General features: G+C 47.2%; 2 protein-coding genes across 2 annotated transcripts; one reads left to right on the top strand and one right to left on the bottom strand.

Annotated features, from left to right (window-relative positions):
• Nucleotides 1–290: 290 nt before the first annotated feature.
• CLRN2 (clarin 2) lies at nt 291–9,157 on the bottom strand. The gene is made up of 3 exons (XM_004579196.2): nt 8,845–9,157; nt 2,819–2,998; nt 291–927 (listed from the first exon to the last, which is right to left on the bottom strand). The coding sequence occupies exons 1-3, from the start codon at nt 9,095–9,097 to the stop codon at nt 662–664; spliced, it is 699 nt and encodes a 232-aa protein (XP_004579253.2). The 5' UTR covers nt 9,098–9,157; the 3' UTR covers nt 291–661.
• Nucleotides 9,158–13,013: 3,856 nt separating this feature from the next.
• QDPR (quinoid dihydropteridine reductase) lies at nt 13,014–30,413 on the top strand. The gene is made up of 7 exons (XM_058670281.1): nt 13,014–13,274; nt 15,187–15,279; nt 18,536–18,632; nt 20,632–20,772; nt 27,053–27,161; nt 28,585–28,668; nt 30,191–30,413. Exons 1-7 carry the CDS (start codon nt 13,170–13,172, stop codon nt 30,294–30,296), a joined length of 735 nt encoding a protein of 244 aa, XP_058526264.1. The 5' UTR covers nt 13,014–13,169; the 3' UTR covers nt 30,297–30,413.
• The last annotated feature ends 40,388 nt before the right edge of the window (nt 30,414–70,801 follow it).

Below are 70,801 nucleotides of genomic sequence, written 5' to 3' on the forward strand. Positions count from 1 at the left end.
GTCCATGTGTTCCACATCCTTGGAAATATAAAATGGGAATATTTGAAAAAAAATTATATCCATACTGAACATATCCAAACTCTTTTCCCGTATTGATTCCTAAATAATATAGCACAACAGCTTTTTACATGGCATAATTACATGTAATACTTAATCTAGAGGTGGTTTAAAGGATACAGAAAGGTATGCATCAGTTGTATATAAACATAAGTACTATGCTATCTGATATTAAGGATCTGAGAGGCTGGGATTTTGGTATCCTTGACGGGGCCTGGAATCAATTCCCCTGGGATACCCACGAACAGTTAATTTAGAACTTCTGTTTCTCTTCAGAATACAAAGGCTGGTAATGTCATCACCCATTTAAACCTCATAACAATCCCATCTGACAGATGAGGAAGCTGAGCAGCAGGCATTCGGGGAATGGCCCCATGTCACATTGAGCTAGCAAGTGTCAGCTCTCAACTCCCAAGTCCTCGGGCAAGTATAGTGATGCCAGGGATCCCAGGAAAGCTTTTCCCTTCCGTTCCACTCCCTGTGCCCCTGCCCCAGTTCCTCCACATTTTTCATCTTCCTGCCAAGAACAGGAACATCATGGGCTAGAAGGTCTCCATCCCACCGCAGAGCTGGCTTAAGAAAGGGGGCGGGCAGAAGAAGGCTGTTAATATAAGATGTCCTCGGCCGTGACTGTGGCCTCTTCAATTTTGGTCGTGATCTTAGGGAGGGGAATTTGACTGATGGCCACCACGACCAGGTTTGCAGCGTGGGCTGAGGCACTAGCCACGCAGATCCAAAAGGACTCTTCGTACTGTTCCTCCACCACCACGAACTGAAAGAGCCGCTCCTGAAAGTTAGCGATTCGCTCCGTCAGGTCGTGAAATTTTACCTCGGCCATGAAGCTGACGATGGCCAAGGCCAGGACTCCACCTGAAACCCAGAAAGGGTATGCTCATTTTTGGCTCCTTTTTTGTAGGTGGTAATGATGCAAGGGTACTTGCACAGCGTGTACAACAAACTTGAGATAATTTTAAGAAATTACTCAAGGGACACAAATTTCAATTTGTGTTTAACAGCTGCAGGTTAACCTATGCAGCGTGAGGGGCAAGAGGGAGGGTTGTGTGGAACAATGAAACAAATTTTCAACCAGATCCATTTTTAATCTGGCTCCTTCTCCCTTTGTTCCCTGTCCCTGTTCCATTGTTTCTGAGGGATTCCCCTTTGCAGAAGGACAGTTTGTAAGGGTGTCGGGATTGTCATGTAGAATGTGAGAGCTGTATAGGGAACTAGAGGAAACCACATTATGCAGGCTGGGGTTTCACTCCTGGATGTGGCTGAGGTGTTCCTCTCTCTCTTTTAAGGATGGCAAAGGGTTGTAGAGAAAAGAGGTCTTGGAAGGAGAAAACTTGGAAGGTTGTGGAAACTCACGGATTTCCTGTCTGTTGCTTAACATGTTGATGTGCTGTGTTCTCTCACATTTTACAGAACACATTTGCTGGGCTTTCTTATACTGCACTTTTTTTGGAATAAAAGTTGTATCCCAGTGAAAATCATAAACATGAAAAGTCAAAGATACTTTTGCTCTAACAGCTAGGCATAAACATGGAACATTTTAGTACATTTCTTTCCAGCCAGCCACTAGGAGGATTCATGCTGAAATATACAAGATACCGGAAGTCTGAGGGATGGCAGGCCATGCAAGTAAATAGTTCTGTAAAACAGCTGCTGTTTGCAAACCTAGGCAACTACAGAAAACTGACTTCCTCATTATGTTACCTTGTAATTCATGCTCACATAACACTACTTAATCTTATTCCTTAGTACCATTTTGTATAAGACAAAGAAATTATTATCATGTGGGTACCATTCTAAGTCTTTTCTGAGACAACCTTCATTTTATTGATTTCATTTTTTGCTCATTATTTTGTCATAAATATTATTTGACCAACTATGACATCAATATACTCCCAGTGAGCATACACACACACTCACACAGTCTCTCTCTCTCTCTTTCTCTCTCTCTCTCTCTCTCTCTCTCGCTCTCTCTCACACACACACACACACACACCCCCTTTGTTTCAGGTTTTGGCTTAAAAACGTAGGTGACAATGATAATCAGTGATACTGTGGATTAATGAACTAACAATGGCTTAGACTCAGTATTCTTGGGCTGGAATCCCATCCTTGCCACTTGTGGCGATGTGATCTTGGAACTTCTGCCAGCCTCAGGCTCTTAGTTTGTGAACATGGGTCTAAAATATCTGCTACCAGAAAGTCATGAGGTGTGGGTGAAACACCACCCAGTCTCCAGGCCATGCTTGGCAGGAGCAGGTGCTTAGGAAGCAGCAGGTGGTAGAAGGGTGAGGTCCAGGGGTGGTGTCTGGGCAGGTGAGGATGGGGGGCCATGTCATTGCACTCATCCACGGCTAGATGGCACACTTCCCCAGGCCGAGCACACAGGTGGCTCCCTGCCTCCTGCTGCCTTGTCTTCTGTCACAGTGGAGGTCCTGTCTGGCTGCAGCAGCAGCGCCAGGTCCTCACCCACTCTCGTGATGCCCACCTCTCTGTACCTCCTGTCTCCTCCGATCCTGAGACTTAAAGTTTCCTGAGGCTTAAAGTTCTCAGCCAGTCATGTACTCTATGGTTTTCTGTGGTGACACTTTGCAGTTTTTGGTACCCAGGTCATCAATGCCTAGGTTGGACCTGGGAAGTGAAGGCCCAGGCAGGGCATTTTTGTTTCTTCCCGACTTCTTTCCACCTGCACACAGCCCAGCTTGGTGATGGTATGACTTGATTTTTCTTCCCCAGGGAGCTTCCTTACCTGCCAGGACATTCCACAGGCAGATGCCCCCTGGGCCATTCACTGCCCGGTAGGGGACCTGAATCATGTTCAGAATGGCAAAGCCCATGCTGACCAGAGCCAGGGCCAAGGCCAGGAAGAGAAGCAGCAGAATTGTCACGTGGAGGCCCGTGTTGAGTTCCTTCACCAGGTGAGGGAAGACTGGGGAGAGAAGACACAGGAAGCACTTCAGCCTCAGAGCTTGGCCAACTCTCCCAAAGCTCACACTTGCTCTCTTGGAAGCTCTGGCAGGACGGGCCTGAGGGCTAGGCAGCAGGAAATGGGTTTTTGAAAACCAGAAGATACCTTGAGATGAATACATGGCCCCCAGGGCTGCCACATGTCAGGTGGCCAAAGATATTCTCTTCGTTGGAGTAGACACAGAATTTACATGTAGTGTCCCTGACCTCACAGCTCTAATGTGCAGTGATACATGCAAACCCCCATGCGTGGACACTTAATTCTCCTATCGCATAACACTATTTAAAAATGTTTACTTATCAGGCCCAGTGCGATAGTCTAGTGGCTAAATCCTCACCTTGCACACACTGTGATCCCAGTTGCCCCACTTCCCATCCAGCTCTCTGCTTGTGGCCTGGGAAAGCAGTCAAGGACAGCTCAAAGCCTTAGGACCCTGAACCTGCGTGGGAGACCCCAAAGAAGCTCCTGGCTCATGACTTCTGATTGGCGTAGCTCTGGCTGTTGCAGCCACTTGGGGAGTGAAGCAGCGGACAGATTCTCTTTGTCTTTGAATCTCATTCTCTCTGTATATCTGCCTTTCCATAAATAAATAAATAAATAAATAAATAAATAATAAATAATAAATAAATCTTTTAAGAATGTTTATCTATTTAAGAGGCTGGGGAGAAGACAGAATCCTGCTGGTTTACTCAATAAACACTGCCGTGGCTGGGGCTGGGCTGGGTCTGAACCTGGGAGCTGGAAACTCAATTTAAGAACCCAGCGACCTGAGCCATCACTGTTGCTTCCTAAGGTATGCAGTAGCAGGAAGTTGGAGTCAAAGCTAAAATAGAAGTTTACCAGTAACTCCGATGTGGGAATCAAACTCTTACTGACTAGGTTAAGTGTTCACTCTAAAACTTTAAAATAATGATAAGCCATATGAATGTGGCAGAGTTCTCCAATGTGATGCTAATTTGTGTTTTTCTGTATTTGCCACCAGTTGTGAGCGTGAACATGATAGAATATTTCAGGTATTGCCTAGGCAATCACTTCTTGGAAATGGTGGCCACAGTTGCTGCTATTACTGTTTTTCTCTGTGACCTGTCAAATTCATGTAACCTCTAAGACCCTCAGTTTCTTCATCAGTACAAGAAAAGACAGGAATATCTGTGAATGAATTAAAAGAGATATGCTTTTACTGCCTATCATCTGAATACTGCTCATGTTAAGCACTGTAGATTTTATAAAGTAGATTGTATTAATTCCTTTCACTGTCAAGGCTGGAGACATCAAGACTTCTTATCTTGGATAAGGCAACTTTAAAAGTAATCTTATTGACTTTCTGGTATATAGTTTCAGGTCAGGTCAGTATTTTCAATAGATAAGAATGGAGAATTTTAAATGGTGGAAATTGAAGAACTCCTGAGAATAGCATACGTAATTTTCTTCTTAGGTGAATCCATGCGTTCTGCCAGATGCCTCATGGTTAAGAGGTCTGTCTTTTGAGCACCGTCCTGTCTGCTGCGTCATTTGATACAGATGACTTGCCCTATGTTTGCCTTTTCTCTGGGCCAGGATTCAACACTTTGCAGATTCTCCTCTCACCCTTCTAACTCCTTCCCCTCTGGTCCAGTTGCTGGTTCTCTGTGCCTCTGCCTGCCTTCATTCACCAAGGATCATATATCCAAGCCCAAGAAGGAATTTTGACTTACTTGCTGTTATGGTATCTTCACTCCATACTTACGTTGTCGTTCTTTCCACTGTTGTGTTTCCATTTGTTTTGTCTCCAGAAGGTTATCTCATCAGCCTGGGAAACTTGACCCTGGAAGGCCAGCTCCTTTCCCAGGAGTTCATCTCCCTGTGTGCATTCTTCCCTTGCTTTCATCCCACCCCCTTGACCCTTAGATCCTTCCCCCACTCACTTCCCTTTTCATACACTCAGCCCCTTTTTGTTCCAGACATGGTAATTTATGCCTGATTACCTAATTGTTTCAAACTTTTCCATTTTTAAGTTAAAGATTTATTTATTTGAAAGGCAGAGCTACAGAGAGAGAGGATCAGAGAGATGTTCTATCACCTAAGGGTCCCCAAATGGCTGCGATTGCAAGGGCCAGGCTGGACAAACCTAGGAGCTTCATCCAGGTCTCCCATCTGGATGGCGGGCGCTGCTTTCTCAGGCACATTAATAGGGGGCTGGATTGGAAGTGAAGCAGCTGGGACTCAAACTGGCACCCATGTTGGGTGCCAGCATCACAGGCGGAGGCTTACCTCTACACACCTCAACACAGGCCCCCATCATCTCTTCCTTGATCATGCACTTCTTAGGACAACTACCTTAGTAATCCTCACCAAACTTTTCAAATAAGCACCTGCATATGGGACTGGCAAAGGTCAAAATATTATGAATACACCACATAGATGACAACATAGGGATGAGGCACTTCAAGTCTTGTTCATGCCTCCAACCTTATTGGTAATATCTATAATAGCAACGTTATTTCTAGGTATTTACATGCAGTTTTTCATGTGCTCAAAACTGTGTATATTGGTTACTCCTTATAACACAATAGAGTTGGGGAAAACCTACATAGGTGGTTGACTTAATAAAGGTCCAACCACACAATGTGACTATTACAAAGAACTGATTATACCCACATTATGATATGAACCCATATCCAGATCTGATTTAATAGAAAATCAACAAATCATCATATTAAGATAATTGGAGAAGGGAGGAATTTATGGTACATGGTGAGATGTGGAAAGGGAAAATGATGAATACCCCATTTTCAGCTTCCAAAACAGGACTGGATTAATTGTATTAAAAACAAGCAACAAAACCCTTTATTGTCAAAGGCTGTATCTGAGGCCTGAGGGTCTACCGATGGACTGAAATCTCATTTGTTGCCTGCTTGTGAGCTACTTCATGAAGATTCAACTCTTTCCTTGGGACACTGAATGCATCACTCCTTTCTACTTGTTTTTTGGAAGGTCACTTGACACTAGGTCCTGTCCCATGATGCTGCCCCAGGAAAGCTGCTGCCCATTGTCTTTCATATTTGTACCCAATCCTAGGAGCTTTTGTGTCTCTGATGTAACAATTAGGCTTAAGTTTTAAGCTTGAAATCCACAGCCAGAAGAACATACGGTCTATAGTGATAAACAACACATTCTTTCTTCTCCTTCTGGTGTCCAACCCTTTTCCACTGCTGCTTGGAGAAGGCCGTGGTTTTGCTAAGGTTCCACAACCAGGAGTCCTGTCTTAACTGCTCTACTAATTAGAGAAATCTGAAAAACTAGAGAAGCAGAGGTTTGAAGTTCCAATCACAGAGTAGCGTGAATTCCAGAGATCTTATTTTGAGTTTGGATCTTTTTTAGAGTCAGACATTGATCCATTTGATCCATTGTTCAAGTCCTGGGACAGCCAAGCCTGGGCTGAGACTGAACCTAGCATGTAGGACCTCAATCTAGGTGTCCCACGTAAGTGGCAGAAACCTAATTATTATAAATTATTTGGCCATGTAGGGTTTTCATTAGCAGGAAGCTGGAGTCATAAACAGAGGCAGGTATTAAATCCAGAGACTCAAAATTGGTGTCCCTGTGGGCCATTAACTGCTAGGTCAAATGCCTGCACCAAATGTGAATTTTTTTTGTAGGTATGAGGATTATCTCATTTAAATACCAGGACTGCTTATTATTCAGTCAGCACTAAAGCCAATTAGATAATTTGCTTCTGATCCCAGAGAAGGCTGGAGTTCTCTGTGCCTCAGCAAGGCTCATCAGGAGAGCATGATATTGAAGTAAGTACCTGGTCCCAGGCCCTGGGGGATATCTATGGGATGGAAGTAGGGAGGGAACTAGAGAACTAAAAACTGTAATGACCCAACTGTGCTGCATGCTTTTACAGAAATAATTTCCTATAGTGATTTCTCAAATCCTCAATGTTCTCATCAGTGAAGTGAGCTTCATAAGATCCTAGCGGATCCTAAGCGGCCACATGGGTACATCCTAACTCCAAGCTAGAAATGGAGAGCTGTGCTGGCTCTTCAGCTGCCTCTGGTTAGACTGTGCTGGAGAGAAGGGGCCAGAAGGGCAGTGGGGATGATGTAATACCCTGGGGGTCCCCAACCCTCTGCAGCAGAAAGGAGCTACAGCCAGGAGAGCCTGGGCTGGGGCAGTCTGTGACAGCTTTCAAAGACAATGAAGTCCAGGGTTCTGTGTATAAAGGTTTCTAACGTTTTTTCAAGGGACAGCCCCAGAGCCCCAGGTGACAAAACTTTCACAAATACTGTTCTACTCCACAGCTGTTACTCAAACACCCTGGATGCTTCTCAGGTCATACGGTGCTTCAGAGACCCGACTCTAAATCCAGATGGATGCTGTGTCTATTGAGTTCCTCCAAATGGGACATGGGACAGGGCTGACCGACTCTCAGCTGTCCACACGGGGGAAGGCGGGTAAGTCTCTGAACACAGCATGCCCAGAGTCTTGTCATGAGTAGACCCTGATTTGGGACTTCCCTTTAAACATCACACCCCCGTTCAAGTCTTACCATTGGGTCCACAGGCATCACTGACAACTAAGAGATCCAGTTTGGAAACAAGTATTACCTTCAGGGGTTGGTTACACTTCCTTTAGTTTTATTTCCTTATTTATATGTGTGCATTTTCTGCTCTTATTATTTTTTTGATGGGGCTATTTTTCCAATAGTCAGAGTCCAGGTTAATTGTTGCATAAATATAAAGATGCCCCAAGATTTTTTTTTTCTTGAATAGACACAACAAATACATATTTTCTTCATGTTTATGCATGATGACCATTTGTATTATATTTATCAACAGTTCCAGCTTTATCTCTTTATATGCTTAGTAAAATGTTTACCTTGGCCAGGTTTCTAAAAACTACTGAAATTCTGAGATATTGAACCCAAGAAATGAATGCAACGCCTTGTCCCTTCGTGTTAGTGTAGAGCTGATGCATTATGGCTTCGGAGAACACGGTCCTCACTAGGGATCTAACTGTGGCATTCTAAAGACTTGCAGAATATTACCCTGTCTTTAACCTAAGCCCGCCTTGGATTTCTGCCTCTCTGGCAGGAGCATACACCTCGAGCAGCTCTGAAGGGAGACTGAGCGTGGGCCAAGGTCTGTGCTACTCAAGTTCCCAAAGAGCTGTCAAGTGCCTGGCCTGAGTCTCCCGCCAGCAAACAGCAAAGCTGGGCTTCAAAGAGTTTGATTCTAGAATCCAGGAGCATGGCCCCTTTGCTTCTTCTTAGAAAGCTTGTATGTCACATTTCTGTCCACAAAAGCAATTGCTGTGCTTCTAGAAGGTTCTTCTCTGCACCTGCATATGGCTGTGGCTGAGAAGATGTGAGTCACATGGCCTGGGCCTGGAGTCCAACCCTGTTGTTTCCTGCCTGGGTGACCTCAGGCACATTAAGTGACCTCTCTGAACTTCAGTCTATTTCTCTGCAAAACTGATAATTCCTCCTCCATCATTTTACTGTGCAGCTTAAAAGACAGAAACCATGTGAAGGGCAGTGGCACTGGGGAGTATTTCATAGTTATTATTAGTAGAGGTGAACTACGAAGCTAGGGAATTTCCCATTTCCAATGCTTCTACACACCTCTTTAGGAAAAGAGAGGCTACAGGAAGGGAGGCAGGCAGGTCGGCTAGTTTGGGTGTAGAATAAGAAGCCCAGCTTACTGTGGGCTTGGACAGGCTGCCTCACACCGAGGCAGCAGCCACATTCCACCTTCAGACATAAGTGCCCTGGCACTGTGCAGAAGCATCTGTACCAGGTTTCTCAGCCCCACGATACTCACTGGTGAACTGGGACTGGCGTCCCCCGAGCCCGCACTGCCGCACCTTACACCCTCGGAAGAGCCCGTAGTAAATGTCTCCAATGAATTTGACCAGCTCTGGGTCCGTGGCGTTGACCAGGTCCACTCCAGTCTGACAAAGGATCTTCCCACTCAGCCAGTGGGGCACGGCCAGGGCCACGATGATCAGGAGGAAGGAGGAGCAGCTGAGCACAGATGCCAGCCCATACCACACCTTTTTGAACCATCCAGGCATGCTAGTGGGCACGGGTCATCTCCAAGGTGTCCGAGCAACAGCGGGAGTCATGGGCATCTTCTGGGCTCTCCCAAAGGTACATCAGGATCTCAAGTTCATCCCTCGTTCTTTCTCAGCGTTTGCCTCCTACGTCTACTCCAGCCACATCCAGACGCCTACCCCGAGACTCTGTGTTCACCTGCCGCTGCTCAGCCGAGTGTATTACCAGAGGAAGTAACCCTATAGCTCCCACTCGCCTCATGTTTCTGCGCAGGCATTAATTGTTCCCCATTGCAAATAAATAAAATAAGCCCACTATGGCCCTTATTCCCACAAGGCAAAGCCAGGCAGTCCTGACCATAAAGGTGTGCTAACATGGTCTCAAAACAAAAACAAAAGCAAAAACATTCCAAACAAGTAGAAGGCAAGCAAATGTGGAATGATTATCACCAACAATGTGCAGTGTCAAATGTCGATCTCTGCGATGCGTGCCCTGGCATTTCTCTCTCTAAAATGTCACTGCCGTCAGCATTCTCAGAGCTGTTAGGGATCCCGTGAAATGCCTGCTGGCTCTTACAGCTTTAATTGGATCACGTAAACAACACTGGGTGAATCTGCTGAGGGTAAAATTGCAGTGTGAGTCAGTCTGTCTGCTGGGGCTGTCTGGACCCTAACACGCTTCCTCCTGTCACCACCTTTCAGGTCCTTTGAAACCGAACAGAAATGTACTTTTCTACCACTGTTAGCCATCAGCAGTCAGGCTGCTGGGGTACTTGTCTAAAAGCTAAGATGGGGTAGGTGTTAAGCTGGTTAAGCTGCCACCTGGGACTCCAGAATCCCATGTGAGTGCCAGTTCGAGTCCTGGATGCTCTACTTCTGATCCAGTTCTCTGCTAATGCTCCTTGGAAAGCAGTGGAGTGTGGCCCAGATACTCAGGCCCTTGTGACTATGTAAGAGACCCAGATGAAGCTCCTGGCTCCTGGTTTTGGTCTGGGTCAGCCCTGGCTGTTGTGGCCATTTGTGGAATAGACCAACCGATGGGGAGACCTCTCTGCCTCTCCCTCTTTCTGTCTTCTTGTAAACTCAGCCTTTAAAAAGTAAACAAATACTTCTTTAAAAAACTGTTTTTAAAATAACAGTTTGGTTTACTCTATTGCAGAATGTCTTTGTTGTGTGAGACTGGCAGCAGCCACTCTGGCAGGAGTAGCACAGGGTGCTTTCTTGGCTGGCTGTAGAAGTCTGAGAGGGTTTCAGGTGCTTGCACTGCCTGCAGGTAGGAGTCCCAGGATGTCTACTGGGCAGTGTTAATGGACAGGCCAGTTTCCTTCCTTACAGTCGGAGTTTGCTTTAGGGCCTCCTTTGGAGTGAACGTAAGGAAGAAGCTCTCCAGAACTTGGCACACTTTGGGGCTTTGGCACACAAAGAGCCTGTGCCACTTACAGGCACAGGGTGAGGGTGCAGCTACCTTATGTAGTGGGCAGCGATGGGACGGTTCCACCTGCTTCTGCCATGGGAAAACTGCATATCTGGACTGGGGTTGAAATTCAACTTCATGACCATGACCTTGAAGTAGCCAATGTTTTTCTGATAATAAATGACTTAATACATACAAATGTAAAGGCTTATGAGACACACATTTGTAAGTGAGTGATACTATTAATATTAAGCATATATTTATAAGGCAGTACTCTGTAATGCCTTTGGGACCATATTTCTGCTCTACCTGATGGCCTTATGTTGACTTCTGGTATTTTAAGGTATAAGCAAGTTTTTAAAGAAAAACCCTATGGTAAACACACAGTTTCCAACTTCTTGCCATGCTGAATTGGAGGTGTATTAAACACACCTCCAACTCCAGCTATGGAAGACCTGGCTTCCAATTCCTCTTCTGGGAAAGTGTCTGCGACCCTCACATGCTCTTTTTCTGTTATAAAATTACTGTCAAATGAGCTAGTCCTGCAGCATGGAGCACCAAGGAAATGATGCACTCCTGTCTAGGGAGTCTTCAGCTGTCTGATTTTTCCATAGTGAAGTTTCTGAAAATAAATCTCATTGCTGGTGGTAGCCTGTTCTCTAAACACACATTTCTGCCTGTCTTATCTTGCGCAAATTTGTGGAACAAACATCTGTGTGTCAGCTGGTGACAAGGCACTGCATGGCGAGGGAGGTGGCAATGCGATGCTTAATGTGACACCCTGGAAGGGCAAGACCTAGAGGGTCAAGAAGATGGCCAAAGTGATAGGGTACAGGGTCCCAACCAACAGGGAGTTTACTCCCCAGGGACACTTACCAAGACTTTGAGACACTTTTTTATTGTGGTGACTAAGGCGGCAGTGGCCTACTAGCTGGCTTCTAATGGGAGGAGCAGAAATGCCAGGTTGTGTGGTTGGGTATGAGTAGCATCATTTGGTGGTATGAGTGGCACCATTTGGTGGACCTTATATGTAGGCCATTGGTATTCTTGTCAAAAAAGTTCTCCCACAGCCAAAAGCCCAAGAAGAGGAATCTGCAATCTTAAATTTGTGCCCCTGCCAAACCATGGGTCTGTTGGGCTGACGCAGGTAAGAGAAAGCTAGCTAGGTCAGGTTAGTCTCAGGCGGACAGCTTGGTGCAGCAAGCCACATGGTACAGAGGGCTTGCCCCTGGGTACCCGTCAACACAAGAAGGGAGTTTAAAAGGAAAATCTGAAAACTGGGAATTAGCAAAATAAGGGAGGAGGTCCTGTGATGATTATCAGCTGACGAGCCCAAGCCATGAACAGCAAAGACTGGCTTGGCCACAGCATGCGGGGACTGGAGCTCACCAAACGGGAGTGGAGCTATGAAGGCAGGACGCAGTATTCAGTAATAACAAAATGTTGGCCCTAAAAAGGGCCTTGTGCAAACTTTGCAGAGGTATAAAACCCCCAGATCACTTTCTTTCAACCACTTAAAAACAAGATTTATTCATTTGTTTGAAAGGCAGAGTCTCAGAGCACCAAGATCATCCACCCACTGGCTCACCCCCCAGATGGCTGCAACTACTGGGGCTGGGCCAGGCAAAGCCAGGAGCCAGAGCTTCATGTGGGTCTCCTACGTGGGTGGCAGGGGCCCAGGGACCTGGGCATCTTCCACTGCTTTTCTAGACACATTAGCAGAGAGCTGGATCAGAACGGAATAGCTAGGACTGGAACCAGCACTTGCAAGGGATCCCTGAGCAGTGGCTTAACTAGCTGTGTTACATCGTTGGCCCCAACAGCTTTTTCTTGCTGAGAAAAGCCGCCTCACAGATGCTTCCCAGGAGTCCTCTCCCTGCTCCTTTCGCTAACGCCTTCTTCAGGCCTCTACCTCCCTGCCTTTAAGAGACATCCAGCCAAAGGGGTGGGCACGACCATCTGCACCTGCTTCAGCACCTCATGAGTTAACACTTCCTGGAAACCTGGTATTAATTTCCCAAGACACTTTTTTTGCATTAGGAGTCCTCATTTTAGAAGTGCAAATATTCAAATTGTAGGATACCATAACTTCTGTATCAGTCTTTCCCCCAAATAGCTATGTTAACACCTGCCAAGGTGAAAGAAGCCTGGAACTTACAGTGTCTGAAAGGCTCTGTAACCGAGGTGATGGTTAAAACGGTTTAACAATGTTCGACTGGCACTTTTTTTTTTTTTTTTTACAATCCTATCCATGTTCTATCACTATGACCACTATGATTCCCATTTTACTGGCCAGAAAACTGAGGTAGGAAGTAGTTAAGGAAGTTACTCAGGCCACACAACTGTTGGATATGGGGACCAGGCAGTGGGGCTTCCGAGCCCTCACTTTTATGTAGAGGAAAACATACATATTTTGTCTTAGCTGGCCCCTCTTGTCTGCTCAACGGGCTGTCTCGGAGCGCGGAAACCACGGGCGCATCCCCAGTGCCCCCCAGTCTCCGCCCTGCACCTGTCGGTGGCGGGGTGGCCGTGCGCTAGGCGGCAGTAGCGGGCGCGGCGCGGGGTGCGGCCGCCGCGCGGTCGCTCTTGGCGGGTTGGACCGGCCGGGGCGGGCCGGGGCGGGGCGCGGCGCTAGGGCTCCTCGCGGTCAGAGTCGCTGATCTCGGCGAGCAGACCAGGATGGCGGCGGCCGCGGCTTCGGGAGAGGCGCGCCGGGTGCTGGTGTACGGCGGCAGGGGCGCCCTGGGCTCACGATGCGTGCAGACCTTCCGGGCCCGGGACTGGGTAACGCTGTTAGGGCTGCGGGGGTGTGAGCCGGTGGGGCGGGCACAGGGGTGACTGCGAGGTCCGAGGTCTTCCAGAGCAACCTGGAAGGGCAGGGAGACGCTGGGGCCCCCGTGTGCTGCACGTGAGCGAACAGGACCCTGCGTCCCTTTGGTTTCTGAGAGCGGACAGAAAAAAAGGTTTCCCAGCCTCTCGGATGCTGCTCGCTGCTTTGCTTTGCTAAGTCTGTTTCAGCTGCTTGCACGGCCAGGTTCTCATTCCCAGAACGCCTGAGCGTGAGCAGAGCTGACAGGTGGTCAGGGAGTCTTGGGCCCAGCTGCAGCAGCAGAGTCAGGGCGTGAATCATCTTTACTGTCCCTTGATGGACGTCTGCGCTGAGTTCTGAGCACCTTCCTGGGATGGGAAGTGGGCTAGCGACTCTCTGCTCAAGGCGTGGGCCGGGGTAGACTTCTCCCCCAACATCTGGTCCAGGAACACACTTCTGAATGAGTCCTTGCACTGTGCAGCCTCCCTGGCCTCCACCTGCTGGAACCTGGGGCCGGTAGAGGACCGTGGCTGCCCAGGCCTGCAGAGATGGCACGTTTAAGGAGTGTCTGCCCAGGCAGGCCATGGTGCTGCTGAGACCCGCACACCCTTCGCTGCCATGATCCTCCCAGCCACTTGGCCTGGAGGGAAGGCCTGCTCTGGGGCTGTGACTTGGCTGAACCTCTGACTCCTCTTCTACCCCTGGCTTCCTGGCGCCTTTGTCTCCATATTCCCTGTGGCCCCTGGCATGGCAGTTATGTGTGTCAATGACTGGATGCTGTGCTCACAGCTGAAGGAAGGTATGCTTACCTTTGGGGCGTTCTGACCCAGGGACCAGGTGTCCCCTATGCTAGGAGCTGCAGCATCCTCATGGAAAGCCTTGCACTCATCTTGTGAATCACTAATTTTAAGGGTCCTGTCCTCCATTTTAAGGGCGAGGACCCTGCTGCCAAGCCTGAGCATGAGGAAGTAGTACCAGGATTCAAACCTGCTGTGTGTGCATCCTGAATTCAAAACCTGCTCCTCTCTTCCACAGGGCTGGGTCCCCTGGGGGTCAGATCTGGTCAGCCACCTGTTTTTGCACAGCCTAAAGGGTTAGGGCAGTTTTACATGTTCAGGGGTTGGCAACAAAGTCCAAAGAAGGGACAAATAGAAATTGCTTGTGATTTATATTTCAGCATCTAAATGATGCCTTTGAGTGGTGCCACACTCATCTTTTGCCCCTTGACAGGTACCACATGGCCAGCGAAGCCTGAAGTCGTTGCTTCTGCTGACCCGTGATGTCTGCGGGTCCAGAGTTAGGCTTTTAGACGCAGCCTTGTGGAGGGAGGTAGGCGTTTGAAGGCAGGATGGGCAGGGATGGGGTGCAGCGTGGCTCCAGCAGGCTTGCCGTAACCCAGTGGACCTGTAAGGAGGGTGGCGGGTTAGTTGCCAGTTCCTTTGCTTATTGGAACCTCTCATTTCTGAACCTTTTCATTTGTAGATTCAGATAAATCCTCAACCCCCAAATCCCAAATTTGAAAGTCTACACTGTCTGCAACTTTCTGGTAGATGGATGCCACAAGTGGGGAATTCTACACCATGGGATTTGTGTGCACAGTTATTAAAAATCCTATGTGAAATTGCCTTCAGAAGGTTGTGTTATGCGGCATATTTGAAACAAATTAATTTGATGTTTAGACTCGGGTTCCACCCCATGCTATCTTGTCATGTATGGGGATGTTCCAAAACCCGAGGAAATCAAACCCTTCAACGCTTCTAGTCACAAGCACTTGGGATTCAGGATGCTCAGTCTCCGGCGTGTCTTCTCACCCGCTCTGAGCACGGTCTTAGAAGACACAGCAGCCCGTTGTCTCTTACCCGAGCCGCTTTCTTCCCTTGGCTCCAGTGGGTGGCCAGCATCGACGTGGTGGAGAACGAAGAGGCCAATGCCAGTGTTGTCGTCAAAATGACAGATTCCTTCACTGAGCAGGCGGACCAGGTAACCTTGCGAGACCCTGTGGGAGTCAAGCTCCCGGTAGGAATTCCCACCTGGCCATTTCCCTTTTTCTTTTCAATGATTGTTTTCAGGTCCTGAGAGCTCCTGTGCGGTTGGGCATTTAACCTTGCAGGGAAGCCTCAGTTGAGATGCCCACGTGCCGTATCACAGCCAGGGCTCCGTGCCTGCCTCCTGCTCCCGCTAAAGCAGACTCTGGGAGGCACCCAATGACTTGGGTCCCTACTGCCCACAGGGGAGACCTGGCTTACTGTCCCATCTCCTGGGATCACCCTGGCCCAGTCCCACCTCTAGGGGCATTTGGGGCAAAGTAATGGTTGGATGGATATCTTAGATGGCAGTCTCAGTGTTCTGGAGCAGCTCTGCCTTCCAAAGGAGGAGTTGTTTAACGTTTTTCGTGCCAGTGTTCCCGCCTGTGCTCCTGGGAAGCCTGTGGTTCTCCGTGGGTTGTACACCCACAAGGTGGCGGGGCCCTCTAATAGCATGAACGCTGGGTTTCAGACACTGAGTGACATGGCCAGGGAGTTGGTTAGTGGCGAAGTAACAGCATGGGCAAACATTAATGAGTTCAAGTACCACTTGATCTATGACTGGCTCTACTTTGTTTTCTTCTTAAAATTTTTTTTCATTTTGGGCTCGGCAGCATGGCCTAGTGGCTAAGGTCCTCGCCTTGATCCCATATGGCCGCTGGTTCTAATCCCGGCAGCTCCACTTCCTCTCTATCTCTCCTCCTCTCAGTATATCTGACTTTGTAATGAAAATAAAATAAATCTTTAAAAAAAATTTTTTTTTTTCATTTCATTGGAAAGAGAGATTGAGATTGTCCATTGGGTCAATTTCCAAATGCCTGTGGAAGACATGGCAGGGTCAAGATAAAGGAGCCAGGAACTCATCCCAGGCTGTCGAGGTGTGTGGCAGGGACCCAATAGCTCAGACCGTCACCTGCTGCCTCCCACGTGCACATAGCAGGGAGGCAGGGGGAGCAGGACTAAAACGTAGGCCCTGGCTGTGGTCAGACCAAGCGGGTTGTAATGCCCAGCTCATCGGCTGTAAGCTATGCTCTCCCTTCTTCCACCTGGGTCTTGACATTGTTTGGTGTTTTATGATCCTTAGATATGTTTCATGATGAATTTAAAATATTTTAAGGGTATCTCGTCTCAGCCTTTTGGTGAAGATCACATGTAAAATATTTTAAAGGTAATGAATGTGTGATGTGGGAGAAGACAAGCAAAACATAGAGGGAAAAATGATGTATGCTCCACCATAGAGTCAGTGTTTTTGGTGTTTTCTTTTCATTTAACTCTCCAGATACACTTGTTAGGACCTAGAAGTTTCAGGAATAAAACCCTGGGTGTAACTCTACTGCTCGTGGGCTTTTTCCATGGGGTCGATTTGACATGGGTCAGACTATGAAAGTCAAATGGTTTGTTCCAGATCATGTACAGTCAGCCCTTGACATCTTTGTGGAATTGATTCCAAGACTTGTCTGAATACCAGCGTCTATTTATGATCAAGTTCCTTGCATACAAATGGTATGAAGTATGTTCAGAAAGTTCACGGAACATTATTGCTATAAAAAAGAAAAAGGACTTTAAAAAACTCTTTAAAATCAATTTGATTTGTTTGAATGGCAATGACAGGTCTCTCAGATGCTGGTTCAACTCCCAGATGACTGCACCAGCTGGAGTTGAGCTCAACTCAAGTGAGGAGCTGGGAGCCGGGAGTTCTCTCCTGCTTTCCCATGTGGGTAACAGGGCCCAAGTGTTTGGACCTGTGTCTGTTGTCCTCCCTGGTGCGTTAACAGGGAACTGGATCAGGAACAGAGCAGCTGGAACTCAAAGCAGGTGTTCACAAAGGGAATGGTGAGTGGCATCGGAAGTATTGGCTTCACCCGATGTACCACTAAGCCAGCCCCCCAAAGTATTGGCACCAGAATGAAGTTTTAATTCCATTTTCAACAGACTTTTTTGCAGTACCCTTGCATGTGCGTTTTAACTATGTACATACTCTGAATTGTTTCTAGATGACGTATAATTCCCAAAACAGGATTGACATAGTTTTGTGTAGGGAACTAGCAGGAAAGCCTGTACCTGGTTAGTATAGGTGTAGTTTTTTCCTGGATATTTTCTGTCTGAAATCAGTTCATAGATAGAATTGGCTTTGTTTTTGTTGTTAAAACTTAATAGCTTTCTAATGTTTGCTATATTTAATTGACACAGATTGGCCCTAGTGAGTTTAATTGTAAAATCTGACAGGTAAATAGTAAAATTAGTTGCCAGGCACCTGTCTCAGTGCGTTGTTCACATGATCACATTCCCCAAATGGCCATAAAGGTTGGAGCTGAGCCGAACCAAGGCCAGGAGCCGGGAGCTTCTTCCAGGTCTCCCATGTGGGTGCAGGGTCCCAAGCACTTGAGCCATCCTCTGCTGCTTTCCCAGGCCATGCAGGAAGCTGGGTTGGAAGTGGAGCAGCTGGGATATGAACTGGCACCCATATGGGACATGGAGGCTTAGCCTTACTACTCTAGAGCACTGTCCCCTTGAAGGTGGGTCATAAAGCAATTGAGGTATTATTACCTTACCCATTCTAGAGAAATGAGCAACAGGATTGCAATTGATAGTAACTGTTTTTTTTTTAAAAATAAATTATAACAAGAGGTATACTTAAATCTTTAGTGCCTTAAAATTTCCAGCAAACATGGACGGAGAGAGATTGTTATCTTGACACCCCCAACCACCACCATTTACTCAGTATTTGCCAATGTTTTGTGATTGACTACTTTTTTTTTCTCGCTCTGGATTTTCTTTAAGGGTTTCCAAGGCATTTCCTTTGAGTGAAGGGGATGTTTGCAGTCTGGAGACGTGGTCGTCTTGGATTATAATTGTGTGATATACAGAGTGAAAGGCAGAACATTAGCTCTGGGCTGGGAAGCTCCAGGTGGTTATAAACAAAGCTGTTTCCTGCTGTATTAATTGTCTTATTTTCGGGGGTGCTGATGTCCCCACCTTTTGGGCTGTTTGTAAGGAGCTCTGAATTGCTATATAAACATAATGAAATATCGTTGGATTTCATTATTCAAAACGCTCATCAGAGATTAATCTTCCATTTAATTTTCAAAGTATTATGGCCAGTGTCAAAACTAGCTTAAAAAGAAGAAAAAACAGAGATGGAGGTGGACTGTACAGATAGCAGCCTGCTGGAGTTCTTCCATTCTATCAGCTGGATGTTTCCTGTGTTCAAGGTGACTGCGGAGGTGGGAAAGCTCCTGGGAGAAGAGAAGGTGGATGCGATTCTCTGTGTGGCTGGAGGATGGGCCGGAGGCAATGCCAAGTCCAAGTGTGAGTCCTTTCCTGAGTTAATCATTCATCTCGGATTGATTGTGGCCCTGGTGCCAGGCCAGCTGTTGCTGTGTGTCTTCCAGAACATTCACAGTCAGCGCTCCCATTCTTCACATGAGGAAGAAATGGCCCACACAGGGGGACGTTGAGTCTTGTCTACCCAACAGTGGGAGAGTGCAGTCAGCATTGTTTCTGGCCCAGCCTTACAGGGCTTGTTAACCGTTTGGGAGTTGCAGGGTGTGTGTCAGTGGGAGGGCACATCTGCGGGTTGAACAGTCAACACCGAACTTTTACTGAAGGTGATTCCATTTTCAGCTCTTCTGTATAAACATTTTCAAACGTGCAGAGAAGTTGAACAGTCCCTTAGGCCCTCCATATCAATTCCACACACATGAGATCTAGGGTCGAGTGTCCATAACTTGAAAAGTCGAACTTCAAAACTTCCTGAGCACCGACAGGACCTCCCCTCACCCCAACCAGGTGTGCAATTTATGCCTGGCCTCACGTGGTCAGTCCCAGTCAAAACGTACCCATACTAAAGATATTGTGTAAGAGAACCTTCACGCTCTAAGTAGATATCATACTTGTATATAAAAGAAATACATTTTGTGTTTAGACTTGGTTATACCTCATTATATATGTAGACATATTCCAGAGTCAGAACAAAAGAATGTGAAAGGAAACTCTGAAATTGGAGATACTTCTGGCCCCACGAAAGTCAGATGAAGTACGCTCTGTCGTGGCTAACATTTGTCCTTGCACCATCCTAGGCTCCCCTGCTTTGCTGTGTGTGCATTCTGTGATTTATCAGCTGTTTGAAAGCAAGACGACAGATCGTATTTCAGCTCATGTCTCCAACAAGTCTAGCTGTGTAAATTGACAGGAATCTGGACAGACTACTATCCAGTCTAGATTCACATTTATTCTATGGCTTTGACTGACTTATTTCATTCAAAGTTGTTGTGCTATATGGTGTCATTTTTACTTTTCTTAACTTAGAAATTATTTTCTTGCAGTAAGACTTTGTCATTAGTCCAAGACTGTTTTCATATAAAATGCCCCATATTTCAATTTGACCATATCTTCAAGGTGCCGTTGGATTTTCTCCTTTATTCCTGGCATTTCCTGTGAAATGGAGGTTAGGTCTAGAGACTTGACTAGGTTCTGGTTAAACGTTTTCGAGGCAAGAGCTCTTGCTACTGATGTGGTAGTCTTCATTTTACATCACATGGGAAACTCAGCATGTCAGATTTCCCCACCTGTGGGGATGCCAAAGTTGATGGCTGGTTGAGGTGATAACTACCAGCTCTCATTTGTGAAGGTGCCGTTTCCTCTTTGCCGTGAGGAAATGATGTGTGGGATCCTACTCTGGAATGGTGAGAATGTCCTGTTCCCCAAAAACGTGTCACTGCAAGCATCCTTCAGCAGACCCTGCTTCAGGCTCTTACACTGGATATTGGCAGTTGGTCATTTTGGCTTTTGTATTGCTATAAAAATGCCCTAAGCTGGGAACTTTATGAAGAAAAGGTTCAAAGAGTATGGCCCTGTAATCTTGGCTTCTTGTGAGGGTTGTGACCGCTTCAGGCATAGCAGGAAAGAGCGCTTTGGCAGTACAGAGAGAAGAGGGGGAGTTGACCTGCTCTACAGCAACTCCGCCATGGCAGCCCATCCCATCCCATTCTCGTGAGGTCTTGAGAGAACCAACCCGTGCTTGGAGAAGGACATGAATCCAGGGTAAAGGTGGTGTCCTTATGATCTAATGACTTCTTAAATCTTCCCCCACCTCTCAATACTGTTAGATCGGCGACCAAGCTTCTGGCATCTTTGGGAGGCCACTCCTGTCGTAGCAATGGCAAATTTGTGGTTATGTTAGGTGGACCGTGTTGTGGAACAGGATTGGGGGCTGGGAGGGCTTTCTTGAGCGTCGGGCTATAGAAGTTGAATTTGCACTTTTGTTTTCCTCCGTGGGAGTACTGAAGCCACTTTTCCCCTTTGCCAGCTCTCTTTAAAAACTGTGACCTCATGTGGAAGCAGAGCATGTGGACGTCCACCATCTCCAGCCACCTGGCCACCAAGCACCTCAAGGATGGAGGCCTCTTGACGTTGGCTGGAGCCAAGGCAGCCTTGGATGGGACTCCTGGTAAAGCCTTTTGCCTTTATCTGTGAAATGGGAATATTTACCTTGCTTGCTGGGGCTACTGGACGCTTCTATGGGACAAGGATTAGTAAAGGCCCTGAACCGCTGAGGGACTTCGATGTGTTGGATGAATTCAGCTTCCTTTTAGTTCAACATCCTTTTAGGGGAGGGATCCTGGCAGCCTCATAAATAAACAGTGATTTGTTAATCTCTGATCCAGTTAGGAGAGAGTGGTGTTGCAGGTATTAATTAGTTAATAACACATGTTACTGTAGCCCCATGGTGTTTATGGGTCTCAGGCAAGCAGCTCAGAGCTTAGAAATCACCAGGGCTTTAGAACGAGAGAAATTAGAGCTTGGAGTATTCTTCACCCCAGTCTCACCAAATTTCTGCTCATGAAACAGTTACAGTAATAGCCAACTTGAAAAGAAGCAAGAAAGCTGTAGAGGTGGAACTGGGTACAAAGTGCCCAGGGACATAGGAGGCATCAGTCAGGGGTTGTTCTTTCTGTGTTCCCAGGTACCCTGGGTCTTCCTGTATTGACAACAAGTGCTGTTTTTATGTGCAAGGTAAATGGTAGGCCTTGTATTCACAATTAGAGAGTAGGTCTTACTGTAAGCACGCTTTGCCTTTCACACCTAAGCTCATTTAATCTTGCAGTAGGCATCAGTTTTATCTGTTCTAATTTATGGGCTAGGAACTGAAAACTTAGAGTTAAGTAACTTGTATGAGTTTATGCAGTAAGTTACAAACTTTGCTTTGGACCCAAACCCTGACCATGCATTTTCCTTTATGGTATGGAGACCTGACTTAGCCTTGGCGTTTTGGCTGCTTGTGTTAGAGTCCTGGGCCAGCCACGGGTCGGGAGCCTGAGGCTGTAGGGATGTGTTTCTTACAGTTCTGGACTCTGCAAGCCTGAGCCCAGGCTGTGGGCGGGTCGGTGCCTCCTGCGGCCTCTCCCCTTGGCGTGTGGATCTGACCCTCCACCTGCGCCCTCATGTGGCCCTCATGTGGCCCTCACGTGGTCCTCCCTGCATGATTTTGTGCTTATATCTTCTTTTCTTCAAGATTGATTTATTTGATAGGCGGGGTTACTGAGAGAGTGGGGTGGGAGGAGAGAGAGACAGAGACGTCTTGTTTGTTGGTTCGCTCCCTAAATGACCACAGCCACAACAGTCAGCTGGACCAGTCTGAAGCCAGGAGTCAGGAGCCCAGCCAGAGCTTCTTCTGGGTCTCCCACATGGATGCAGGGACTGGAGCATGTGTACCTTCTTCCACTGCTTTCCCAAACACGTGAGCAGAGAGCTGGATCAGAAACGGGGCAGCCAGGACTTGAACTGGTACCCATATGGGAAGTCAGCATGGCAGGCAGTGGGTTTACTCACTACACCACAGAGCAGGCCCTGTGTGTCTGTATCTCCAGTTCCTCTTATAAGGACACTGGTGATATTGGGCTGGGTTCACCCGAATGGTCTTGTTTTAACTTCCTTACCTCTTTAAAGATCTTGTCTCCAAATACAGTTGCATTCTGTGATATTGGGCCTGGGATTTGGGGACTGGTCCTCCCACTGGATAGGGATGTAAGACTCCACATAGGAAGCACAGAGAGGCAGGGATGTTTCCACCGCACCCGGTTAGACTCTGCCTAAGAGGGGAGGGATGGGAGAGCGTTTTTTTGACCTGGTCAGTAAGGGGCCTCGGATACCTCCTCAGTTTTCACAGAACTTCCTCAACTGGGAGGCTTTGACTAATTAGTAGTATCTTACCCCCCATTTCTTACATTTCTGAAAGCATTTGCTCTTGGGCCTGTGGCTGCTGCAATAATTAAAGCTGTGTAAATGTTAGATGTGCGTTTGATTGAGATCTGAATTTTATTAAAAGGGACACAGCAGAGAAGCACTGGAAACGACATGGAAAGATGAATGAAGGCCTGACATTTAAAAGGCAGAACCCCAGGCGGAAAGACTCATTGGGCTGAAGGTCAAGAGCCTGACTCCCCTAGGTCTGAGATACGCAGTTCTGGCTGACAGTGGCGTTTGAGGAGTTTCAGACTTCACTGTGCTGCGAAACAGTGCAGCTTTCAACTTTTTGCTTTCAATACACTGTAGGAAATTATTGAGCTAGCCACTGCTTTGTTATAAAGTAGCCTTTCTGTTGGATGATTTTGCCCAACTGTAGACTGACATTAAGTGTTCTGCACATATTTTTAAAAAATGACTTACTTTTATTGGAACGTGAGATATACAGAGAGGAGGAGAGACAGAGAGGAAGATCTCCCATCTGATGATTTACTCCCCAAGTGGTTGTAACGGTCGGAGCTGAGCCAATCCGAAGCCAGGAGCCTGGAGCCTCTTCCAGGTCCCCCATGTGCATGCAGGGTCCCAAGGCTTTGCGCCGTCCTCGAATGCTTTCCCAGGCCACAAGTGTGGAGCTGGATGGGAAGTGGAGCTGCCGGGATTAGAACTGGCGCCCATATGGGATCCTGGTACAGGTAAGGCGAGGACTTTAGCTCCTAGGCTACCATACCGGGCCTCTGCATATATTTTAATATAAATATAAAATATAAAACTATAAGTGATTATTTGAAAAGCAGAAAGGGAGAGAGAGATTAAAAAAAAGATCTTCCATTTGCTGGTTCAGTCCCCAAACATCTGTAACAGCTGGCACTGGTCTGGTTAAAAATAGGCACTTGGAACGTCCTCTCTATGTGCTGTGGTGTGGGTGGCAGGGACCCAAGCACCTGAGCCATCCTCTGCTGCCTCCTGGAGTCCAGGGAGCGGGGATGTGAACCAAGACACCCGGTCGCCTGATGTTACCACTATGTCAAACACCTGCCCCAGGGATAAACCCAATGAGGATGGTGGGATCCCTTTTGCTTACCATTTAAGGATCTGTGCTGGGATTAGATATCTGGTTTTGGAGACCACATTGGTCCTTTTATACTTTGGTAAAAGGCAACTATTTTTTTAGTGAAATACATTATTTTTTCCATTTCTTGCAAGTGATCTGGCCCACTGTGTCCTGCACGAAGGCCTGGGTGGCAGGCTGGTTGCTGGCCTCTGTCGGAGTCCCTGCTCTTGGGTTGGTAGAGCGCTGTGGGGTGTGAGCCTGGAGGCTGCCTCGCGGGACATTCATGTCCTGGTGTGTTCTCATCATGGAGGAGTTCATGACATTTTTATACTGCCATGTGCCTCCCGCCTCCTGACTAGGCAGAGAAGCTGAGTTGGTGGGATATTCTTCACTGGCTCCTAGGGAACTCAAGCGTTCTGGTGATTGGGTCCCCAGCTGGTTGGTGATGCCTCTTCTACTATCCTTTATTTGTTTTCATTTTATTTGAAACGTAGAGAGACAGAGGAATAGAAATAGAGAAGGATCTTTTTTTTTTTTAAGATTTCTCTTCCCCCCTTTTATTTATTTATTTTTTCTCATTGGAGAGGTACACCTACAGAGAGAAAGATCCGGCATCCACTGCTTCGTTCCACAAATGGCTGCAATGCCCAGAGCTAAGCCTATCTGAAGCCAGGAGCCAGGAGTTCCTCTCCCCCCGGGTCTCCCATGCGGGTGCAGGGTCCCAAGGCCCTGGGCCATCCTCTGCTGCTTTCCCCGGCCACAAGCAGGGAGCTGGATGGGAAGTGGGGTATCCTTGATACGAACTTGTACTCACATGGAATCCCAGCACGAGCCAATAGTGCCGTTGCGCTGGGCCCAAGGGAGAGCTTTCATCTTCTGATTCTTTCTGCAAATGTCTAATAGTCAGTGCTGGGCTAGGCCAAAGCCAGGGGCCCAGAACTCACTCTGGATCCCCTGTGTAGGTGGCAGCAGGTTCCAGGTCCTTTTTACTTCCTTTTTTAAAAAGATTTATGTATTTTTATTGCAAAGTCAGATATACAGAGAGGAGAGACAGAGAGGAAGATCTTCTCACTCCCCACATGGCCGCAATGGCTGATGCTGTGCCGATCTGAAGCCAGGAGCCAGGAACTTCCTCCAGGTCTCCCACATGAGTGCAGGGTCCCAAAGCTTTGGACCGTCCTCGACTGCTTTCCCAGCCCACAAACAGGGAGCTGGATGGGAAGTGGAGCTGCCGGGATTAGAACCAGCACCTGTATGGGATCCCGGGGCACGTTCAAGGTGAGGGCTTTGGCCACTAGGCCATGCTGCCGGGCCCCCTTTTTACTTCTTTTTAAAGGAACAAAAAGAATTTATTCCCATTTCTTACTCTTTTTTAAAAAAATATTTAACTTATTTGAAAGAGCTGTGGGGAGAGGGAGAGGTTTTCCATTCACTGGTTCACTCTCCAGATATTCGCAACAGCCAGGGCTGGGCCTGGGGGAAACAGGAGCCAGGAGCCTGCTCACAGGAGAGGCAGGGGCCCAGCCACTCAGGTCACTTCCCACTGCTTTCCTGGGTGCGTTGGCAGGTTGCTGGGTTGGAAGTAGAGCAGCCGGGATGCGAACCGGCCTCCACCTGAGATGCTGGCGTCACAGGAAGTGGCTGTATGTGCTGTGCCACAAGGCTAGCCCTCAGATCCTGAGCCATCAGCTGCCGCCTTCCAGGTGTGCGTGAGCAGGAGGCTGGATTGGAAGCAAAGGCACGTGACTGGAGTCAGGCTCTTTGATATGGGACGTGAGTGTCCTGAGCAGTGTCTTCAGGCCTGAGCCAGATGCCCATGCCTGCTGTTAGCTGCTGTGGGGTTCTGAAGGATGCTCTTGTTTTTCCAAGAACGTTTTGAGGTGCCCTGATTTGTCAAAGTTTGCTCAAATGGGTGCTGTACCAGCATTGCAATTCTGTTACCCTTCATTTAAGTTTGCATTAGACACAGATAGCATTACGTTGAGGTGCTGGGCTCAGACCAAAGCCCTCTGTCCACTGCACCTGTTTGCAGCTGCTTTCAGTGTGGGGTAACTACTGACCCTTGACTACAAATTAAAAAGCATCAACACCAACACCAATGTGCAGTGATTTTAGCTGACTTTGTGAAGATCACCTGGCTCCCAAGTGGGCAGCAGGAGCAGACTGGCCAGATGAGGAAGTGGTGGCCTGAGCTGTTGTCTGAGTACCTGCTTGGCTGGCAGGGAACTGTGCTGATTCTGCCCTGGGAAGGTGTGAGGACGGAGCTGATCCCTTAGGGAGCAGGGTCTTGCCCGGCTGCCAGCTGTCAGTCTGGCTCTTCCAGGGCATTTGAATCAGCAGATGGGAGCTCGCTCGCTCTCTCTGCTTATCAAATAATTCAGCCTATCCTTCCCTTCATGGAATTTATCTCATTTTGAGAGCAAGTTGCTTTTGTGCCTGGTTTTGGGGCCTTGGGCATCGATGTGACACTGGGCAGATGCAGAGAGAGCTGCTGCCCCATGCCCGAGGCACAGTGACGAGGACTGGCATCTGGCCTCCTGGCCTGGCCTTCAGGTCCTTCCTACAGTCAAGGAGCCACCTTGGCTTTCTTGCTGTGTCTAACACTGACCATGGGCACTCTTAGGTAGAAGAGGCTGGGAGATTTACGATGAATGACGTGGGGTTTAGATGCCTGGGAGCAGGCACACCCTGCCAGCCCCTTTTTCCCAGGTGCTGGCTCTGACATCAGAGTGAGGCAGGTGTGGGTAATGCTAATCAGAAAATGCAGCATCAAGGCCAAACTGCATGACGCCAGTTGTGTCCAAGGAGCACAGTCTGTCCTCCCCACCCCTGAGAAGAAAGTGGCCTTAATGACCAACAGACTTGAGCTTGACAGAGTGGACGGGTGCGTTGTCACCAGGACAGACTCAGTGACCATAAGCCGGTGGGAGCTTCCCTTGCTGCCCCCCGCCCCGGGGAGAGCATCTCCCAGGCCAGGGGCTTAGCCAGGCCACTCAGGCCCAAAGCGGTGCCTCCGGCCCGTGCAGTCAGTGCGTCCCACACCTGTGGGTTCCCTTTTTGCGTGGGCTCTCCTGTGTGGGCAGCTTAGGTCCCTGCTTCCTCTCCTGTGTCCAGAAGGAGAAACAGCTCAAGTTTGGCTTGGGAGAGCAGGCTTCTAGCTCCAGGTCTGGGAGCCTGCCCACTACTCATGGCCAACTGAGAATAGAGCGTCAGTGACCCTGCAGTGGCCCCTGGGAGCCTCCGTTCTTGGAAGCTGGCCAGAGCCACACGCTCAGCACTGACCCTCCCTCTTGGCTCACTGTCCCCGTCTGAAGGTGGAGGCCAGGTGCAGCTGCGGGTAGAGATCTCAGGAAAGATTGCTCACAAGAAGCCTGTGTCTCCCCACGGTCACTCTAGTGGCCCCTGTAACTGAGCTGTTTTCTCTCTTTCCCAGGGATGATCGGCTATGGCATGGCCAAGGGCGCCGTCCACCAGCTCTGCCAGAGCCTGGCCGGGAGGAACAGTGGCATGCCGCCCGGGGCCACTGCCATCGCGGTGCTGCCGTACGTGTGGGCTGCCCGTCGCTGAGTGTCCATCTTGGTCTGGGGGGGCGGGTCACTTTCCCCTAGGGATTTGTGAGTGTTATCAACCCGGGTCCTAAAGCTGCCCTAACACACTACCTGACACTGAGTCATTTGTAGACCACAAACTTATTGCTTACTGTTCCAGAGGCCAGGAAGTTCAAGGTCACGGCACCAGCCGGTTGATATCTGGTGAGCTCCCTGGTCCTCGTGGGTGGAGCCACTGATGTCTCATCCCATACTGAGAGGGCAGGGGCCTCCCTCCAGCCTCTGGGCTACTGACCTCACTCCCTTTCATGAGGGTAGGGCCTGTGTGAGCTGATGGCACCCAAAGGGGTGTGTGTGTGTGTGTGTGTGAGAGAGAAACTGTCGGGGATGTTTCATTTGTGTCTGGAGGTCACAAGCCCCTTTTCCCTGGAAGGATGCCTACGCCAGCCAGCCTGGCTCTTGCCTATGGGCTTGTACAGAGCACCCCGGGGTTGCTCGAGGTTACACTGGCTGAGCCTTGCAGGTCCCTGTTGGTTGTAAGGTTCTGTGATGCTGTGAGCTGGCGTCACCACTGTCTCGAATGATGCCTGAGGCTAACTGTGCTTGGCAGAGTCGTACACAGAAAGAATTCTTTATTCTCTAGCTCAGTGTCTGAAAGTTTCATGGGAAATGGCTTTCTCTTAAAAAAAAATGTGGCTTTTCAGTGTCCCCCTATTTAAATGAGCGGTGTTGCACTTAGATCTTCTTTAGAAGTGACTCTACTCTATTTAACAGAGAGAGAGAGAGAGAGAGAGAGAGAGAGAGAGAGAGAGATGTCTTTCATCTGCTAGTTCATTCCCCAGATGGCCACAATGGCTGGAGCTGAGCACATCTGAAGCCAGGAGCCAGGAGCTTCTTCCAGGTCTCCCCCATGGGTACAGGGGCCTAAGGGCTTAAATCGTCCTCTGCTACTTTTGCAGTTCATAAGCAGCGAGCTGGATTGGAAGTGGCACACCTGGGACATGAACCAACACCCTGATGTGATGCCAGTGCTGCAGGGGGAGGCTTAGTCTACTAACCCTCTTTGCTGGCCCCTCAATATTTTTTCCGCCTATTTTATTTTTAATTTTATGATACAATCTCAAAGGCTCTGAGATTTCCCTTACAAAATTTATTTTTTTTTTAAAGCAGGCCAAATGTGGACCCTTACTCTTTTATCCTTGTCTGCCTAAAGGCTCGGCCACAAAGTGCTTTACTCTGATGTGACCTGTGGATGTGGGCAGCTCCCTGGCCTCTGATTGCTCTCCTGCCCAGCACGCTGTCCAGATGTCAGCCTCAGGGCCAGAGGCTGTGTGGGTGGAACTGCTGACCAAAAGGACTGGACGCCTGCTCACGTCAAGGTGATTCACAATGACACGCTTATCTCTCCACTTTGCAGGGTTACCCTGGATACGCAGATGAACAGGAAATCAATGCCGGACGCCGACTTCAGCTCCTGGACACCCTTAGATTTCCTGGTTGAGTGAGTATTCCACTAACAAGGAGATGCCAGCCACCTTTCTCTGCCTTTTGTGGGTCAGAGGACAAGCCTGTGTCCTTGTGGATTGTCAACATGGGGGTCTTGGAGGGGACCAGGCTCTAAGGGTTTGGCACACTAGGACCTGGATCTGGGGACAGGTGGTAGACGGTGCCAGCCTGGAACCTGTGACAGATTGAGTATGTCGCTTACCTGCCATGGGCCTCCGTTTCTGCATCTAGGCATTGAAATGCACCGTCATGGTGGGAGGTGTTGATGTGGCCACATGTGCTGCCTGGTAGCAGGTACCCAGGTAAACTCAGCAGCAGTGTACGGGAGGGGAACACCGAGCCAGAGGGTGTGGGATTGTGTGTTGAGCTCAGTGCTGGGCCACTGAGCTTCATTTTTGCTTTGCTTTGTACAAATCGAGCATTAGGCACCATTCCCAGTCCAGGCCGAAACAAGTGTCGCGTCCCTGTTAACACTGTGGGGACTGGAGCCACACTGCCTGGGCCACATCCTGGCTGTCACATCACCCTCTTACTCCCTCCCCATAGTTAGAATGGCCTTGCTTATCCTGTCTAAGCTGAGGATACACTGGCCCCTGCACATCTGCACATGTGACTGGTCTCCTAGGGAGCCGTCCTCTGGCCCACTGGCCCCTACACGTCAGGACACGTGACTGGTCTCCTAGGGAACCGTCCTCTGGCCCAGCCCTGCTCTGCTCCCAGGGATGTGGCCATGAAACACCCCTAGTGCTCCAGGGAGCTGGTGTGGCACGTGGCCTTGCCGTGTGCTTTCTGATGGCTTGTGCAGCCTGGCGGTGGGAGCTGGAATGGATTGGCTGTTTTCCATTGCATCCAGCCCAGAAGGTTATGGCCTGAAACCAGGAGTGCCCCAGAAGAGAAGGCCTAAGGGAATTAAGTGAATTGCCCAAGTGAATGCAAATGCTCTGTTTCCAAAAGGCGTCAGTGACTTGTCACTCCTGCGACTTTTGGTGCCCTTTTCAGCCATGCTCCTCCTCTGGAGGGCCCAGTGTTCACGCCCCCCTGTACTGCTGCTGGTATTTTATTGCCATAATCTGTTTTTTACAGTTTTTTCTCTGTGCTTGGCCCACCTGGGATGCTCCATAGACAGTCACTAACACAAACAAAAACATTCATTTCCTCTTTCTCTTCAATTTGTGAGAAAGTAGTGTAGCCAAGTTTAAAGTATTAGGCATATGTCACTGGGAAATAATGAATTAATAATCAGTATTAAGCACTTAAAACTAATGTGTTATGAAGAATTCCAAGAGTGCAGAAAAATACAAGCATGGAAAGTTGAAATCACACTGACTCCTGCCCTTCCTGAATTTGAATGAGTTAAATTCTGGACTTCTAGGGCACCTGGGTGTAGGGTCCTGTGGCTTGGTGGCTTTGTCGTGGCTGCTCCTGTCTCCTCCACCCTCACAATTATTGATGTGATAATAACCACAAAATACAGGATCTTCACTTTGAAAATATAAAGCATCTTTTCTTTGTTCTAGCACTTTCCATGACTGGATCACAGGGAAAAACCGACCGAGTTCGGGAAGCCTGATCCAGGTGGTCACCTCGGAGGGAAGGACGGAGCTCACCCCAGCGTACTTCTAAACTTCCGTCATCCTGTTCGCGGTTCGGGAGAGTGGGTCCTGTTTCCCTCTCACGTGACGTTCACCTGCTTCCCCAGGATGGTGTACTGTGTTCATGTAAAACAAAACTCTGTGTGTGTGTGTGTGTGCGCGTGTACCAGCCTGTGAATTGCATCCGTCTGACTGTGGTGGGTGTAGGTGGCGGGGGAGACCGCCTGTCATTGACTGTGTGTTGGCTCTCTTTGGAGGAGACACTGTGACCCGTCCTTGACGGCACCTGCCCCTTTGTTGGAGTGAGCGTCGGGACTGGGCCATGTCGACGGCCCAGGTACCTCCGGGTGTCACGCATGTGTTGACCGTTGTTGCAGCCTTGAATGAAACTGCCTTACAAACCCTTGGCATCAGCCAAGTCCTGTGCACAGTGTCACCGTGCCCTGCCTGGCCACGGGCCAAACGTACGAGGGAGCTGCTTCTGAGTGTCTGGGTGCTTTCCCCTAATACACACCTTTTGAGCATTGCGTGGTCTCCCTTATTCGGGCCACGCTGGTGGCACAGCGGGTTAGGTGACTGTCAGTGGAGCATGAACTGCTGGTGGTCTTGCAGCGTGCTGTTCTGCAGAAGCGATGGGTTTCCATCCTTCCAGGAGTTCCTTTAACATAGCCTGGTGTTTCTGATGTTTTTCCACCTTGTAGCAACTTACTGCTTTCTGTGGCTAAATACCCCACTGAATGCATGAAGGGGTTTTCAAGCTCCATGGAAATGCTTGTTGTGAGAAAGCTGTGTGTGCGTCTTGCAATTCAATAAACTGTTAGTTTCTCCTTTCCGCAGACCATCTGAAGTGCCCGGATCTGCAGGGCGCCTTGGTGCTGCGTGGAGCTCCTCTTCAGTATGGGCTGTTTCTACCTTTTGGCTGTTGCGGGTGGGGGTGCCGTGAACAATCACGTGTGAGGATTTGCATATTGGCTTGCAGTTCTTTCAACTGTATAACTAAGAGTGAGATTGCTCACCTTGTACGAGGGAACCCAAGAAAGCTGATTTTCTTTCTTTTTCTTTCTTTAAAAATTTATTTATTTTTGGGCCTGGCACGGTAGCCCAGTGGCTAAAGTCCTCGCCTTGGATGCGCCGGGATCCCTTATGGGCACCAGTTCTAATCCCGGCAGCCCCACTTCCCATCCAGCTCCCTGCTTGTGGCCTGGGAAAGCAGTTGAGGACGGCCCAATGCTTTGGGACCCTGCACCCGCATGGGAGACCTGGAGGAAGAAGCTCCTGGCTCCTGGCTTTGGATTGGCACAGCTCCAGCTGTTGTGGCTGCCTGGGGAGTGAATCATCAGTCAGAAGATCTTCCTCTCTGTCTCTCCTTCTCTCTGTAAATCCAAAAAAAAAAAAATAAATTTTATTTTTCCAATAAAAATAAATTTTATTTAAATTAGGGTTAGGGTTATAAAAAAATAAAAATAAATTTTATTTTTATTGGAAAGTCAGATTTACAGAGAGAAGGAGAGACAGAGAGGAAGATCTTCCACCCCTGGTTTACTCCCCAAGTGGCCGCAATGACTGGAGCTGAGTTGGTCTGAAGCTAGGAGCTAGGAACTTTTTCTGGGTCTCCCATGGGGGTGCAGGGTCCCAAAACCTTGGCCGTCCTCAACTGCTTTCCCAGGGCACAGGCAGGGAGCTGGATGAGATGTGGAGCAGCCGGGGTACGAACCGTGCCCGTATGGGATTTATTTTTTGTGGTGGACATTTTTTACAAACCTTCTGGAGACCCCTTTGATTTGAAAGGCCGAGTTGCAGACAGAGAGAAGGTGAGACGAAGATCTTGCATTTGCCATTTCGCTCCGCAGATGGCCACAGTGGCTGTGGCCGGGTCAGGTTGAATTAGACAGGGACAGACCGGTCTACTAGTTCCCTCTCTGGATGTCTGCGCTGGCTGCGACTGGGCCAGAACAAGGCTGGGAAGCTGGATTTCACTCCCGCTCTCCCCCCGAACGTCAGGGACCCCGGCGCTGCTTCCCACGCACGTAGCAGCAGGAGGCTGGCATCAGGCCTGGGACCTAGTGTTGAACCAGGACATTTTGATAAGGGATACTTTAGATGGAGATTCTAATTCTAGATGGGCTGGAAATTTGAATAAGAAAAATGGAAGTGTCCATCTCATTGGTTAGCAAAAAATTGGAAGTTGGGGTCACAGGCGTAGCTAGTAACAATATATAGTACATGTGGCATTGAGTCTGCAAAGCCTGCTGGTGGGAAGGCCGAGTGGCAGACTTGCTTTGCCAGGTAATTTGCTGGTCTGTGTTCATTCTCTGAAACTTCGTACTGTTTGGTCTTGTAAGTTCATATCTTAAAATACTGTGCAGCCATTAGAAACAAGAACGTTTCATAACAAATGTAACTGCTACATCAATTACTGCAATCCTGGGAAACCCTGAAGTCCACCTAGGGGGTGTGGTTAGGTCATCCCCAGTGACTGTTTGTGCAACTGAATTGTTTGGCCTCAGGCTGCCCTTGGCCACAGTCTCAGTTGCTGTAAAGTTTCCTCATCTGTATGAACTGTAACCCAGCCCAGTGTGCAAGTACACCATCACCTACTCTCTTTTCTAAACAAATACTTTTGAAAAATTTTAAATTATTTTTTTATTGGAAAGTCAGAATTACAGAGAGGAGAGACAGAGAGGGAGATCTTTTATCTGATGATTCACTCCCCAAGTGGCCTTAATGGCCGGAGATGAACTGATCTGAAACCAGGAGTCAGGAGCCTCTTCTGGGTCTCCCATGCGGGTGCAGGGCCCAAAGCTTTGGGCCATCCTCGACTGCTTTCCCAGGGCACAGGCAGGGGGCTGGATGGGAAGTGGGGCTGCAGGGATTAGAACCGGCATCCATATGGGATCCTGGTACATGCAAGGTAAGGACTTTAGCCACGAGACTACTGTGCTGGACCCCATTGCCTACTCTTGCAGAGTGAGTCTGAGCTGGTCCTAAGCTGCCAGCCATCAGAGAGTGTCCAAATAAGATTGAAAACAAGCCCATGGGGCTGGCTGAGTACTGGCACCTGCTTTCTGTATGTCTGTCTGCTCTGGTTCAAAGCCGATCTCCTACGCAGGTCAGGGAGGTGGGTGTTCCGGAATGTTTTTGGTCAGATTCATTGCCTGAGTCTAGAATCTCAATGTCAGTTAAAACCTGCCAGACCAGATGTGCTACAATTTTGTCTATTTTAAAGATTTGTTTTTGTTTGAAAGGCAGAGTTACAGGGAGAAGGGGAGACACAGAGAGAGAGATTGTCCATCTCCAGGTTAACTCCCCAAATGGCTCAGGCAGAACTGAGCTGATCCAAAGCCAGAAGCCAGGAGTGTCTTCTGGTCTCCCACATGGGTGCAAGGGCCCCAATACTTGTGCCATCTTCCGCTGCTCTCCCACTCCATCAGGCAGGGGGCTAGATTATAAGTGGAGCAGCTGGGACACAACCTCGTGCTCATGTGGTAGCTTAGCCTGCTATGCCACAGTATTCAGCACCTATGATTTTGTCTTTTAACAAGATTATTGCAAGATTGGCAGCAATTCAGAACTGTTGAACTATCAAAACCACTTGAGCAGGACCCTCGGAGCATGCCCTACATTGGGGACCTGGGATGGGTGGGAGGCTTCTCTCTTTATCTGCCCCCTTACCCCAGACACAGAAAAACATAATAATAATAATGTGGAAACAATGGTCTTATCCACTTTCCTGTACTCCTTGACCCTTTGTGTCCTGATTAACTATGTAGAGATTATAAAAATAAGATGATTATAAAAACCCCGAGATTATTGCAATACTATGATGGTATAGTTCCTACACTAACCAATGAGGCAACTTCTATTATGCCCATTTTACAGATGAGATAAGAGTGGCCTAGAAATAAGTTACTTGCCCAGGGTCAACAGCAAGTAGCAAAAGCCAAGCCTTGGCTGGGACTTGAGAGTCTGTGCCCTCCGCTGCCAGACTGCACACAAGCCACTGCACGAAGGCCGACACAGTTTTACTAGCCTCATGAAAAATCGCATTTCCAAGCCATTCTCGGTGAAGGGAGCAAATCCTCCTGGTGTCCTGTCGGGCTAAAGGTGGCATAACTGACACGGGATCTCATGTGGCTCCAGTGATGGAAAAACACGTGCTACCAGAGTTGATGGATGCAGACAAGCTTTCATGTCCTTCACTGCCACGGAGATCACCAATGTCTTGGAGGTGCGAGTGAGCTGAAGTTTAGTGGGTGGGCGTCTTGCAAGCCTGCCAGGGAGAGCCAGCCATGTGCTGTGGGAAGGACGCCACGGCAGTGACAGCAGGGGCTCCCTGGGCGGGGGCGGGCTCCGCTGTGCTGTCCACAGTGCAGGCTGGTCTTCAGCACTGTTCTCTCCTGTCTTCCGTCATTCCCCTCTTGTTCGTTTAGTTCATTACAGGATCTGTCCTCATTTGGCTTTTTTCATCTCGCTTGCCCGGCTGTCACTGACCAGTGGCTGACTCCGTCTCTCTTCCATGCAGGAGCCCACATCTGCAGCCACACCGGGGGTGTCAGCGCTTCGTGGCCTGACTGCGCTGGTCCATGACCAGAGCGTGGGGACAGGGATAAACCACAGCAGCTCCGTGTGCCCTTCCAGCTCCTGCCCTGTCATTTCATCCTCAGGATGAGCCTGTTGGGCACTCTCACTCCCCCGTCTGACAGATGAGAGACAGGGGACACCTGTGTGCTTAGCGCACAGCTCCTGGTGACAGCTGCGATGACTACACAGTCACAGGTCCCTGTCCGGTCTTTCTGGAACTTTCAGAGCATTCATTGGGACCTGAGGGTGCTGATCTCACTGGACCCAACCCAGGAGGTTAAATAACCGACCAAAACTGCCCACTGTTTGCTAATCTGGGCAGTGGTGTTGGGACAGGCGGGGGTGATGGAGCTTGGCCTATTTCTCTGCCTCCTATCTGGTGAGCCTTTCCCCTCCACCCTTGGTGCTCCGACCCTCAGCTCCTGAAATGTGGCAGTGTTTAATACAGCATAAAGCCTTAAGTCCTGTTTAGAAATGGTAGGTAGCATTTGCCCAAACCTGGCAGATTCTTAGCTCAGAAGAAATCTGGCTGGGAAGGGCTTGCCCCTCCTCCCACCCCAAAGGTGCAGTGAGTTCCTCTGCCTGGCCCCAACTCCTCCTTTTCACAGCCTTCCAGGGACCGCCTTTTGCGGGGCCCCCTAAGTCAGAGCCCCCAGTTCCAAGCTCTTCCAGCTTTCCAGGTGGCAGTTTTTGCCCTATTTCTGTGGAGTGGCTCACCTCTTTATAACCCTCCTTATCCTCCCCGCAGCCTTGACATTCCGGGTTAGGGGACCAGAACGGTGATCCCGGTTCCTCTGGGGGCAGGGGATGGGCTGCTGGGAGCAAGGCTGGGGACCGGCCCTGACCCTCAGCCTCACCGGCCACCACGGTGACGGTGACGCAAGAGCCGGGAGCACTTTGATCCCAGCAGGGGCTCCTCTTCTGCCACCCACACCTGTGGCCTTGCAGGTGAAGCCAGGGAAAGGGGGCGGGGCCTGTGTGTTTGCTGATGTCTAAATCCGTGAACTTGGTGTTGTTTTCGTCCCTTGGACTCTGCTGTCCCCTCGCCCTCGCTCCAGCCCGGTTTCACTTTGTTCCTTCCATAATGTCTTGGTCACTCCAAGAGGCTCACAAAAGCCTCCTGCTGGGGGTGAGCCAGTCACCCAGGAGGGCTCATCATGGAAAACTATCGTTCTGGCAAATTTTATTGTTTGGACTAATGAAAGATCCATGCAAAAAGCTCTTTTAAAATCTTGACTGCCCCAGCCGGGAGCCGACCATGCAGACTGGTGACATGGCTGTAATGTGTGTTCTGTATTTGGTTCTACCTGCTCTTCCACACTGGTCTTCTCAGGCAGCTAGGGAAGGGCACAGTGTGGGTCGTCCACAGCTGCAGGGCATAGGGAGGCGGTTTACCCCGCACTGTCTCTGCCTGGGTTCCTGGGAAAGGGAAAACGCTGGTAGGCGTCATTCCAGAATCGTCCACGTGGTGGCGCTGCGGGCTTGGCTGGAAGTGTGATGGGCTTTCTAACTTCAGTGGCTTCTGATAAACCAGACCACTTCCATGCTCCAACACGCAGCGTGTCATTGCACCAGCGTGCTTTCCCAGGGGACTGTGAGTCTCCAGGGAGCCCTGAGGGTCAGCTTTTCTGGTGGATACTGTTTGCCTCATTTTCTCGGGTTCTAATGGCTATAAAAAGGATTCATTTAGGGAGATTATTTTAAAAGTGACTCCTAGGTGTAGTTCCAGGGGGCAGAGAGCTGCGTATTATCTGTTGGTGCGTGAGAAATCACCCTGACACGTACTGCTTTGTTGTCAACCTTACCCCGAATGCTTCTCAAGCAGAATCTCACAAGCCCCACCACACACCGTGCCCTCCCTCCTGCTGGGCTTTGCTCTAGGGTGACCCTCCTACACCTGCCATGGCTACCCACCCCAGGGCTTCCAATCTGATGAAACCTCTTTTACATAAAAGCCGAACTGGGTTACATGCGTCTCCCCGGCTCCTACCCAACATCAGCTTGCCTGCATTTCATTCTGGTCATTGCGGGGTAGGTGCAAGCAGACCAGGCTTCCTCGGCTGTACCACCTGTACCTTATTGCTTTCTGCCTGGTTCTGAGTCAGGGATGGCTGTGGGGAAGTGCCAGGTGCTGGCATACACACACACCTGGAGAGCAGAGGAGTTACCCCTGGAAGGGATGAAGCCCCCATCACAGGATGTTTCTGTCCTCAGAGTCAGTGGGAGATGTGCTCCTCACGGCCGCCCCCAAGTGACTGGCATCATGAAGTCCCCCATGCGCTTCCCTCCTGGTCCGCCCGCCCCCCCCACCCCAGCCTGCTCCCAGGCACCAGCTCCCCACGTGCATTCATGCCCGCAGTCTATTGTCTGAGGTTTTACTGTCAGGGCTGCTCAAGTTATCTCGACTCCATTGCTGTCTCCAGCAAATTAAAAGCATCCTACTGGGTTTTCCGGAGTTTTTGGCCTTGTTTGCCACCGAGTTCGATCCCTGATCTGTGCTTGCGAAATAAATGGCATAGGTGAAATAGCTGTGCTTGCAAATAGCAGCTAACAGCCACTGGGAGCGTATCCTCCTGTACGCATTTCGCGGCTGATGCCGGTTTGGAGAGGTTCCCCGGGCTGGCTATCCCCAGCTCTATTACTGAGGAGCGGGTAGGCTCGTGGTTGCCGGAATTTGAGCCCCGGGCACTGGCAGGGTGTGCGCGGGGTGGAGCCTGACTTGGTGGGCGCGAAGGGTGTTTGTCAAGTGATTCTTACCTTGCAGGCAATGTGAACCTCCACATAAGCCTCATTTTTCTCCGGTGTGCCTGAGTTTTGACGTGATCAGTGTACGCGGTTGGGAGCCTGTCCGCCAGGCGGCAGGCGTTGGTCGGCAGCCGAGAATGCGGCTGCAAAACCGCCCAAGCTCCAATTTCCTTTTCCTCTGGAGGCCCCTGCTACCCTCGGGCGGGCCTGAGATGGATAAGTCGCCTCAAGCCCCGAGACCCGCCGCTCTTCCTGCTGCCTGCTCCCTCACGCGCTGCCTTCCCTCGCCCTTTCCCCCTCGCGTTCTGCTTGTTTAGTTTCTTCACTCAAGCAGAAATGGTCAGGTTAAAAATTAGGGTCGATGCTTCCAGTTCATGACGGCAATATCTTGAAAGCACAATTCGCATGCAAACAACAATGCGCAGCCACACACACACACACACACACACACACACACACACACAGCAGAGGCTATGCCAGCCACGAGCAAACGGCCTTGCTCCCTGTACCTCAGGGAGCCCTGTAAGCTGGGGTCTCCTCGGCAGACAAGCTTCCTCTTCCCTCTGGAATTCGTTCCAGAAGCCCCTGGGGTTGTTCTAGGACAGGGTGCAGGCTTTGCGCGTCTCCCACACACATCCTCTTGTCCACTTTGGGTGATCTCTAGCTGACCTGTAATTCCTGACACAGTATAGATGCTGTGTAAATAAATGTTACACCGTGTTCTTCAGGGAATAAAGACAGAACGCTGTGCGTGTTCAGTACCGCCGCGTTACATTGAAGGTACCTAATACGTACCAGGCTTAGTACTAGGTGTTTTTTAAAATTATCTTTTTAGTTAAAATGGGATTAAGAAATACTGTCTGCCATTTGGGAAGGCTCCTGTGTCTTCGCTCTTTAGAAGTGATGGTTATCAAGCACTTGTAATTACTTAACAATGCTGAGTACCGAACACTAGTTCATGCAAAAGCTAAGGCTCAGGGCTTGTCCAGCAGGATATCCTATTACCTGATATGATGATGGACCAGCAGAGGGGTCACATTAGGCAGGGCCATGACATTAACTAGCATTCGAGAACCGTATCTGGGGGTAGATTCTCTAGGGGATGTGTGGGCCAAACCCTGTGGAAATTCTAGCCCCACTGGTTAGCTCAAGAGATGCGGTAGTGATAGACTAAACTAGGTGTGACCAAGGAGCTTGCCATCAATCACAGGTAAAGGAACCCATGACAGTCTGGACTGGTCAGGCAGCAGCACCCGAATGTGCATCCTGAATAGGATGTGGGGTGGGCCGGGCTGCAACATTCGCTAGTTCATACAAGGCCAAATGGAAGGCCAGACTGTGCCGGGCACTGTCCTAAAACCCAACGGCATGTATGAGAACTGGGTCTGGGAGTGGATCAAGTGGAGGAACTTGGGAAACTCCTCTGGCGAGTCATAGCTCCTGCTGGTGAACATGTGGTCCAGACCTGGGGGGTCGGACAAGCTGGGCAAAGTAGCTCCAACAGCTGACTAATGTGAGAATTGGTAACGGAACAGGATGTACTGGGCAGGACTGAGCAAACCTTAGCCTACAAGCAAAACTAGAAGTCAGGATGGAGCACAGGTCATGCCGAGCTAGGCTCTTGCACCTACTGGTCTGTGTGAGTCAGAGACACTAAGCCGCAGTGTCTAAGTCAGAGGCCGGGACAGGTGAGGGGCTGAGCCAAGCTGAGTCAGAGCAACCACTGGCATGCGCGTGATCTATGGCTGAGAACAGGCCCATTTGGGGATCTAAGGGGACACGCTAACTGGGTTGAGGCTCCCACTGAGGGGCATGTGGGCTGGAATGGGGGCTGCGTTCTGATCAGGAAACAGTTGTAGTCTCCCTTGGCACAAGTGTGGACTGGGACTGGATGCACCGAGCTGGGCCTGAACACAACACCTTCTGGTGTCCTGGAGGACCAGGGTAGATGTGGGACGGACTAGGCTAGGACTCAACCCCTACTGAGCCATGTGTGAGCCGTATGTGGGTATGGATGAGCCGTGGCTGGGCTGAAACATCCAACAGCAAGAACCAGCTTGGGTTGAAGGCCAGTCAGGAAAAGCCACTGCTCCTGCTAGGACAGGAGGTGAACTGAGTAGGGCTGGCTCATGGACCCCGTGGTATGCGCAAAATCTGGCATTGGGAGGGGTTCTGATGGAGGAGCCTGGGCAACTCCTCTTGTAGGACACAGACCCTGCAGGTAAGCGCAAGAAGCATGATAGGAAACAGCCCAGAACAGGCCATGGAAAGTTACCCATTGGCATACATTTGGCATGGGTCGGGGGCAAACCAGGCTGAATCAGTTCATGTCATCCACTGGCAAGTCCAAGCACCAGAACAGAGTGTGGGTTGGGCCAGGTCCGGTCGCGACAAAAGCAGTACACAACACGGAATGCCAAGGTGAGGTTGCCTGTACTGGATGTGACCGTATCGCCCATCCAGCACACGTGAGAACCAGGAAGGGAGGGGGAAGAGCCAGCAGGGGAAATATGGGGGGGGTGGTTCCCTTGTTGGACAGCTACTCCCACTGGAGAGCGTGAGCTGGGGTGGGGGCAGACCAGACCAAGCAGGGCTACAACACCTGTGCACCTCATGTGGACTAGATCAGGGAAAAGCCAGACTGGGCGGATTATTCCTACTGGTGCAAACAAAATTAGAATGGGTGAGGGATGTTTGGGCTTAGCCACAGCAGAAGCTGGCAGAAGGTGGCACTGGGGGCTAATTCTGTCAAGTCAAACCACAGAACCACCTGGAGAATGCATAATCCGGGAGTGAGAGAGACCTGGGAGGGAAATAGTGGGCTCCTCCCTCTTGGGTTACCACTCCCACGGGAGGGCAGGAAAACTAGGACAGGGACTGGGTTGGCTAGACAGAGAGGCACTCCACAACATCCATGAGGGCTGGATAGTTCAGCTGGTTAGATGGAACTAAGCTTCAATACCCATCGACATGTACGAGAGCCAAATGGGATGTGGGACAGATTGAACTAGTCTGCTATGCATACTGGCAAACCAGGGTAGGGGGTGGGCCTGGTGGAAGTTATTGTGGGTCGCTCTGACTGGGCTGCAGCTCCCACTGGTCTATGTGAGGGCCGAGTATGTGCTGGGCAGAACCAGGCTGGACTGCAACACCCATTGGGTCCAGTGGAAGTCGGGGCTGAAAACAGAGCCAACCCAGCAATTGCAACCACCAGCTGATGGGGCGATGGACTGTGGCGGGCCCTGTACTTGCTAGTACACACAAGAACCTGGTCTGGGAACACCTCAGACAAAGTTTCTTTGGGGATCTCCCCAATCGAAATGCTGGACTCAGAACCCTAACCAAGAAAAGACAGAAGACAGAACAAGTCAATCAACCACCTCAGCGATATGTTGGCAGCGAAATACTGGGCAAATGGAGACTCTATGATGGACTGTGTCAATCAGTGGATTTTTCAACGACCTCATCGTGCTTGGAGCGGCAAGATTGGCAGTGATTCATAACTGGTGAACTATCAAAACCACTTGAGCAAGTATCTCAGAGCATGCCCCACATCCGGGACCTGGGGTGGGTGGGAAACTGGGTGGGGCTTCTCCCTCAATATCCCCCTTTACCTCAGATACATGAAGGAAACAATATGGAAATAATAGTCTTACCCACTTTCCTATAGCCCTTGAACCTTTTTACTGTAATTAACTATGTAAAGATTGTCAAAAATATAATAAAAATAAAATAAAATAAAATAAAAGTTGCAAAAAAAAGAGAGAGAGAGAGAGACTGGGCTAGTGGTTTAAGGGATTGGGCCCATGGCTCAAGGGATTGGACTCCTCCTCAGTGTGTGAGACCCAAGTTGTGTCTGTAGCTTACAGCTGTGGCCCCTGGCCTGCTGTGGGACCATTGCAGACATGTGTGGAGTGAACCAGTAGATGGTAGCCCTATCTCTCTGTCTCGTGGCCCCACAAGTAAATAGATAAATCTGAAGACTTCATGAGATAAACAAAATTCAAATATGAGTTTGTTTGGGAGTATAACATTTTTTAAAAAGTTAATTATTTTTATTGGAAAGGTAGGTTTACCGAGAGAAGGAGAGACAGAAAGGTTTTCCATCCCCTGGCTCACCCCTCAAGTGGCTGCAGTGGCCAGAGCTGAGCCAATCTGGAGCTAGGAGCTTCTTCCAGGTCTCTCATGTGGGTACAGGGTCCCAAGGCTTTGGGCTCAATTCTCTTGCTTTTCCAGGCCACAAGCAGAGAGATGGATGAGAAGTGGAGCAGCTGGAACATGAGGCAGTGTCCATATGGGATTTTGGCACTTGCAAGGTGAGTGTCTAGTCACTGAGCCATCCTACCAGGCCCAGGTGTAAAATATTTTGAAACCCATGCATTCTCACACAGTCTGTTTTCTGTGGCCTTTTTGAAGATGACTGTGTACATGGATTTCAAAAACTTTTAGCACTGAAATAAATTACCTTTATGTTCCATTTTCCACGAACATTTTGAAGCACCCTCACAGACAAGCACACACATGCAGATTTATTCAAAGGCATTGACTCACATGGTTGTGGAGGCTGCAAAGTCCTGAGCTCTGCAATCAGCAAACTGGAGACGCAGAGCAGCAGGTGTGTGGGTCTCATCTGGATGCGAATGCCTGATTGGGCCACCGGGGCCAGTCCCACTTCCCAATCTGGCCATTTCAGGACCCAGGAGAGCCCGTGTCCCTGTGTGTGGCTCAGGATTGGAGCAGAATGCTCCAACAGTCAAGCAAAGAACCTTCCTCTTTGGGAGCTTGGTCCAGTACCACTTAGGCCCACCCACGTGAAGGAGGCTGAGCTGTTGGACTAGGACCTTAATCTGACCCAGACACATGCAGAATATTGCTCGCCCAAGATAAGATACACCTCGTGATCCAGGGAAGCATAGCCACAAAAATTCACCCAATTACTGTGTTATCCTCAAAATGACAATTTTCTACGTAAAAGAAATTTAGCGTTAGCTTTGAAAACTTGCTTTTCTGAGCTAGGTAGATGCAGGTTGAAGTATTCACCTTTATTGTAGCTAGTCATGACAAACTCCTTAGCTTTTTGAACCTAAGTTCATGTGTTTGTAAAACAGGAATGATAAAAACAAGCTCAGAAAGTTGTTGCAAGGACATCATGATTTATTATTTGTGAAGAGTGTAGTTTGAGACTTGTAGCTTCTTGGTTGCTGCAGTAATACTTGGATCCTCATTTTCTAGAGCAGTTACATTGTAAATATTCAACAAACATTTCTCAGAGAAATTGAACTATGTGAATGATCAAAAAGGTATGTGATATTTAAAAAAATGAGTAATAAAAGTTGCGAAGAAAATAAACTTTTCCAACTTTGTCTTCCTTTCCTTTGGTGAGGGGGCTGCATCTTGACCAGTTTAAAACACCTCTGCTGGCCCAGTCTGTGCTGAGCTAAGCAATGTCTAAGGTGAGACCAGGAACACACACTCCTTCCACCTGCTCTGTGTAGCCAGCTCCTGTGCCAGGGGGTGCCGAGGCAGCCCTTCCTGATTCAGCCATCCTGGGTTCTCTTTCGGTGGGAGCGGCAAGCTGCCTTTCCCAGTCTGCCTCCCGCTGTCAGCGTCACTGCTCAAGGGAGAGGGATGTGACCGGAGAGGCACTTATGTATATTTTTAAACTTCTGAAGTCTTTGTGAAGCCCTTGAAGTGGGCATTACCAAAACCTGCATTTGCTTTCCTTCTGGAGTCCCCGGGGAACTACACTTCCCAGCTTCCTGGCCAGGAAATGGGGCTGTGTGTCTGGTTTTGGCTATGGGGTTGTGACTGATGCAATAAAAAACACTTTTAAAAAGATTTATTTTGAAGACTGCGATGAAGGGAAAAAGGAAAGGAGGGAAAGAGAGAGCAACTGATTGATCTTTTATCTGTTGGTTTACTTCCCAAACGGTTGCAATAGCTAGAGTTAGGCAGCCTGAAGCCAGGAGCCAGGAGTCCCATCTAGGTCTCCCAATGTCGGTGCTGCAACTAAAGCATTTGAGCCGGGCTCCACTGCTTCCTACTTGTGTTAGTAAGCAACAGGGTGGGAAGCGGAGTACCTGGGACTCAAACCTATGAGCTGTTAGGAAGTGCAGATATCCCAAGCTGTGATCTAGCCTGTGGTATCACAACACCTACCCCAACTAAGTGTCACTTCAGAGCCCATGAGAGCTTCATGCTCTCGTCAACCTTGTCCTCAGATGTTACAACAAGGCGGGAGTCACCCAGACTCACTGAATCCGCATCAGTCACAGTTGTCACAGAGAACTACCCAGAATCCATCGTCCTTGCAAACATGACAGATAAACTATTTTGGCACAAGGGCACTGACATTTTGGGGCTGTTAGTTATTATTCCCCAATCCAGTTTATCTTTAGCAATGGGCCTCTTTGGTAAGGTTTGAAAAGGGGGTGAGGAGTAGGATTCTGCCAACCAGCCTTGTTTTAACCCTTGAGTGATCACTCCTGGATGGAAGGAGTGGGAAGTGCAGCACCAAGTCTGGACAAGCTACCCAAAACACTGTGTAAAACAATACCCGAGTCACTGTCTGGGCTTCCATCTGGCCCTTAGCCTTCCTGAGCTGGAAGGTTCTCAGATAAATTCTGTGCCCTTTGCCTATCTTACAGGAATCACTCCTGAAGACCAAAATGTTAAAAATGGCTGGAGGCTGGCTAGGTGCCTGTGCACGTAGGAAGTGATGGTCCCAAGGTGTCAGGCGAGCTCTCTCGCTTCCCATGCTGCTCCTGGAGCACGTGGGAGCCAACCGCACCCTGCAGCGGTGCTGGGCTCGGGGACGCAAGCACGAATGAGGCGCGCTCGCGAGCCTGGCGGAGCTCCCAGTCAAGCGGGAGAGAACAATGCCTGCAGAACCTGGTACCAAACAAGTTAGCCTGGAGAAGTGCTTCAGTAGAGGCAGAAAGGAAACAAAGCTAGCAGCTAGCCGGTGCACACAGGCGGGGGAAGCCTTGGGGATGGACGAGGGGGCCGGGAGGCTGTGACTGAGGGAGTGCTTGAAGGGTGACAAAAACCTTACGGCTTTTCTGTGGGATTTGAAAAGCCAAGAGTGCCGAGCTCTGCCTTTAGGATTTTTTTTTTTAAAAAAATTCTATGCTGCAGAAACCCTAGTTCAGGCAATGTGTAATTTCTGCATTATCAGAAACCCATGTAACTAGAGATCTGGGCTAATGGGAAAATACTCATAACGTTGTCACTGAATGCAAGAACTTGTTGATGTATTTTGCTAAATTGCGCTTATTAATGATTCATTGATTCTTTTTTTTTTTTTTTTTTTTTTTTTTTGGCTTCTTGGACTTAAAGCATTCTTGCTACGGAATTTAACCCACGCTTAGACAGAGCCAGTCTTTGGTTAGTGGCAGCCCCTTCCTGTGTGACCTGTGCTTTCCAGATGTGGTTGTTGCTATGTGGATTTTGAAACTCAGCGACAAAGGATGCGTTAGAGGAGGGACAAGGGACTAAAAACACATCAAACAAGACATGGGGACCAGTGTTTTTTGGAAGTGTTAATGAATATAATATTTTAAAAGGTTTATCAGCTCTGTTCTTGGTCAATGTGCAACAATCGAATGATTTTTCTCTAGGCTCCAAATTCCCCTGTTGTACCACTTGTAGGTGAAGGTTGCAGCTTTGTAGCAAAGGTGGTATCTAGCTTTGCCAGTAGAGGGCAGTGCAGGGACAGTCCAGGAGAAAGCCTGCGCCTCCTGTTTCCAGCGTGCCCTTTTTGTTGCTTTGGGTTTCTGGCCGAGGGGTCCCAGCTCGGCAGCAATTGGTGCGGGCTACATGCCCCGAGCATTCCGTCTCTCAGCAGATCTACGCAGTTCAAGACATGGTCGTAGGGTCGGTCCTTCCCGCTTTGATCACCTGGACACTTGACCTTGCACCGCACCCCCGCAGTACGCCAAGGAGTGCTGTCACCCGGCTTGCTCCAATGGGGCCGGAACTCCAGGCCTGCGTGGGAGCTCCCACTTCCGGCTTCATCCTTCTCTGGCTTCTGCTTTGGCATTCTTTCTCCTTCTTTGTCGTGTCTCTCATGTTATATTTAACTGTTTATGTTAAGCTTTCTGTATTCATTCTGCTAAACTCGCAGCAGCAAATTGAAGTTTTCCAAATCCTGTCGCTGGTAGAAGAACCTGAACTTTATCATCGGTCGGAAAAATATTTGCCAAAAAATTAAAATTTGATTGCCAGTCGTCTTTCAGATAAGATTTCTTTAAAAAATGATAATGTTGCTAAATTGGCTTTCAGTGAAATAATTGCAAGTGTGTTTTTCAAGACGACCCACGGCCCTTTGGTGTGCACCGAGAACTTCATGCCTGCTTTCTGATTCTTCATAAAGAATATCAAGAAGGTGTATGTGTTCAATGCAATAAAACTATTCTTTATTTTTCTGTTTCACTAACTAATGGGGCAAAACTTGCCTTTGCTAAGACTATGACTGCACGGGGCTGCAGAAGACAGTGGCTGTGATGCTAGATAACAGTGGCTCCAGAAAGCCAGGGGCTCCAAGCGCTTGGGCGCAGCACCTGCCCATACTTCCTGACCTGATGGAAAAGCTGAGACGAGGACCTCGTCATCTCCTCTTTGGAACCCCGGCTATGGAGCAGCAAATATCTAGAGTAAATAATTTTTTAGGGCAAAATTATTGGAGTTCCATAAGAATTTCTAATGCAAAATTACCAACTTCCCCAAGTTGTGAGTGGTTTTGTTCGAGGTCTACTATGTAATTAGCATCACGAAAGCAGGCACTGAGACTCAGCCCCTTTGGATGCGGCTGGATCCTGTCACTCGTTTGCTCATTAGGAATCAGTTACCTTTTCTCGTTGTTGGCCTCAACTGCAAGCAGGTTCTTCCTACACAATGGCAAGATGACTAACAACAGGCGCAGCTTGAATATCCTGGTGGGAAAGAAGCAGCTTTTATTTTCCTCTCAGAAAATTCATCAGCCAAAGATCTGGAGCTCATTCTTTCTGGTTCGATGAGAGTCATACGCTCAACTTGCAGTCAATCACCATGGCCAAGCGGTTCTAGGGTTCTAGTGCTCCCCAGGCCAGGCCAGCCTCTGGGAGGTGCCCGCACTGAGCACCCGGCACAGGAGAGCTGGAAAGCAGCAGTCTCCTGGGGCCGTTGTTTTTCAAAGGAGTGTAGCTGATAATAAGGGGAAATGTGAGCTGTGGCAGACAGCGTTTTCCAGTATTCACTCTGGGAAGCCTGAATGTTAGATCAAGTGACCGCTCCCCTCAATGAACTGTACTCATCTTCAGTGCTGAGTTTTCTTGTGCAATATGAAAATCACAGAACAACATGTTGATTTCACGAAAAAGGAATTTACAGAGTTAAGTGGGTGCCAGCTTTGTAACTGCTCTGAGATGATTCAGACAGAAAAACTGATCGGCACAATTCAATCGCGTCTGTAATGGCTTGGGTTTTTCATCCAATTGTTGGAAACCAGCTAAATTTGGAAATTCATTCCATCGAAGGTGAAGCATCTGACATTTTCATGAATGTTGTTTACATTAAGAAGTTCAACATTGAAGATAAAATCATTTGTTTAAAGCAGTAACACAAATGCAATTTTTGGCGTGACAGTCTTGAGGTAAAACAGTCTGTTTCCTAAATGACGAAGGCTGTGAAGCAAGGCTGTGCTTGGGAGTGGTTGTACGGCCTCACGACACAGCTGTTCTCACATAAGCCGTGATATTCAAAACAAAGCTTTGTAGGGTTTTATGTAATTTTTCCAAGTATGTGATTTCAATAGCCAACCTGCAAATATGTGTTTAAAGTAATGTTTTATTAAAAGAAATCTCTTCTGTAAGGCTCTTTTCTTAGTTCTCTGATAACGAATATAAGAAATGTTTGAATCTACAGATGAGAGTCAATTGAAGTTCTCAGCCATTTCAAATTTGTTTCACTTAAAATGCAGCTTGGAGGAATAGTGCAAGCATTTTTATGAAAACACTAAATGTGATCAGACCATTGGTCCTTTAGAAAACACCCTTCACATTGTAGGAGAGACGGACACACTTAAGACGTTGGTGCGAAGAGGAACTACTCTGCTTGTTATTGATGTAAAGAGGTCCTCCCTCTCTATTGATCATGCATGGGTTTTACTAATTTTTGGGGGGAAATTATTTTTGAAGACAGGTTTAAAACAGAACTGTTTTACAGGCCTATCCATTTAATGAAACCAATTTATTGCTTGATAAGTACAAAAATTATGTAAATAACTATTATTTAAAAAAAAACCTATATATTCTGAAAATGCCCTAGTTGTGAAGACAAATTATCTGGTCATTTTAGGAATAGGAGGATGAGGAATTCCTTCTAGAAAAACATGGCATGATGGCATGGACGCTGGGAGGGCAAAACCGACCCGCCTGCCACCATAACCTGAGATTAGGACCCAGACTTATTGACCCTACCCCTGATGCACCAATATTGCATTTAAGTTTACACTTTATTTAAAAATTTTTTCCCTTAATATTTGAAAATCAGAGTTCTAAGGAGAAGGGGATGGGGTGGGGAGAGCTTCCTTTCTGCCGTTCTCTGCCCAGGTGACTGCAAGTAGCAGGGCCGGGCCACACTGAAGCCAAAAGCCAGGAGCTTCTAGAATTCTGCACGTGGACGGCAGGGCACAAGCACTGGGGCCATCTTTTGCCTGCCTTTCCCACGCTTGTTAGCTGGGCTATCTACTGGAACCCAAATGGGATCCCAGCATCGCAGGGGGCATCTTAACCCTAGATGCCACTATGCCTGCCACAGTTCTCCACTCTTTTAAGTTATTTCATTCCTTTCCTATGTTCTTCATTTCACCAGCTCCTCCTGGCCGTTCCCAAGCACACAGCTTCTCTTAATGCCCTGACAACAGCCCAGAGAGGGTTCCTTTTTGAAAGTTGCGGCAAGCTCAATACGCTGCAAAACAAGCTCAAAAAGCTTAAATCATTGGTCTCAGCCAAGCGAGTGAAAGTGAAGCCAAGCAAAAGTTGTCAAACAAAGCCCCAGCAAAAACAAGAAGAGACTGTAAAATACTTAATATGTAAGTGGTGTATTTCACTGACTTCTCTTACGCCTCCACCCTGTGGGCCTTGTTTTTATTTTTCCTAGTAAGTTGTAGTTGCCAAAGCAAAACAGTCACTCCATTAATTATAAAGTGAGGGAGAAAATGGTATTGATCTGAAGTAGTTCCATTCTACTTGCTCAGTGTTAATTGAAAGTTACTCCTCTGATGCCACTTAAATCTTCTCAGGAGCTATAGCAAAAGATGTGTAAAATATTCATTCAGGGTTTAAGCAAACTCAGAGTTGAGCTTTTATTAAAACAATCTTTCAATTGGGACTGGATTTTATGTGGGACAAAATGATTCCTGAGCTCTCTTTATGTCTCACAGTTCAACATTTCACCTGCTGATTTGTATAACTGGGGGTGAGCACGGCATTTGTCCAACTGCTGGAAGGATAGTGTGCCACCCCCTTACTCAGAGACGCTCCTTGGGGAAGTAGTGGCCAGCCAGGCATTTATGGATTTATCCAGTTCCCATTTCTGGGCACCAAGCTCTTGACCCCAGTACTGCATGGAACAGTACCGGGACACCAGTCTGTGTAATAATAATAATAATTTTGGCTAACGTTCATATAGAGCTGATTCTGTGCACTATGTTGCTCTAGACATTTTATGTACAGGAAGTCACTTAATCCTCACTACAGCTTCTCTGGGAGATAATGATTATCACCTCTGCTTTACAGAAGATAAAACAAAGATACAGATCAAAAATACTTGCCCAAAGTCACTCAGCTGGTAAGTGATGCAGTTAAGATGTAGACCCATGTGTCCCTGTTTTATAGTCCATGCTTTTAACTGCTCCCTGCTTGTAGCTATTCATATTCTATTTTGTGTCTGTAGCAACCCATACAGGACGACAAGATGGTTTCATTGAGAATCTCTATACCCACATCCTGGAACAAAAATTGAGTATAGCCAGCGTAAGCACAATTGATGCAGAAACTATGAGGGTCTTCAATAGCTATTTCCAATTTCTCTTTTAAAGAGTTAGTGACAAGCTTTATGCAGAAATGGAGAAATCTCTGTTCAAGATAGTTCTGGATTGGCTCGCCGGTGTGTAAGTATACATGTGTCTTGTAAGGAAGGCCCTGCTTGTCATCCAAGCTTCACCACTGATTTCTCACCAGGAAAATGAGAATGTCTGAGTCAACATGGCAGACGTAGTGGTTGCACCTGCAGGGACATTGTCCATTTTATTTTTGCTGTAATTCAGTGAGTAAGTTAGTATTTGTCACATCATAGGAGTATAATTGATATCACTTGAGTAATGAATGAAAGCGCCTGGGATGTACTGGGTTTCACTAGCTCTGAGAACATTTTTCCATCTTTTAAATTCTCCCCAGTTAGGATATGATCCCCAACCCATGGGGTGTTACGATAGATGTCGATCAGGATTTCACTGTAATTGCTTGTGCCTTAACCCACTATGCCACGGTCTTGCCCTTCCATCAGCTGCTATGGGTTAAAGGACATTTCAGCACCAATGCTTACTCAACAGGTGCAGTGGGTTTTTGAAAGGGTGTAACCAAGGCCAGCGAGGCACACTTCCAGGGAATGCTCTGTTGTCAATGCATGTACAGCGTGGGAAAAGCATTTGGTGGAAAGGAACATGGACATTAACCAGTCTGACTCACAATGATTTTAGAAGAGTTGGTCACTGAAGTATTTTTTTTAAAGATTTATGTATTTTTATTACAAAGTCAGATATACAGAGAGGAAGATCTTCTGTCCAATGATTCACCCCCCAGGTGGCTGCAATGTCCAGAGCTGTGCTGATCTGATGCCAGGAGCCCAAAGTCTGTTTCATGTCTCTCACATGGATGCAGGGTCCCAAGGCTTTGGGCCATCCTCAACTGCTTTCTCAGGCCACAGGCAGGGAGCTGGATGGGAAGCAGGGCTTCTGGGATATGAATCGGCGCTCATATGGGACTCTGGCGTGTGCAAGGGGGAGGACTTTAACTGCTAGGCTACTGTGCCAGGTCCTGAAGTAAATGTTTTATGTAATGCCTTAAGCAATTGTTTTTGCATATTAACCCCTTTTAGTGTACAAGAATGATACATAATAATCTAGGATTTTTAGTCTCAACTAGTCTAATCCTCAGAGTAATCTCATGAGATAAGTATGGTCATTTAACAAAAGAGGAAATGGGATTTGTGTAAATCACCGCCAGTCTTTAATCCAGGCCATCTGGCACCAGATTCTGAATTCTCAACCTTCATCCTGCACTACCGTTGGAGACTTACTGCAGTCACTGAAGACTTGATCACAACCACCAGTACTTGTTATCCACAGGGAGAGCGGAGTCCTGGCTTCTCAAAATCTCTCCACACAGTGGTGTAGGATTTGCATATAGCCTGCATACATCCATCCTTGTGCATACCTCGAATCACCTCTAGAGTGCTTCTAACACCTAATTGCCAAATGAATGCTATGTGAACATTTGTTGTGGTGTATTGGTTGGGGAACAGTGACAAGAAGGAAAGTGCATGTAGTTAGTCCCGAAGCAGTTTGTTTCGTCTGATATTTTCAATTCGAAATTGGCAAAGTCTGCGTGTGTGGAACTTGTGGGGCTGACTGATTTCTTACCATTAATTGCCTGGAGTTCCTAACTTTCACTTGGAATTCTGTCTAGCTCTTCATGAAAACAAGCATATTTATTTATTATTTTTTAAAAGATTTTATTATTATTGGAAAGCCGGATATACAGAGAGGAGGAGAGACAGAGAGGAAAATCTTCCATCTGTTGTTTCACTCCCCAAGTGAGCTGCAACGGGCCGGTGTGCCAATCCGAATCCGGGAACCGGGAACCTCTTCCGGGTCTCCCACGTGGGTGCAGGGTCCCAAAGCTTTGGGCCGTCTTCGACTGCTTTCCCAGGCTACAAGCAGGGAGCTGGATGGGAAATGGAGCTGCCGGGATTAGAACCGGTGCCCATAAGGGATCCCGGTGCTTTCAAGGAGAGGACTTTAGCCGCTAGGCCACGCTGCCATCCTGGGCCCGAAAACAAGCATATTTAAAAGCTTTGACTTTAATGCAGTGGGAGGGGCAGAAATATTTCAGAAAAGGGCTTGACCGGGGACACTTCTTCATTTAGGGTGTGTTCATCTTTGTGTGAATTTGCTCTCTGATAGATGCATGTGGATGTTTAATTTGAAATTGAGTGTAGTGAAATTCAGTGTCACAAGTCACTTTCAAGGACTGCTTAGGCACTTATGGCTATCAGATGTGACACTGGACAGTTCAGACACAGGAAGTTCTTTTGCAAAGCAATGGTCTGGCTTCTCGCTATTTCTTACCAACATGACCATCTCTCAAAATAATCTCCAGGTTATTAGGTGCTCCTTCCTTCTCATTCTGTTGATATTTGCTGCATATCTTTCCAACCAATGTTGGGGTGACAACGAGCAGAAACAGGGAGAGGCCACTCCGTCTATTCTACAGTCCCCCAAATTCCCCTGCATGCTACAGTCTTTGCTTTCTGAGGTATCTTTTTTAGAATCATCAGAACATGGTCTTTGCATTTTTGGAGCTTGCCAGAAGCACCTCGCCCCCGACAGATGTTACCTCATTGTTCTTTAGGACTTACAAGGACTTTGCTATCTGGCTATTGCCCCCTTCTCCAGCCATGGTACCCTCTAGGTAGCTCCATGGGTGTCTGCTACCAGAGACCCTTCTGGGCATTGCAACCCCTTGCATCAGGCTCAGAAGGCCTCATTTGCAGCGTTGTCCCCCCGGGCGGGCACTGAGAGCCCAGAGCTGTCCTTACAGGCAGGGCCAGGTCAGTGTCTCTGAAGAAATCTCCGTAACCAATACTGTTCCCCATCTGCACCCTGGCTAATGCCAACTCATGCTCCAGCAGGCGACTGGGATGGCACCTTTGTTATCACATACACTTGATTCCGCCTGACACACAATGCTTCTCTTCTGTGCTCCTTGGCACCTGTTCCAGACTGCGTAAGGACCTACTGGATGCCTCAATTCTTGCTAAGCCCTGGAGCTGACTCCTACCCCTACAAGCTAAGCCTTCTCAGAGGGAGCTAGTACACATAAGGTGGAAGTTCCCACACATTAATGGAAGGAACACAGTGCAGGATGGGAATGAGAGTGGAGAAAGTTCAGATTGGAACAGTGGGTTATGAAGGCTTCCATGTAACATCTGTTACATAGATACTACATTAATAGTGGTAGAATACATCACTGTACAATGATAGTAGCCGTGGGCATTGAGTTGCTTGCTTTGCATGCCTGGCTGTGCCTGTGCCAGGCAGCTCTGTGTGTTCTTTATCAGTTGCCACTCAACATCCCTGCTAGTGACCAGTGCGACACCACTGGACAGGTAAGGAGCCTGAGGCTTCTGTCGGCAGTCAAATTCAGGGCTGCTGACTAAGCTTGGCCCTCTCATCCCCATGTCAAACTCCCACCCATTGTGCAGGAGGCTCGGATTTTGTAGAATCAATAGGAGTTCCTCATGTGGACATCAATGGTGATGGGCATTCAAGGTGGAAGGACAAGCAGAGATACCATAGGTGGTGCTCTGTGGTTAATTAAGTTGCCCAAGGTTGCCCAGCGAGGATTGAGAGTTTGGACATGTGTCAGAGTACTCATTAAATGCAAAGCCTGGAGATGATGAAATGAGAAATGAAGGAAGACTTCCCCAACCCCCAAACCCTTTTCTCTCCCACATGCTATGTAAAAATGAAAGGACTATTGATTGGTAGGGCAGAATGTGTAGTTTGTAATGAGATTCTTTCTGAAAACCCTTTAAAGTCTCCATAATTAATTTATTTGGGAGGTGAAACAAACTGTGCACGTGAAATGAGTTAAAATTATGAACGGCCTGCACTGGGTCTGTTGCCTGGAGCTGACCAGCCTGATGCAGGGCTCGGGGATTCAGGTCCACACATCACCACTCCAAGCGCTCAGGCGTGGCCTTCTAGGAGTCAGTTATTGATCACACCACGGAAGCAGCAGTCGTCTCTGAGCCACTGCAGCTCAGCTCTGTTGCAGCTTCTGCACTTCAACCTTGAAAGGAGGTGGGGCCCCTGCTCGTCATCCCAAGAGCCCCTTCTCCCTTCGCCCCATTCTGCTTCTCTGAGTCTATCCAGAGGACTCATGTGGGATCACCATCAGTCTAGCCTTTGAGGAACTGTTGATGCTATGATGGTGAAAGTGACTTGGAAATGAAATGTTGAGTTCAAGAAAAAGCTGGCTGTGCATTTGTGAGCCAAAGAAGTGTTGTCCCCAGGAACGTGAATGTAAACTGGGAAAGGGCATGGGGGAATGTTCTGGAGAGATGTCGGTGGGGCTGTACCTTCATCTGAGTGGTTGGTCCTAGGACAGTTACTGCTTGCGCATTTTACTGTATGTTCCTAAGACCTTAAGCAAAGAAGATAGAATTGGGTTGGTATATGGAAACTGTCTCTTCTTTTGTTATTGAAAGATTAATAGTGATGATATTATGGTGATGAGAGGTTATGTGGAACATTGTTCTTAGCACTTCCTAGCCTGTCTAACCCTCCTGACAGAGAGTATGGCTGTTAAACCCAGGAATGAGTATCAAGGCAAAGAGGAGGAACTTGCCTGAGATCATAGAAGACAGAGTCAGCTTAGGGACCTCTGCTGTTGTGTTCTGTGACTCCTAAGCCAGGGTTTTGTGTTGACTTCTGTTTCCAGGGTGTGTTAGCAGCACTGGACTTCCAAGACCAAAGAGTGGGACTGGGGGAGCGAAGGGTGATGTTCAAGGTGTTGGGTGGGGGAGATGAGAGCTCCCACCTCTGAGAAAGTTGGGCTGGATGTGTAGAGATATAGGGCTCTTGACCATCTATTTTTAAAGCAGCATACATGTATCAGGAGTGCCAACAAAGTGATGGCATGACGGCAGGTACTGAACACCTGGCATGTGGCCTTGGCTCAGCCTCATGTTGACGTAACACATGCTGTGAAGAGTATCTTAATACCTTCATGAGGGATTGAGAGCTCTAATCCCTGGGATGTCCAGGAGAGCACAATCCTGCTGCCAAAAGGTGGATTTCCACCAGTGATGCAACACAGATTAAGCTACATGTTGATATGATGTGAATATTTGTCCCCCTAAACTCACTGCAGGTGTTTAGTCCTCTTTTGCTCATGGTACTTAAGAGGTGGAAACTTAGCACAGTGGTAGTACTGAGAGGTGGGTCCTTGGGAAGGGCTTGTGTCGCATTAGCTCCTTAAAGAGTGAGACCACACGGATGCCGTCAGGCTGCTGTGCTTTCCCCGTGTGCTGCCTGGTGCCACGGTGAAACTCCACCATCAGGAAGGCCCTCTCCAGAGGAAACCATTGGGTCCCCTGGTCTGAGATCATGAACTTCCAGAATTGCTGACCAAAGTAAGCTACTTTCTTTATAGACTGCTGCCAATATTTTGTTACAGTAATTAAAAGTTATTATGAAGGTTCTTCGAAAAATGTGTGGAAATGCATATTATGAAAAATTTATGCATGAATTTTCAATTTTTTGGCAGCAAAATAAACTCAGCTTTTTATTCTAGTTTTTTTTTTCCTTACAAAGTTGCTGAACTCCTCTCATGCACATATTTTATCTGAGTGTCACAGACAAAGCCATATAGTTTAAAACAGGCTTGCAGAGTATTTTTTCCAAATGTCATCATTTAATCTAAACAATGACCCTGTGAGAGAGGGTTGTTTATCCTTATTTACCAGATTCAGAGCAAATCAAGCTTGAAGATGTTAGTAGCTGAAGCTGCTTTGAAATCCAGGAGGCCTCACTCCAAATCCTCGGTTTTTCTTTCCATACCACAGTGTCAATGGCATCCTTGGAGAAGAAAAGAATTCACCCAAGGGGTCCCATGGGAAATTATCTTGAGACAATGCTAACTCCCAGACAGGCTGTGACAAAGCTCATGGAACAGAAAGGCTCAAGAACAAGGACTGAATCACGCGGTTGAATCGGTACATTTCTGACACAGAGCTTCAAGCAAACACAGTGGGCTCGTAGCTACTGCGCTTGGCAGAGTGTGTGAGCTGGGAGGAGGACCACACCACCTGAATCCTGGTTTATGCTCGGTGCCTTTCTCTCTGCTCTGTTAGCCTTCTCTGCTGATGCTGAGGGGACCAGAGTGGTTGAAGCTGAGCAAGGAACTTGGGAGATGAAAGGTGCCTGAGGTTAACCCTGTGCACTTGGCGTAGCAGGAGATGCAGGCTGGTCACGTCTGGTCCCCAGCTGTAACTCACTAATCCACAGGGTGAGAAGCTACAGATTTTATTTAGTCGAGGAACTGTGGGGCCAGAGTGAACGTCGGTGAAAGGAGGCTAATGAAGCCCTCATAAATATTGGACACTTGGGCCCGGAGGCATGGCCTAACGGCTAAAGTCCTCGCCTTGAAAGCCCCGGGATCCCATATGGGCGCCGGTTCTAATCCCGGCAGCTCCACTTCCCATCCAGCTCCCTGCTTGTGGCCTGGGAAAGCAGTCGAGGACGGCCCAATGCATTGGGACACTGCACCCGCGTGGGAGACCTGGAAGAGGTTCCAGGTTCCCGGCTTCGGATCAGCGCGCACTGGCCCGTTGCGGCTCACTTGGGGAGTGAATCATCGGACGGAAGATCTTCCTCTCTGTCTCTCCTCCTCTGTGTATATCTGGCTGTAATAAAATGAATAAATCTTTAAAAAAAAAAAAAAAAATATTGGACACTCGCTGTGTATTAAACGTGCTATGACTTCACGGATACTTAGTGAGTTACAATTTTTTTTTTACATCTCTTGTTCTCTCCAACTGTGTTTAGCACACAATACTTATTTGAACAAGTCTAATATGTCTTTGTCAGTTACTACTTTAAATATGTGAGGGTATTAAGAAATCATGGAATATTGGGATGAAAAGAGTAATTTATTTTAGTGTTAAAAACTGTTTTCAATTCAAGCATAGTTTTTTTTTGGCAGGGGTAAGAGGAGGAAGAACTTTGTGAGGACCACTGGTACGTAATGGATTCTACCTGTATCTCAGAAATTATTTGCTTCTCCACTTCAGCTTCCTGTGGTCCTCCTGGTTGTGTTTCTGATTTTCTGTAGCAGGGGTGGATATGTTCAACAATGCACCATAAATTCGCACAGGGGGAACTGTTGAGCAGTCTGTGGAGGGACTGGAAGGTGGTAGAATCTTCTTAGCTATAGGAAGCAGAACGCAAGGATGTGGGGTTTGAAAGGCAGCACCCCTGTCGACTGTTGCACACGGCTTCCTAGCCACTGCTACTTTCATTTTTTTGCTTGTGAAAATGGTGTAGCCATTACCTCCTCCTCCACCTGGCTTTCAGTGAACTGCTGCTGTAAAAACTGAATAAAGGATTCAGCTCCCTTCCTTTGCTGAGCATGGCCTCACTCAGCCAAGGACGTTTTCCAGCCAGAGAATTTGTATTTGATGAACACAGAGCAGGCGTACGAGCAGCCTGGTGTTTAGCCACTGTGCCTTCATGGTATAAATGCTGTGGTGAAACAACAAACAAAAAATGCTGTGGCAGGGGGCACACAGGTGCCGTGGAGACAGTTTCCCCAGCTGGGAAGGGAAGAGAGGCTCTGGAAAGGCTTTCTAGAGTAGGTGAGTTTTGAGTTGAAGTTTGCAGGGAGATCAGCATCAGCTGACTCAATCACGTGGCCTGGGGGAGGACTGTGAGAAGCTCTGTGGTAGGCAGAAGGAGCACCTGTGGTGGGCAGGGTGCTAGGGTGAGACAGTAGGTGCTCGCCCAGGACCTCCAGCTAAGTAAGCCTGGCTTCAGGAGAGGGGCCGTGGATGGGTGACTGCTTGACGCATGAGAGGCAGTTCTGAACTTGTGAAGGGTCAAAGACGGACCCTTTTATTACTTGAAACAGTATTAATCACCTTTATTCAAGTCTATGAAGTTAAGAACTGCAGTGAGTTTAGAAAATTGGATGAGAAGAGGGAGTGAGAAGTATTTGTGGTTGTGGGAGTTTTATTTTACAGATTAATTAATGTGCAGAATAGTTTTAGCCACTAATTAGTAATATTCAGTTTTAGGTTAGTTAACTTTATGCCAGGCAGCTGGTGGGAATTCAATGTCTCAGCTGTGGTTTCAATTCTTAAGTAATATGCATGAGGCAAGGGTTACAGTGCACATATTCAGACTTGACAATGGCAGGTTGAACAAAGCAGCCTTACCCCCTCCCCCACCTGCGGCAGGAAGTGTGGAGGTAGAAGATGTAGCCCTAGCCAAATTCATTCTGATCGCTTCCTGTTGTGTTGTCTCCATGTCTCTGGTCAGCTGTCGTACAAAGTGACCTTGAGAATCGGGGTGGAGGTTGTTTTAAATGTAAATAGGGCTTTAAGAAATTTTTCCAGGAAGCAGCCCTCATTCAATGAAAGTCTGGCAGGTCTGAGATTTTATTGCATTAAATGGCTCTTGCTAGGCAAAAGGCGAGGGGGTCTGGCCACCTCTTACCCTAACAAGCTCCTACAGGAAGGGAGAGGCTGGGGACTCTTACCATTCACTTTTAATGTGGCTTTTATTCAGCCGGCCATTTGCTAATTTAATAAGCATGGCATATTCCCAGTGGCTGATATTCAGGAATTGGAGGAGTCAGTTCCTAATGGGCCCAGTAGAGTAGCTTAAAGATAACGCTCAGGTCGTACTTTCCGGTGTGTGGAGGGGAGAGCAGTGCCTGCTTTGTGTTGTGAAGGGAAGGGCTCTACAGGCCGAGAGTGATGCTGTTCTCACAGGTGTGCACCTGCGACGTGGTCCCGGCTTCTCCATCTCCTCTACCTCTTGCCTCTCTGATCTGTGTAGTGTCTATCAGCTAGAACTGTGAACACTGACCAAGATGAAATAGGTAAAGGGATTAGTTTAGTGCCTGTTGGCTCTAAGACTTTAGTTTCATTGGGACTGAGAGGAAAGTGAGGTGGTGGCCAAGTCACTGGATTTCAAACACGGGTCAAATGGATCCCTCTGGCTAGGAAGCTGCAAGTGGTAAGCCCTGTGCCTGATACAGGTAGGGGTGGGGGCTCGCTGCAGAGAAATGAGCAGAGACAGAGGGGGCTGAGTCCAACTCTGGCTCTCCTACTTCACTATGCTGCTATAGGCAGACAGAAGTACAAGCAAGAGTGTTGGCAAAACTCAGCACTCAAAAAGAGCTACAGGGGAAGCTCTAAGTGGAAAGTGACAGAGGCGGCATGGACGAGGACACTGTCTTACTGCGACATCCAGCAAGGGGAAGCTGGGAGCTTCATGTGCCTTGAGAACCCCAGGAGTGGTTTGACTGTGTTCAAACCTGGGTGTGGTCAGTTCTGTGCTTAGGGTTGGGGTCACTATGAAGGGAAGAGGTCACCCTGGAGTGTGGGCAAGGGCTCCAGGCAGTGGATAATCGTGGCCAGGGGCATGGGGGGAACAACTGCATAAGGAAGGAGTCTGGTACTGGAAGGATAAGATGCTGCAGGAAAAGCCAGCTCCTCCTGGGAACGGCTTCATTAGACAATCATAAATGAATTCTGCGTTAAGGCAAAAGATGCAAGAAGTGGTGAAATTTGTACTCTTAATAATTACAAATAAACAGTTAAAGGACAGCTGCCAAATAGGTAAATTTATAATACAACATAAAGAAAGGCATAGAAAGCATCACATTCACAACTGGAAATTATTGGAGAAATAAAGTGTATTTGAGAGAAAATGAAATAGAAATTCAGGAAATAAATAACATAGTCACTGGAGTGAATTAAAAACAATTAAGGGCTCAGAAGTAGTAGACCAGAAAAGTTGAAGAGGGACTTAGTGAAACGGAAACAGAACTGAGCGAATGAACCAAAAAGGAGCAAGCACACGAAAGATACATTCAGGAGACCAGCCTAGAAGGATTAAAATGTCTCTAATTAGTGTATCAGAATATCACTTTGGTTATAATGGAGAAGAAGCATTTCAAGGTAACGTATTGGAGTATTTTCTGTTTTGAAGCAAGCTAGGCGCCTTACTAAAGGAGTTAATGGAGTTTAAAATGTGTAAAAAAATTAATTTGTAGCCATGCCATAGAAACATTACGGAATAGCAAAAAAAAAAAAAAAAAAAAAAAAAAAAACCAAAAACAAACAAAAAACCTAATTCTGCAAGAGAAAAAAAGACTTGTTATTTGAAAAAAAATGCATGCTGTTTGTAGAAAACTTGAAAAAAAAACCCATCAAGTTTAGTTATCATCAACTACTTTATTGGAGCACTTTGAGATCCTATTTGTGCATGTACCTTTTGTAGTTAAACTTTAAGTTTGCACAATTTTGTTTTCTCTTTTAAGTCTAATGTGTCATGGTTCACCTCTTTACTTTTTTTTCACCTCTTTACTTTGAAAAATGTCCACTATTAAAGAGTCTCACATATTACAAATATAGTAAAAAAAAATGCTCCCTCGCCCCTGGGGACATTTCAGAGGAAGTTGCTGCTGATACTCTGTCTTCAAGCAGTGTTTATTTCCTATACATCACCATAATAACGAAGGTCAGGAAATTAATGTTAGTGGGGACTCTCATACCCTGCCCCTGTTCTGCCAGTCATCTCAATAGCAAAGGCATCTAGTTCAAGATTGTGTAACACGTTTTCTGGACATCTCCTCAGTTTCTTCTGTAACAGTTCCTTGAAGTTTTCTTGATTCTTGTGCCCCACTCCTTTTTCACACTTTGGAAAGTTAAGTTTCATTTACTTTTCATGATGGTTTTCCCATTTCCTACAAATTAGACTCAAGCTATGTTTTTTTTACGGGGAAGGTGGGGGTGCGTCACAGAAGGGATGTTGTGTTGTCATTGTGTCCTAAATAAATGGTACTACATTTCAGTTTCTTCCAATGCAAAGTATGCTTACTTTGCCAATTTGATGAATGTGGTGTCTGCTGGGGTTTCCATGGTTATGTTATACTGTCACACTTTGGAATTAATAAATGTTCGACGTGGAGGTACACTGAAAGGACATGAGAGGGAGAGAGAGATCTCACAATGGTTAATTCACTCTCCAAATATTTGCAATACCTGGAGTTGGACTGGGCTGAAGTCAGGAGTGGGGACTCCTTCCAGATCTCCTTGTGGGTGGCAGGGATCCAGGGACTTGAGCCATCAACTGATGCCTTTCAGGATGTGCAGGATTAGGAAGCTCTATCAGAACCAGAGGTGGAACTCAAATCCAGGCAATTCCATGTGGGATGCGGGTGTCGCAGGCAGCAGCTTAAGACACTGAGCCAGGATGCCCACCCAGTTGAAGTACTCTGAAATTGCACGAATATTCAATTTCTTTCTAAACTCTTTCTCTTTTGCCATATTTTATTTGTAGCAGTAGATGCATGGTCTTCCCTTTTATTTAGTGGTATAGTCTGTACTACCATTTTTACTATATTTCTGGTGTTCCAGTTTTTCCATGTTGGGCCGACAGAATCCTTTCTCACTGTCTCTGTGCTGTTTGACATGTCCTCACCATTGTTTGAGCACTCCTTCTTCTTAGAAACCAAAACGTGTGCCACACTTGTAATTTTCTTCAGTCCTGGAATTAATGTCTTCTTCATGGAGCCCTCACTCCTTCTGTTGGAAAGTGATAGTTATCTCTGGAGCAGGTGTTTTCACTGTTGGGATATGATTGTCCCAAGAACTCTCAGTGCACAGAGCAAGGTGATGTGCACACACACATTCTCTTATCCACACTTATATCCACCTGTCGTCTGTATTTATCTACCCTTCTTTTCTACCTGTTGCAAACTGAGTTCACCTTGATGTTCCCAGTTTCAATTCATTAGCACAGTGTTCATTCTTGTTTCCCGCCCTCCCCCATTTTAACATGTAAAGTTCCTTCTGTGATAGTGAGAAATCTGCCTCCCATAATTCCTAGTGTGCTTACTTGTTATCCTTTCATTCTCCTGATGGGCAGCCCACTTCCCCTGCTGCAGATGCCTGCTTTGGGCTGTGAGCATCTGCCCAGCCATGCAGAAGCCCCTACTTACCCGAGCTTTACTGCCCCAACTTACAATGCTCCATCTTCATAGATTCAAGCTTATTTTGATAACTTCTTAAGTTATTATATATATACACACATATCATTTTATTCATCCCTTTAACGTTTATGGATGGTTTGGTGCCATTAAGTACACTCATATTGCTTATAGTTGGGTAGCTTTCCCTTTTGCCTTTTGTCTGTCATGCAGATGTGGCCTTTGATGAGCCAGTCACTGTTTGGATTTCTTCTGTCACTTTTGTTTGGTTTATGCCTAGAGATAGAATTGCTGGATCTTATGGTAATTTTGCTTTTAATATTTTGGGGAAGTTTTATACTGTTTTCTGCAGCAGAAACACCAGTTTAAATTGCTGCACCAGTCTTGGGTTCTGCACATCATTTCCAGCATGTATTATTCTGCTAATAGCTATCCTAATGGGTATGAAATGGTAGCATATTTCTGCTTTTCTTAACATTTCTCTCATTAGTGATGTTGAACATCTTTTCCTGTGTGATTGCCTATTTGTATGGCTTTGGAGAAATGTCTGCTCAAGTTCTTGTTTCTAAATTGCGTTTTTGGATTCTTTATTGTTGAGTTGCCTTTATTCTAGAATATTAACCTCTTGCCAGATTTATGACTTGCAAATGTGTTTTCCAATTCCAGAGTGCTTATTCACTTTGTTGATAGCTTCCTGTGATATACAATTTTTAAAAATTTGAATCTAACTTATTTATTTTTAGTTTTGTTGCTTATGCATTTTGGGTTATATCCAAGAAATTATTACCAAGTTTGATGTAGCGAAACTTTTTCCTGAGTTTTCTGAATTTTATAATTCTAGCTCTCTATTTTGAGTTATTTTTTTTGTGTGTGTGTAGTATAGAAGAATGTGCTTTAAAAAAGTTCACAATTTTTCCCACAAATAAACTTTTAGTTCCATTCTCCACCCACTTTTGAAAGCAGCCTTACATTATTTTAAAATCGTCATAAACACCGTTTAAAAAATGAGCCAAACTGGCTTTGACAATTGTTCTATTTTTAGACATTCAAACTGTTTACCTACTTTTGTTTTATAATTTTATTTCAAAGGAATCTCCAGCATTCCCTGAATTTTGGTGTTTCCTAATGCCTGTGCTGCTGGTGGGGGACAAGGTGGTTCAGTTGAGCAGAACAGGAACAGCAGAGACCAGGAAAGGTCCATGTTGGATGGAGAGAGTGTCTGTTGTGGGTGGGCTGTGTGTTGCTAGGTGCCTGTTTGCCTCCTGTCCCTTAACCTCCTACTTAAGCTACTGCCTGTCCCTGGCTAATGTTGATTTGTAGAGTTTTAATCTTCCACGATCATCCTGAGGTCACAAGGCAGGTCCCTGGTCCTTGGGTGGTGCCAGTGTTTCGTTGGAGTACAGATGACCAAGGCCACTCAAGAACAGCTGCTAAGAGGGAAGAGCAGAGTCTTGGGGAGGAAATGACATTCATTATGCAATCATGATTGAGGCAATGACTTTTTCAGAGATATATTCCAGTTAGAGTGCATCAGGAAGTTCCATTGTGACTGCTTGTCTTTCTCTGATTTCAAAAATGGAAAAAAAAAGAAAGAAAGAAAGAAAGAAAGAAAGGACAAAAGAAAGAAAAAAGAAGGAAAGAAAGAAAGAAGAAAGAGAGAAAGAAAGAAAGAAAAAAAAAAACCCTTGCAGCAGAGCCTCTGTAAAGGAAATCAGTGGGGAAAGTCAGAGACTATCAGACTGTGAAAGCTGGAAAGACCACAGAGATATTCATGTGGTACTTTCAAAATTCAACTTTAGCCACTCGATTGTTCAAAATCTCTCCTTTCTTTTCTTCAAAAATTTCTTGTCTAGTCTAACACCCTCAAGTCAAGGCCTAGAGAGAAGTGCTGAATTGTCTTGCTGGTGAATTGGGGACTGGGGCTGGGGCCAGGAACTGCTTCTCTAGTACTTAGGTCAAGGCTCCTTCAAGCTGCCAAGACTTGACATGCTGTGCTAGGGTTCTTTGTTCTGGTGCTGAAATACAAGGAGGAGAAGCAGGGGACAGATTCATCTGGTTTTCTGAGGGTTTCCTCCTCATTGGGCAGGGAGTGTGACCTCACTCATCACGTTGTAGCCCTTGGCCAGCCTTGGAAGAGGAAGCTTCCTGGCAGAAGCTCTTTTCAGGGCTCAAAAGCAGGGCATTCCCAAAGTCTGCAAAGAGGACACAGTGGGAAAGCAACAAGAACCCACCTGCACTGAAGGCATATATGTACACATGTGGTGTAGTGTGTTCCCAGGAAGTTCCATCAGGGTTTCTTGTAGAAGGGCTCCCTTTTGTGGGGAAGAGGCTGGGTTGGATAGCACAGTCACTGATTCCCCTGGCTGGAAGAAGCTGTGCTCTGGCCATCACTTCTGCTAATTTAGAACCTGGCATGGTGAGGACTAAGGGAATAAGAGTGAAAGAAGGATTGGGAAACTAGAGGGAATGAAGAGAACAAGCCCTCTGGGCTTAGTCTGACTAGACAGAGTATGGAGCAGATTTCACCTGAAGATGAGAGCTTTTGGGGGTCACTGTCAACATTTCTCTGGATTCTACTGCTTGGTGAGGGACAGAAAATAGGTGTATAAAATTTACGTTGAAGTGATATTTAACATATTTTGCTGCACTAACAATGCACTCTCTTTTGCTGCTTCCTTACCAGTCAGTTTGAATAGGTTTAGGATACTTTTTTGGCTGCTGGACCTTGTTCCTTTGAAACACAGACATGGCAATGTGAAGTCTAGCTATATTTGGCATGCTGGTGCATAGCCATTGTAATCTGAAGTTGATAGCAAGGTTGTACAAAGGTCCTTGGGTCATCTGACTGGTTCTCAGACCAATTCCTTTGCTCAATCAGGTTAAGGTACCAAGACTGAAATAAGTAAATCCAATACTCACCTCTGGTGCAAGGGAGTTGGGCTTATGCGATCTCTTATGAGGGGTTGAATGATAAGCAGGTGTCATCTGAGTATGTCCCAGGAGAGGGAAGAATCACTGGCCACTTCACATGTTAAAAAGAAAACTAAAGATTGAATTGGGTGGGATTGACTGTAAGCACACTGATTGCTTTGATTGAGACAACTGCGTTAGCTGGAACTGTTCCATCGAGAAGGGAAATCCTGAGCTGGCTGTTGATACAGGCAGAATTTGGATGTGAAGAGAATAGGATCAGAGCTTTTAGTGAGAGAAGACAATGGGGTCAAATTAAAGCCTACACATGTGGATGGATAAGTCACTACCAGTGTCACAAGGATTCTAGTAGCTACCATTTGCTACCATGTTCCATGTAGCACTGGTGCTGAAAGCTCTCCACATGTATCCTTTCACTGAGTTCTCACCAATGTCAGTCCCTAGAGTAAGGGAAGGTGGAGGATGCAAATTAGAGAACAGTAGGAAGCATATTTTGCATAAAATATGAGATATGTCACTGATTGGTGGTTGATAAAAACCAGTTATACAATATTCAACAAATACGTATTGAGCTCTGATTAAGTCCTGGTTAGTATACAACTTTAAAATTTTTTTTTAAGAATTCTCTTGTCAGTTATTTCTGTCAAACCTTGCCTTTAATCTTTTATGTAGATTGGGTTAAGATAAATGATGTTGCATTGATAAAATACCACAAAACGTAGTGGCGCCTTAAAACAAGGTTTGCTTCTTGGTCACTGAAGTCAAGGAGTTGAGCGAGCATCAAGTGTGCTCCACCTTTCCCCCTGCTCTCTTTGCTGCCCTTCCTTTGTATTGTTTGTCTTCAAGATTGGATCTAAAGGTAGGCTCCAAGTCTTGAATATGGCTTTCAGAGACATATGGTCGGCTGACTTTTTTTGGTTTCAGAACTCTAAATCCAGCAACTGGACGAGGCTGTATTAGCCTGGGGAGACCGAAGGTGATTAATGACTGTGTTTGTGTTTGACTATTCAGCATTGTACTCCATTTTCAATCATACCAAGCATTGCATAACTTCAGGATTGATGAGTCGCACCTGCTCCCAGTGCAGTGCTCTCCAGGAGGCATCCGGAGCTGCTCCAGGCGGGGGCAGGGTGAGCTGAGCTGCCAGGTCAGCCTTCCTTAGCAACGGATCACTTAGCAACAGGGAGCTGCTGCTAAAGGCCTGGATTCCATGAAGCAGGTGCCTTGCTCAGAAATGTTGGCTATCTTCAGTGAGTTCCAAAGGAGCTTCCTCTTTTCTGCTGTTTTAGATGAGAATTTTTGTTTCATTTCCCCAAGGAGTAGCTATGCATGTGTTCTGTCAATCCAAGCTTCCTAGTCCTCTGTTAACACAATACTTTGCTCTCTCTTTCTTCCCTTCCTTCTTTTTCTCCTTCCTCTAAAGCACTACATTGTAGGCACTGTTAAACAGGTCATGTGAGATCAGGAAAACTCATATTTGGGTTCCTCTTCTGCACACTGGCTTCTGGAGCCCAGCTGCTGCCCACTGGTATGATAGAAGGAAATCTATTTTCTTGTTGGACAGTGGAGGTAAACAAAAAGCTGCTTGAAAACCCACAGCAGCTCAGGCCAATCCTTGCCCTTGGGAAAGGAGGAAAATGGGAAGGAATTGTGATTTGACAGAGAGAACTCTGGAATGGCAGGGGAGAGCAATCTTATGAAACAACCAGAAGTGGCACTCGGGGTCCCATGATGGACAACATGAGCTGCAGAGGGGCAGAGCCACTCAGCTCTGAAATCAAACTGTGGAGAATTCTCAGCAAATGGAATGCCTCTTCAAGGCTTGCTTTGTAGGTCTGAGTCTCCTGAGTAGGATTCCCAATCAATTCTGCCTGCTTTGGGAGTAGATAATTTCTCAGTCCTTGTGACTTCTTCACCTGACAAGAGGGTGCGTGTGATGCCTCCATTGCTTGAATGATTTTAATTCCTACTCCTAGCTGGTCCTGTGGGTCATTAAAGGGAACATCTCAAAGAAATTCACGTCTTCGGTTACCCACAGGAGGAGGCACCAACACAGGAGGCCGTGATGTTGAATTTTACATTTATTTATTTTCAAGGAAGGTTGTGGGGTTTGGGGAGAGAGATCATCATCAGCTAGTTGACTTCCTGAAAGGTCTGTGACACCAGCACAGGCTGGGAACTCAATCCAGAACTTCCATAGGGGTGGCAAGGACTTGAGTAGTTGAGCCATCTGTCGCCTCCAGGGTTGCTCATTAGCAGGAATCCGGATCAAAAACAGAGGATCCAGGACTTTAAGCATTCCAATAAGGGATGTAGGTGTCCCAAACAGTGACCCAACTATTGTGTCAAGTGGCCACTCTAATGCTTATTTTCTTTTGCTAGGAATGTATGGGGATGCTAGAATAATGGTAAGACAACAACAACAACCCCCCAAATCCCCAAACCCCCAAAACTTGGCTTCTGAATTTAGACTTGGTTTGAATCAAGGTTTGGCATTTGACCATAGTTTTAGGGACACAGCCCCTTGAGTCTTGATGTTCTGATGTATATAATATGGGAGCGACAGTAGACCTTTTCTCCTGGCATGATTGTGAAGATTTAATTAACACATAGAAAGCACTTGGCATACACAGTCTGGTGTTTAGTACGTGCTCAGTTCACACTGGCTTTCATTAATAAGTCCTGTCTTGTTCCATTCATGAAGGGCGTAGATATTAATCCATATCTCTCTCTAATAAAATATTGGGAGATTTTTTTTTTAGGTTAAAAAGGCAGCATCTGGGTTCAGCACAGTAGCCTAGTGGTTAAAGTCCTCACCTTGAATGTGCGGGGATCCCATGTGGGCATTGATTCTAATCCCAGCAGCTCTGCTTCCAAACCAGCTCCCTGCTTGTGGCCTGGGAAAGCAGTAGAGGATGGCCCAAAGCCATGGGACCCTGCACCCATGTGGGAGACCTGGAAGAGGCTCTGGGCTCCTGGCTTCAGATTGGCTCAGCTTCAGCCATTGCGGTCGCTTGGGGAATCATTGGATGGAAGATTTCTTCTCTGTTTCTCCTTCTCTCTGCATATCTACCTGTCCAATAAAAATAAATCTTTTTTTTTTTTTTAAAAAAGGCAGCATTTGTTTGTAGCAAACCTCAGGTCTCACAAGGCAACTATTGATATTATGTAAAGGTTAGGGGTGATGGTTCTGTACTATAAGGTAGGGAGTGCCAACCATGACTTAGCTTCCAGGGGAGTTTGATGAGGAATTTCATTTAGCTGTTAACATTTAAAAACCAGGAGATTTCAAAGAAATCTCCTTCCAGGCTAATGTCTCCCATGTGTTACTCTTTTGTGTTAGTTTCTTGTGGTAGGCAGAGTAATGGTGCCCTGAAGATATCCACATCCTAATTCCCGGAACCTACGAATATCTTAGACTGCATGACTGAGAGGCAAGAAGGACTTTAATTAGGATTGCTGTTTGATCTGAAAATAGACATTTGGGTCCAGGTTGTATTGCAGTGGGTAAAGCTTCTGACTGCAATGCTGTCTTCCTACTTCAAGGTGCTGATTCAAGTTTTGGGTGCTCTGCTTCTTATCCAGATTCCTGCTAATGAGTCTGGGAAAAAGCAGAAGATAGCACAAGTGCATGGGTCCCTGCTATCTGCATGGGAAACCAAGATGGAGTTCCTGAATCCTGGCTTTAGCCTGGCCCAGACGGAGATGTAATAGCCATGATGAAGGGTAGGAAGTATATGTGGGTGCGGGAAAGGGGTGGGTGACGGACCAGACCATATAAGATCTCTTTCTCCCTGTCATTCTGATTTTCAAATAAATATATAAATAAATTGTATATTTAAAAAATGTATTATCCTGGGTTGTCTTGGCCAGCCCATGTGATTATAGGGCTCACTAAGAAGAAGAGGGATGCAGACCGAGAGACATGTGGTCGTGGGAGAATGGCAACATCATTAGCTTTGAAGATGAAGGAAGAGACTGAGAGTCAAGCATTGTATGTGCGTTCTAGAAGCTGGCAAGGGCAATAAAACAGGTTCCGCGGCAGAACCTAGAGGAAGCAAGCTCTGGGACAGCCCTTAGTGGCTTCTGTCCTGCGCAAGTTTAAGATGATATTTCTATGGTTTAAATCATTAAGTTTGTAGTGATCTGCGCCAGTATGAAAAATGAATATACTGCTTTACCCTGGACCTGTAGGATAAGACTTCCTCACCTGCTCTTGATGTTCACATTTAATCACAATTCCTTTCAGGTGCTCCATAATCCTGGCAAAGCTCCTAAGCCCAGTGCAGGAGCAGAAAGATCTTCCGTCCACTGTTTCACTCCCCAAATGGCCAGATCAGCCGGAGTTGAGTTGATCCAAAGCCAGGAGCCAGGAGCTTCTTCTTGTTCTCTTACATGGTTGCAGAGTGCCAAGGACTTGGGCCATCCGCCACTGCTTTCCCAGCTATAAGCAGGGAACTGGATGGGAAGTGGAGAAGCTGGGACATGAACCGGTGACCATGTGTGATCCCGGTGCTTGCACGGTGAGGATTTAGCCATCGAGCCATGGTGCTGGGCCCATGTGTTGGCATTTGTAAAGAACTTCTATTTTCACAAGAGAATGGCCGTTTTATATGAAGAAGTACCATATGAAAAGAATTACTTAGAGTGCTTGTGTTTTGTGCTTTGAAATTTTAGCCTCAGGTTTTCTCATGGTTGGAGTAGTTTAACTCTTTCCTGAAAGACAAATTGCCTGGGCTGTATAGGTGATTTCACAGAGGAGAGGAGGGTCTTGACTGAGAAGACAGTTTCGTTTATTTCTGCACCAATGACTGTAGGAAAACTTAAGAGGAACTTGAGTCAAGAGAGACAGGAAGAATCAGAATTCTTCCTGAGCTCCTTGGGAGCAGACATGAATGGGGCCCAGGTACGCGTGAGGAACATGGCAGTGCTCCAGCCAGGCCACCATTAGGAGATTTAGCAAAGTTCTTCAGACGCATCCCTGCCCTAGGCGTCTCGTGGCGGGAGGCTGATGGGTGGGGCCCGGTTATCCTCATTTTGTGTTCCAGGGAGCCTTCAGGTAGGTACAGCCTATGGAATTAGACCTACAGGCCTGTCTTGAGATCAGGACTGTTTGAGAGAGGCAAACAGGAATCACAAATAATGGAGTCATTGATTCCATCCTGGGTATATACTTAGAAGAATAGAAAATGGACTCAAATACCAGTTTGAATATGTGTGTTTACTCACAGTAGCCAAAAGATGGAAGCATCACACATGCCCTTTAATAAATGAATGGCTAAACAAAATATGGTATAGCTATGCAATAGGATATTATTGAGCAGCCTTAAAAAGAAAGACAATTTTGATACTTGCTACACGGGGACAAACCTTGGGGACTTTATGCCAAATGAAATAAGCCAGTAACTGAAGAATAAATACTCTGTAATTCCACTTATATAAGTTACCTGTAATAGTGAAATTCATAGCAATAAGAAGTAGGATGGCATTACCAGGAGCCAGCAGAGGAAGAATGGGATGTCGTTACTGTGTAACATGTCTAGAGTTTCAGTTTAGGAAGATGAACTCTTTTGAAGATGGATGATGGTGATGGTTGGCAAATAGCTTGAAGGTCTTTAATACCATGAAATTCTATATTTAGAAATAACCAATAAAGCACATTTTATGTTGGATATATTTTACTGCAATTAAACAGACTGAAGAAAAAAATCAAAAGCATTTTTGATTACTTACAAAGTTTGTATTGGATGGTGAAACTTAAAATGTGCAATCACGTGGAACTCAAGTCATTTTCTGAAGCCAAGGGAAGCTCTTGTGGCTTCCTTAGCATCTGACTTCCTGCTGGTGCAAGAACAAGTGTCAGAAACTTCCCCCGGGGATTGGCAGAGAGTGGGAGAGTCCCAAGGCTGGCTCTACACAGATGCCTGCTGGATGTGGTCAGTTCTCAATCTGTTCTCTAAATTCTGCACTCACATGAATCATTCTTCTTCTCTTCTGGACTAGACAGTGAAGGAGGTTAGAAAATCTCTTCCAATAACTTTCATATTGATTGGGGCCAATGGAAAAATCTCTCCCCTCTGAAAAATATGGACTGGAGAATATATGGACTCTGATTACTTGTATCTTAAGTTGGGTGTTTTGGGAAGCTGTTCTTTCACAAATGCTTTGAGGTATCTGGAATGAGGACCATTCTGAAGCAATTAGATCTCCTGATTCAATGGTGCTCTTGGTT

This window comes from Ochotona princeps, chromosome 11, assembly GCF_030435755.1.
Source record: "Ochotona princeps isolate mOchPri1 chromosome 11, mOchPri1.hap1, whole genome shotgun sequence".
Taxonomy (NCBI): Eukaryota; Metazoa; Chordata; class Mammalia; order Lagomorpha; family Ochotonidae; genus Ochotona; species Ochotona princeps.

Coding starts and splice junctions, on each gene's coding strand:
- QDPR (XM_058670281.1), top strand. CDS start 13,170: ATGGCGGCGGCCGCGGCTTCGGGAGAGGCGCGCCGGGTGCTGGTGTAC. Junction 15,280..18,535: donor TCACTGAGCAGGCGGACCAG/GTAACCTTGCGA, acceptor CCTGTGTTCAAG/GTGACTGCGGAGGTGGGAAA. Junction 27,162..28,584: donor ACTGCCATCGCGGTGCTGCC/GTACGTGTGGGC, acceptor TCCACTTTGCAG/GGTTACCCTGGATACGCAGA.
- CLRN2 (XM_004579196.2), bottom strand. CDS start 9,097: ATGCCTGGATGGTTCAAAAAGGTGTGGTATGGGCTGGCATCTGTGCTC. Junction 2,999..8,844: donor ACGCCAGTCCCAGTTCACCA/GTGAGTATCGTG, acceptor TTCTCTCCCCAG/TCTTCCCTCACCTGGTGAAG. Junction 928..2,818: donor CCTGTGGAATGTCCTGGCAG/GTAAGGAAGCTC, acceptor TCTGGGTTTCAG/GTGGAGTCCTGGCCTTGGCC.